Genomic DNA, 72,089 nt, shown 5'->3' on the forward strand with positions numbered 1-72,089 from the left:
TCTTTTTGTAGAATCTGCAAGTGGGCATTTTGTGCACTTTGCAACTTATGGTAGAAAAGGAAATATGTTCACATGTATTCTAGACAGAAGCAATCTGAGAAACTTCTTTGTGATGTGTGCATTCACCTCACAGACTGAAACCTATCTTATGATTGAGCAGTTGGGAAACTCTTTTTGTAGAATCTGCATGTGGACATTAGGAGAGTTTTGAGGCCAATGATGGAGGCCTTCTTTTGTCTGAGCAGTTTGGAAACTCTCTTTTTGTAGAATCTGCAAGTGGACATTTGGAGCGCTTTGAAGCCTATGGTGGAAAAGGAAATATCTTCACATAAAAACAAGACAAAAGAATTCTGAGAATCTCCTTTGTGATGTGTGCATTCATCTCAAAGTGTTGAAACTTTCTGTTGAATGAGCAGTTTGGAAACACTCTTTTTGTACAATCTGCAGTTGCACATTTGGAGTGCTTTCTGGCCTATGGTGGAAAAGGAAATATCTTCACATAAAAACCAGATAGAAGAATTCTGAGAAACTTCTTTGTGATGTGTGCATTCATCTCACAGAGTTGAACCTTTTGTTTGAGCAGTTTGGAAACTCTTTCTGTGTAGAATCGCAAGTGGACATTGGGACCGCTTTGGGGTCTATGGTGGAAAAGGAAATATCTCCACATTAAAACTATAGGAGAATTCTGAGACACTTCTGTGTGATGTGTGCATTCATCCCACAGAGTGGAACCTTTCTTTTCATTTAGCATTTTGGAATCACTCTTTTGGTAGAATCTGCAAGTGGATATTTGTAGTGGCCTATTGTAGAAAGGGAAATATCTTCACATAAAACCTAGACAGAAGCAATATGGGAAACTTCTTTGTAATTTGCGCATTCATCACACAGGCTGAAAACCTTCTTTTGAGTGGGCAGTTTTGAAACTCTCTTTTTGTAGAATCCGCAAGTGGACATTCAGAGTACTATGAGGCCTATGGTTGAAAAGGAAATATCTTCACATAAAAACTAGACAGAAGAATTCTGAGAAACTTCTTTGTGACGTGTGAATTCACCTCACAGAATTGAACCTTTCTTTTCATTGAGCAGTTTGGAAACAATATTTTGTAGAATCTGCAAATGGAGATTCGGAGAGTTTGCGGACTGTGTTAGAAAATGAAAAATGTTCACATGTATTCCAGACAATAGCAATCTGAGAAACTCCTTTGTGATGTGTACATTCATCGCAAGGTTTGAAACCTTTCTTTTGAGTGAGCAGTTTGGAAACTCTCTTTTTGCAGAATCTGCAAGTGGACCTCATGACGGCTTTGAGGCCTATGGTGGAAAAGGAAATATATTCAAATAAAAAATAGATAGAAGTATTCTGAGAAACATCTTTGTGATGTGTGCATTCATCTCACAGAGTTGAACCTTTCTTTTGATGGAGCAGTTTGGAAACACTCTTTTTGTAGAATCTGCAAGTGGACATTTGTAGTGCATTGCGGCCTAGGGTAGAAAAGGAAATAACATAAAATGTAGAAAGAAGTAGTATGAGAATCTTCTTTGTGATGTGTGCATTCATCTCCCAGGGTGAAATATTTCTTTTGATTGAACAGTTTGGAAACTCTCTTTTTGTAGAATCTGCAAGTGGATATTTGCAGTGCTTTGAGGCCTATGGTGGAAAAGGAAATATCTTCACATAAACACTAGACAAAAGAATTCTGAGAAACTTCTTTGTGATGTGTGCCTTCATCTCACAGAGTTGAACCTCTCTTTTGATTGAGCAGTTTGGAAACACTCTTTTTGTAGAATCTACCAGTGGGCATTTTGTGTACTTTTTGGCTTATGGTTGAAAAGGAAATATGTTCACATATATTCTAGACAGAAACAATCTGAGAAACTCCTTTGTGATGTGTGCATTCATCTCACAGATTGAAACGTTTCTTTTGATTGAGCAGCTGGGAAACTCTCTTTTTGTAGAATCTGCAAGAGGACCTTAGGAGAGTTTTGAGACCTATGGTGGAAAAGGAAATATCTTCAGATAAAAACTAGACGGAAGAATTCTGAGAAACTACTTTGTGATGTTTGTGTTCCTCTCACAGAGTTGAAAATTTCTTTTCTTTCAGCAGTTTAGAAACACTCTTTTTATAGAATCTGCAAGTGGACATTAGGAGCACTTTCCTGCCTATGGTGGAAAAGGAAATATCTATACATAAAATCTAGACAGAAGAAATCTGAGAAACTTCTTTATGATGTGTGCATTCATCTCATCAAATGAAACCTTCCTTTTGAGTGAGCAGTTTCAAAACTCACTTTTTGTAGAATCTGCAAGTAGACTTTTGAAGCTTCATGAGGCCAATGGTGGAAAAGGAAATATCGTCACATAAAAACTAGAGAGAAGAATTCTGAGAAACGCCTTTGGGATGTGTGCATTCATCTCACAGAGTGGAACCTTTCTTTTCATTTAGCAATTTGGAGACAATCTTTTCATAGAATCTGCAAGTGGATGTTTTGAGCGCTTTGCAGCCTATGGTAGAAAACGAAATAAGTTCACATGTATTCTAGAGAGAATCAATCTGAGAAACTTCTTTCTGATATGTGCATTCATCTCACAGATTGAAAGCTTTCTTTTGGTTGAGCAGTTTGGAAACACTCTTTTTGTTGAATGTGCCAGTGGACATTTGTAGCACTTTGTGCCCTATGGTAGAAAGGAAATATCTTCCCATAAAAACTAGACAGAAGCATTCTGAGAAACTTCTTTGTGATGTGTGAATTCATCTCACAGAGTTGAACCTTTCTTTTCATTGAGCAATTTGGTAACAACCTTCTTGAAGATTCTGCAACTGGAGATTTTGTGCGCTGTGTGGCCTATGGTAGAAATTGAAATATGTTCAGAAAGTTCTAGACGGTAGCAATCTGAGAAAATTATTTGTGAGGTGCTCATTCTTCTCACAGATTGAAACCTTTGTTTTGATTGAGCAGTTTGGTAACTCTCTTTTTGTAGAATCTGCTAGTGGACATCCTGAGTGCTTTGAGGCCTATGGTGGAAAAATAAATATCTTCACATTTAAACTAGACATAAGAATTCTGAGAAACTTCTTTTTGATGTGTGCATTCATCTCACAGAATTGAAACTTTCTTTTGATTGAGCAGTTGGGAAACACTCCTTTTGTAGAATCTGCAAGTGGACATTTGGAGCGCTTTTGTGGCCTATGGTTGAAAAGGAAATACGTTCGCATATATTCTAGACAGAAGCAATCTGAAAAATGCCTTTGTGATGTGTGCATTTATTTCACTGATTAAAACCTTTCTTTTGATTAACAGTTGGTAACTCCCTTTTTGTAGAATCTTCAAGTGGTTATTAGGAGTGCTTTGAGGCCTTTGGTTGAAAAGGAAATATCTTCACATAACAACTACATAGAAGAATTCTAGGACACTTCTGTGTGATGTGTGCATTCTTCTTACAGAGTTGAATCTTTCTTTTCATTGAGCAGTTTGGAAACAATTTTTTGTAGAATCTGCAAGTGGAGATTTTCAGCACTTTGTGGACTATGTTAGAAAACAAAATGTGTTCACATATATTCTAGGCAGTAGGAATATGAGAAATTCCTTTGTGATGTGTACATTCATCTCATGGACTGAAACCTTTATTTTGATTGGGCAGTTTGGAATCTCTCTTTTTGCAGAATCTGCAAGTGGACATCATGAGCACTTTGAGGCCTATGGTGGAAAAGGAAATATATTCACATTAAAAATAGACAGAGGTAATCTGAGAAACATCATTGTGATGTGTGCCTTCATCTCACAGAGTTGAACTTTCTTTTGATTGAGAAGTTTGGAAATACTCATTTTGTAGAATCTGCAAGTGGGCATTTTGTGCACTCTGAGGCTTGTGGTAGAAAAGGAAATATGTACACATATATTCTAGACAGAAGCAATCTGAGAAACTTCTTTGTGATGTGTGCATTCATCTCACAGACTGAAACCTTTCTTATGTTTGAGCAGTTGGGAAGCTCTTTTTGTAGAATCTGCATGTGGACATTAGGAGAGTTTTGAGGCCAATGATGGAGGACTCCTTTTGTCTGAGCAGTTTGGAAACTCTCTTTTTGTAGAATCTGCAAGTGGACATTTGGAGTGCTTTGAAGCCTATGGTGGAAAAGGAAATATCTTCACATAAAAACAAGACAAAAGAATTCTGAGAATCTTCTTTGTGATGTGTGCATTCATCTCAAAGAGTTGAAACTTTCTGTTGAATGAGCAGTTTGGAAACACTCTTTTTGTACAATCTGCAGTTGCACATTTGGAGTGCTTTCTGGCCTATGGTGGAAAAGGAAATATCTTCACATAAAAACCAGATAGAAGAATTCTGAGAAACTTCTTTGTGATGTGTGCATTCATCTCACAGAGTTGAACCTTTTGTTTGAGCAGTTTGGAAACTCTTTCTGCGTAGAATCTCAAGTGGACATTGGGACCACTTTGGGGTCTATGGTGGAAAAGGAAATATCTTCACATTAAAACTACATAGGAGAATTCTGAGACACTTCTCTGTGATATGTGCATTCATCCCACAGAGTGGAACCTTTCTTTTCACTTAGCAGTTTGGAATCACTCTTTTGGTAGAATCTGCAAGTGGATATTTGTAGTGGCCTATTGTAGAAAGGGAAATATCTTCACATAAAACCTAGACAGAAGCAATATGGGAAACTTCTTTGTAATTTGCGCATTCATCTCACAGGCTGAAAACTTTCTTTTGAGTGGGCAGTTTTGAAACTCTCTTTTTGTAGAATCCGCAACTGAACTTTCGGAGTACTATGAGGCCTATGGTTGAAAAGGAAATATCTTCACATAAAAACTAGACAGAAGAATTCTGAGAAATTTCTTTGTGACGTGTGAATTCACCTCACAGAATTGAACCTTTCTTTTCATTGAGCAGCTTGGAAACAATATTTTGTAGAATCTGCAAATGGAGATTCGGAGCGTTTGCGGACTGTGTTAGAAAATGAAAAATGTTCACATGTATTCCAGACAATAGCAATCTGAGAAACTCCTTTGTGATGTGTACATTCATCGCAAGGTTTGAAACCTTTCTTTTGAGTGAGCAGTTTATAAACTCTCTTTTTGCAGAATCTGCAAGTGGACCTCATGAGGGCTTTGAGGCCTATGGTGGAAAAGGAAATATATTCAAATAAAAAATAGATAGAAGTATTCTGAGAAACATCTTTGTGATGTGTGCATTCATCTCACAGAGTTGAACCTTTCTTTTGATGGAACAGTTTGGAAACACTCTTTTTGTAGAATCTGCAAGTGGACATTTGTAGTGCATTGCGGCCTAGGGTAGAAAAGGAAATAACATAAAATGTAGAAAGAAGCAGTCTGAGAAACTTCTTTGTGATGTGTGCATTCATCTCACAGGGTGAAATATTTCTTTTGATGGAACAGTTTGGAAACTCTCTTTTTGTTGAATCTGCAAGAGGACCTTAGGAGAGTTTTGAGACCTATGGTGGAAAAGGAAATATCTTCACATAAACACTAGATGGAAGAATTCTGAGAAACTACTTTGTGATGTTTGTGTTCCTCTCACAGAGTTGAAAATTTCTTTTCTTTCAGCAGTTTGGAAACACTCTTTTTGTAGAATCTACCAGTGGGCATTTTGTGTACTTTGTGGCTTATGGTGGAAAAGGAAATATCTACACATAAAATCTAGACAGAAGAAATCTGAGAAACTTCTTTATGATGTGTGCATTCATCTCATCAAATGAAACCTTTCTTTTCAGTGAGCAGTTTCAAAACTCACTTTTTGTAGAATCTGCAAGTAGACTTTTGGAGCTTCATGAGGCCAATGGTGGAAAAGGAAATATCGTCACATAAAAACTAGAGAGAAGAATTCTGAGAAACGCCTTTGGGATGTGTGCATTCATCTCACAGAGTGGAACCTTTCTTTTCATTTAGCAATTTGGAGACAATCTTTTCATAGAATCTGCAAGTGGATGCTTTGAGCGCTTTGAAGCCTATGGTAGAAAACGAAATAAGTTCACATGTATTCTAGAGAGAATCAATCTGAGAAACTTCTTTCTGATATGTGCATTCATCTCACAGATTGAAACCTTTCTTTTGGTTGAGCAGTTTGGAAACACTCTTTTTGTTGAATGTGCCAGTGGACATTTGTAGCACTTTGTGGCCTATGGTAGAAAGGAAATATCTTCCCATAAAAACTAGACAGAAGAATTCTGAGAAATTTCTTTGTGATGTGTGAATTCATCTCACAGAGTTGAACCTTTCTTTTCATTGAGCAATTTGGAAACAACCTTCTTGAAGTTCCTGCAACTGGAGATTTTGTGCGCTGTGTGGCCTATGGTAGAAATTGAAATATGTTCAGAAAGTTCTAGACGGTAGCCATCTGAGAAAATTATTTGTGAGGTGTTCATTCTTCTCACAGATTGAAACCTTTGTTTTGATTGAGCAGTTTGGAAACTCTCTTTTTGTAGAATCTGCTAGTGGACATCCTGAGCGCTTTGAGGCCTATGGTGGAAAAGGAAATATCTTCACATTTAAACTAGACATAAGAATTCTGAGAAATTTCTTTGTGATGTGTGCATTCATCCCACAGAGTTGAAACTTTCTTTTGATTTAGCAGTTTGGAAACACTCCTTTTGTAGAATCTGCAAGTGGACATTTGGAGCGCTTTTGTGGCCTATGGTTGAAAAGGAAATATGTTCACATATATTCTAGACAGAAGCAATCTGAGAAATGTCTTTGTGATGTGTGCATTTATCTCACTGATTAAAACCTTTCTTTTGATTAACAGTTGGAAACTCCCTTTTTGTAGAATCTTCAAGTGGATATTAGGAGTGCTTTGAGGCCTTTGGTTGAAAAGGAAATATCTTCACATAACAACTACATAGAAGAATTCTAGGACACTTCTGTGTGATGTGTGCATTCTTCTTACAGAGTTGAATCTTTCTTTTCATTGAGCAGTTTGGAAACAATTTTTTGTAGAATCTGCAAGTGGAGATTTTCAGCACTTTGTGGACTATGTTAGAAAACAAAATGTGTTCACATATATTCTAGGCAGTAGGAATCTGAGAAACTTCTTTGTGATGTGTACATTCATCTCATGGACTGAAACCTTTATTTTGATTGGGCAGTTTGGAATCTCTCTTTTTGCAGAATCTGCAAGTGGACATCATGAGCACTTTGAGGCCTATGGTGGAAAAGGAAATATATTCACATTAAAAATAGACAGAGGTAATCTGAGAAACATCATTGTGATGTGTGCCTTCATCTCACAGAGTTGAACTTTCTTTTGATTGAGAAGTTTGGAAATACTCATTTTGTAGAATCTGCAATTGGGCATTTTGTGCACTCTGAGGCTTGTGGTAGAAAAGGAAATATGTAGACATATATTCTAGACAGAAGCAATCTGAGAAACTTCTTTGTGATGTGTGCATTCATCTCACAGATTGAAACCTTTCATTGGATTGAACAGTTTGTAAACTCTCTTTTTGTAGAATCTGCAAGTGGACATCTTGAGCACTTTGAGGACTATGGTGGAAAAGGGAATATCTTCCCATAAATCTAGACTGAAGAATTTTGAAAAACTTCTTAGTAATGTGTGCATTCATCTCACAAAGTTGAACCTTTCTTTTGATTGAGCAGTTTAGAAACACACTTTTTGTAAAATCTGCAAGTGGACATTTGGAGCGCTTTTCATCCTATGGTGGAAAAGGAAATATCTACACATAAAATCTAGACAGAAGAAATCTGAGAGACTTCTTTATGTTGTGTGCATTCATCTCATCCAATGAAACCTTTCTTTTGAGTGAGCAGTTTCAAAACTCACTTTTTGTAGAATCTGCAAGTAGACTTTTGGAGCTTCATGAGGCCAATGGTGGAAAAGGAAATATCGTCACATAAAAACTAGAGAGAAGAATTCTGAGAAACTCCTTTGTTATGTGTGCATTCATCTCACAGAGTGGAACATTTCTTTTCATTTAGCAATTTGGAGACAATCTTTTCATAGAATCTGCAAGTGGATGTTTTGAAGGCTTTGCAGCCTATTGTAGAAAACGAAATAAGTTCACATGTATTCTAGAGAGAATCAATCTGAGAAACTTCTTTCTGATATGTGCATTCATCTCACAGATTGAAACCTTTCTTTTGGTTGAGCAGTTTGGAAACTCTGTTTTTGAAGAATCTGTAAGGGGACATTAGGAGCGTTTTGAGGCCTATGGTGGAAAAGAAATATCTTCACACAAAAACTAGACAGAAGAATTCTAAAAAAATTCTCTGTGATGTGTGCATTCATCTCACAGAGTTTAAACTTTCTTTTGATTCAGCAGTTTGGAAACAATCTTTTTGTAGAATATGCAAGAGCAGTTTGGAAACTCTCTTTTTGTAGAATCTGCAATTGGACGTTTGGAGCGTCTTTGTGGCCTATTGTGGAAGAGAAATTATCTTCACATAGATACTAGACAGAAGAATTATGAGAAATTTCTTTTTGATATTTGTATTCATCTAGCAGAGTTGAAACTTTCTTTTTTTGAGCAGTTTGGAAACAATCTTTTTGTAGAATCTGCAAGTGGACATTAGGAGTGCTTTGCGGCCTATGGTAGGAAAGGAAATATCTTCACATAAAATTTAGAAAGATGAAATCTGCTAAACTTCCTTTCAATGTGTGCATTCATCTCACAGAGTGAAGCATTTCTTTTGATTGATCTTTATGGAAACTGTCATTTTGTAGTATCTGCAACTGGACATTTCGTGCACTTTGAGGCCTGTGGTGGAAAAAGTAATATCTTCACATAAAAACTAGAGAGAAGAATTCTTAGAAACTTCTTGGTGAAGTGTGCATTCATCTCACAGATTGGAACCTTTCGTTTGATTCAGCAGTTTGGAAACACTGTTTTTGTTGAATGTGCAAGTGGACATTTGGAGTGCTTTGCGGCCTATGGTAGAAAAGGAAATATCTTCACTTAAAATGTAGACAGAAGCAATCTGAGAAACTTCTTTGTGATGGGTGCATTCATCTCAGAGAGTGAAATATTACTTTTGATTTAGTTTTTTGCAAACTCTCTTTTTGTACAATCTGCAACTGGACATTTTGAGTGCTTTGTGGCCTATGGTAGAAAAGGTAATATCTTCACATAAAATGTAGACAGAAGGATTGAGAAACTTCTTTGTGATGGGTGCCTTCATCTCACAGAGTTGAACCTTTCTTTTGATTGAGCAGTTTGGAAATACTCTTTTTGTAGAATCTGCAAGTGGGCATTTTGTGCACTTTGCAACTTATGGTAGAAAAGGAAATATGTTCACATGTATTCTAGACAGAAGCAATCTGAGAAACTTCTTTGTGATGTGTGCATTCATCTCACAGACTGAAACCTATCTTATGATTGAGCATTTGGGAAACTCTTTTTGTAGAATCTGCATGTGGACATTAGGAGAGTTTTGAGGCCAATGATGGAGGCCTTCTTTTGTCTGAGCAGTTTGGAAACTCTCTTTTTGTAGAATCTGCAAGTGGACATTTGGAGCGCTTTGAAGCCTATGGTGGAAAAGGAAATATCTTCACATAAAAACAAGACAAAAGAATTCTGAGAATCTCCTTTGTGATGTGTGCATTCATCTCAAAGTGTTGAAACTTTCTGTTGAATGAGCAGTTTGGAAACACTCTTTTTGTACAATCTGCAGTTGCACATTTGGAGTGCTTTCTGGCCTATGGTGGAAAAGGAAATATCTTCACATAAAAACCAGATAGAAGAATTCTGAGAAACTTCTTTGTGATGTGTGCATTCATCTCACAGAGTTGAACCTTTTGTTTGAGCAGTTTGGAAACTCTTTCTGTGTAGAATCGCAAGTGGACATTGGGACCGCTTTGGGGTCTATGGTGGAAAAGGAAATATCTCCACATTAAAACTATAGGAGAATTCTGAGACACTTCTGTGTGATGTGTGCATTCATCCCACAGAGTGGAACCTTTCTTTTCATTTAGCATTTTGGAATCACTCTTTTGGTAGAATCTGCAAGTGGATATTTGTAGTGGCCTATTGTAGAAAGGGAAATATCTTCACATAAAACCTAGACAGAAGCAATATGGGAAACTTCTTTGTAATTTGCGCATTCATCACACAGGCTGAAAACCTTCTTTTGAGTGGGCAGTTTTGAAACTCTCTTTTTGTAGAATCCGCAAGTGGACATTCAGAGTACTATGAGGCCTATGGTTGAAAAGGAAATATCTTCACATAAAAACTAGACAGAAGAATTCTGAGAAACTTCTTTGTGACGTGTGAATTCACCTCACAGAATTGAACCTTTCTTTTCATTGAGCAGTTTGGAAACAATATTTTGTAGAATCTGCAAATGGAGATTCGGAGAGTTTGCGGACTGTGTTAGAAAATGAAAAATGTTCACATGTATTCCAGACAATAGCAATCTGAGAAACTCCTTTGTGATGTGTACATTCATCGCAAAGTTTGAAAACTTTCTTTTGAGTGAGCAGTTTGGAAACTCTCTTTTTGCAGAATCTGCAAGTGGACCTCATGACGGCTTTGAGGCCTATGGTGGAAAAGGAAATATATTCAAATAAAAAATAGATAGAAGTATTCTGAGAAACATCTTTGTGATGTGTGCATTCATCTCACAGAGTTGAACCTTTCTTTTGATGGAGCAGTTTGGAAACACTCTTTTTGTAGAATCTGCAAGTGGACATTTGTAGTGCATTGCGGCCTAGGGTAGAAAAGGAAATAACATAAAATGTAGAAAGAAGTAGTATGAGAATCTTCTTTGTGATGTGTGCATTCATCTCCCAGGGTGAAATATTTCTTTTGATTGAACAGTTTGGAAACTCTCTTTTTGTAGAATCTGCAAGTGGATATTTGCAGTGCTTTGAGGCCTATGGTGGAAAAGGAAATATCTTCACATAAACACTAGACAAAAGAATTCTGAGAAACTTCTTTGTGATGTGTGCCTTCATCTCACAGAGTTGAACCTCTCTTTTGATTGAGCAGTTTGGAAACACTCTTTTTGTAGAATCTACCAGTGGGCATTTTGTGTACTTTTTGGCTTATGGTTGAAAAGGAAATATGTTCACATATATTCTAGACAGAAACAATCTGAGAAACTCCTTTGTGATGTGTGCATTCATCTCACAGATTGAAACGTTTCTTTTGATTGAGCAGCTGGGAAACTCTCTTTTTGTAGAATCTGCAAGAGGACCTTAGGAGAGTTTTGAGACCTATGGTGGAAAAGGAAATATCTTCAGATAAAAACTAGACGGAAGAATTCTGAGAAACTACTTTGTGATGTTTGTGTTCCTCTCACAGAGTTGAAAATTTCTTTTCTTTCAGCAGTTTAGAAACACTCTTTTTATAGAATCTGCAAGTGGACATTAGGAGCACTTTCCTGCCTATGGTGGAAAAGGAAATATCTATACATAAAATCTAGACAGAAGAAATCTGAGAAACTTCTTTATGATGTGTGCATTCATCTCATCAAATGAAACCTTTCTTTTGAGTGAGCAGTTTCAAAACTCACTTTTTGTAGAATCTGCAAGTAGACTTTTGAAGCTTCATGAGGCCAATGGTGGAAAAGGAAATATCGTCACATAAAAACTAGAGAGAAGAATTCTGAGAAACGCCTTTGGGATGTGTGCATTCATCTCACAGAGTGGAACCTTTCTTTTCATTTAGCAATTTGGAGACAATCTTTTCATAGAATCTGCAAGTGGATGCTTTGAGCGCTTTGCAGCCTATGGTAGAAAACGAAATAAGTTCACATGTATTCTAGAGAGAATCAATCTGAGAAACTTCTTTCTGATATGTGCATTCATCTCACAGATTGAAAGCTTTCTTTTTGTTGAGCAGTTTGGAAACACTCTTTTTGTTGAATGTGCCAGTGGACATTTGTAGCACTTTGTGGCCTATGGTAGAAAGGAAATATCTTCCCGTAAAAACTAGACAGAAGCATTCTGAGAAACTTCTTTGTGATGTGTGAATTCATCTCACAGAGTTGAACCTTTCTTTTCATTGAGCAATTTGGTAACAACCTTCTTGAAGATTCTGCAACTGGAGATTTTGTGCGCTGTGTGGCCTATGGTAGAAATTGAAATATGTTCAGAAAGTTCTAGACGGTAGCAATCTGAGAAAATTATTTGTGAGGTGCTCATTCTTCTCACAGATTGAAACCTTTGTTTTGATTGAGCAGTTTGGTAACTCTCTTTTTGTAGAATCTGCTAGTGGACATCCTGAGTGCTTTGAGGCCTATGGTGGAAAAATAAATATCTTCACATTTAAACTAGACATAAGAATTCTGAGAAACTTCTTTGTGATGTGTGCATTCATCTCACAGAATTGAAACTTTCTTTGATTGAGCAGTTGGGAAACACTCCTTTTGTAGAATCTGCAAGTGGACATTTGGAGCGCTTTTGTGGCCTATGGTTGAAAAGGAAATACGTTCACATATATTCTAGACAGAAGCAATCTGAAAAATGCCTTTGTGATGTGTGCATTTATTTCACTGATTAAAACCTTTCTTTTGATTAACAGTTGGTAACTCCCTTTTTGTAGAATCTTCAAGTGGTTATTAGGAGTGCTTTGAGGCCTTTGGTTGAAAAGGAAATATCTTCACATAACAACTACATAGAAGAATTCTAGGACACTTCTGTGTGATGTGTGCATTCTTCTTACAGAGTTGAATCTTTCTTTTCATTGAGCAGTTTGGAAACAATTTTTTGTAGAATCTGCAAGTGGAGATTTTCAGCACTTTGTGGACTATGTTAGAAAACAAAATGTGTTCACATATATTCTAGGCAGTAGGAATCTGAGAAATTTCTTTGTGATGTGTACATTCATCTCATGGACTGAAACCTTTATTTTGATTGGGCAGTTTGGAATCTCTCTTTTTGCAGAATCTGCAAGTGGACATCATGAGCACTTTGAGGCCTATGGTGGAAAAGGAAATATATTCACATTAAAAATAGACAGAGGGAATCTGAGAAACATCATTGTGATGTGTGCCTTCGTCTCACAGAGTTGAACTTTCTTTTGATTGAGAAGTTTGGAAATACTCATTTTGTAGAATCTGCAAGTGGGCATTTTGTGCACTCTGAGGCTTGTGGTAGAAAAGGAAATATGTAGACATATATTCTAGACAGAAGCAATCTGAGAAACTTCTTTGTGATGTGTGCATTCATCTCACAGATTGAAACCTTTCATTGGATTGAACAGTTTGTAAACTCTCTTTTTGTAGAATCTGCAAGTGGACATCATGAGCCCTTTGAGGACTATGGTGGAAAAGGGAATATCTTCCCATAAATCTAGACTGAAGAATTTTGAGAAACTTCTTAGTGATGTGTGCATTCATCTCACAAAGTTGAAACTTTCTTTTGATTGAGCAGTTTAGAAACACACTTTTTGTAAAATCTGCAAGTGGACATTTGGAGCGCTTTTCATCCTATGGTGGAAAAGGAAATATCTACACATAAAATCTAGACAGAAGAAATCTGAGAAACTTCTTTATGATGTGTGCATTCATCTCATCCAATGAAACCTTTCTTTTGAGTGAGCAGTTTCAAAACTCACTTTTTGTAGAATCTGCAAGTAGACTTTTGGAGCTTCATGAGGCCAATGGTGGAAAAGGAAATATCGGCACATAAAAACTAGAGAGAAGAATTCTGAGAAACTCCTTTGTTATGTGTGCATTCATCTCACAGAGTGGAATTTTTCTTTTCATTTAGCAATTTGGAGACAATCTTTTCATAGAATCTGCAAGTGGATGTTTTGAAGGCTTTGCAGCCTATGGTAGAAAACGAAATAAGTTCACATGTATTCTAGAGAGAATCAATCTGAGAAACTTCTTTCTGATATGTGCATTCATCTCACAGATTGAAACCTTTCTTTTGGTTGAGCAGTTTGGAAACTCTGTTTTTGAAGAATCTGTAAGTGGACATTAGGAGCGTTTTGAGGCCTATGGTGGAAAAGAAATATCTTCACACAAAAACTAGACAGAAGAATTCTAAAAATATTCTCTGTGATGTGTGCATTCATCTCACAGAGTTTAAACTTTCTTTTGATTCAGCAGTTTGGAAACAATCTTTTTGTAGAATATGCAAGAGCAGTTTGGAAACTCTCTTTTTGTAGAATCTGCAATTGGACGTTTGGAGCGTCTTTGTGGCCTATTGTGGAAGAGAAAATATCTTCACATAGATACTAGACAGAAGAATTATGAGAAATTTCTTTTTGATGTTTGTATTCATCTAGCAGAGTTGAAACTTTCTTTTTTTGAGCAGTTTGGAAACAATCTTTTTGTAGAATCTGCAAGTGGACATTAGGAGTGCTTTGCGGCCTATGGTAGGAAAGGAAATATCTTCACATAAAATTTAGAAAGATGAAACCTGCTAAACTTCTTTTCAATGTGTGCATTCATCTCACAGAGTGAAGCATTTCTTTTGATTGATCTTTATGGAAACTGTCATTTTGTAGTATCTGCAACTGGACATTTCGTGCACTTTGAGGCCTGTGGTGGAAAAAGTAATATCTTCACATAAAAACTAGAGAGAAGAATTCTTAGAAACTTCTTGGTGAAGTGTGCATTCATCTCACAGATTGGAACCTTTCGTTTGATTCAGCAGTTTGGAAACACTGTTTTTGTTGAATGTGCAAGTGGACATTTGGAGTGCTTTGCGGCCTATGGTAGAAAAGGAAATATCTTCACATAAAATGTAGACAGAAGCAATCTGAGAAACTTCTTTGTGATGGGTGCATTCATCTCAGAGAGTGAAATATTACTTTTGATTTAGTTTTTTGCAAACTCTCTTTTTGTACAATCTGCAACTGGACATTTTGAGTGCTTTGTGGCCTATGGTAGAAAAGGTAATATCTTCACATAAAATGTAGACAGAAGAATTGAGAAACTCCTTTGTGATGGGTGCCTTCATCTCACAGAGTTGAACCTTCCTTTTGATTGAGCAGTTTGGAAATACTCTTTTTGTAGAATATGCAAGTGGGCATTTTGTGCACTTTGCAACTTATGGTAGAAAAGGAAATATGTTCACATGTATTCTAGACAGAAGCAATCTGAGAAACTTCTTTGTGATGTGTGCATTCATCTCACAGACTGAAACCTTTCTTATGTTTGAGCAGTTGGGAAGCACTTTTTGTAGAATCTGCATGTGGACATTAGGAGAGTTTTGAGGCCAATGATGGAGGCCTCCTTTTGTCTGAGCAGTTTGGAAACTCTCTTTTTGTAGAATCTGCAAGTGGACATTTGGAGCGCTTTGAAGCCTATGGTGGAAAAGGAAATATCTTCACATAAAAACAAGACAAAAGAATTCTGAGAATCTTCTTTGTGATGTGTGCATTCATCTCAAAGAGTTGAAACTTTCTGTTGAATGAGCAGTTTGGAAACACTCTTTTTGTACAATCTGCAGTTGCACATTTGGAGTGCTTTCTGGCCTATGGTGGAAAAGGAAATATCTTCACATAAAAACCAGATAGAAGAATTCTGAGAAACTTCTTTGTGATGTGTGCATTCATCTCACAGAGTTGAACCTTTTGTTTGAGCAGTTTGGAAACTCTTTCTGCGTAGAATCTCAAGTGGACATTGGGACCACTTTGGGGTCTATGGTGGAAAAGGAAATATCTTCACATTAAAACTACATAGGAGAATTCTGAGACACTTCTGTGTGATATGTGCATTCATCCCACAGAGTGGAACCTTTCTTTTCACTTAGCAGTTTGGAATCACTCTTTTGGTAGAATCTGCAAGTGGATATTTGTAGTGGCCTATTGTAGAAAGGGAAATATCTTCACATAAAACCTAGACAGAAGCAATATGGGAAACTTCTTTGTAATTTGCGCATTCATCTCACAGGCTGAAAACTTTCTTTTGAGTGGGCAGTTTTGAAACTCTCTTTTTGTAGAATCCGCAACTGAACTTTCGGAGTACTATGAGGCCTATGGTTGAAAAGGAAATATCTTCACATAAAAACTAGACAGAAGAATTCTGAGAAATTTCTTTGAGACGTGTGAATTCACCTCACAGAATTGAACCTTTCTTTTCATTGAGCAGCTTGTAAACAATATTTTGTAGAATCTGCAAATGGAGATTCGGAGCGTTTGCGGACTGTGTTAGAAAATGAAAAATGTTCACATGTATTCCAGACAATAGCAATCTGAGAAACTCCTTTGTGATGTGTACATTCATCGCAAGGTTTGAAACCTTTCTTTTGAGTGAGCAGTTTATAAACTCTCTTTTTGCAGAATCTGCAAGTGGACCTCATGAGGGCTTTGAGGCCTATGTTGGAAAAGGAAATATATTCAAATAAAAAATAGATAGAAGTATTCTGAGAAACTTCTTTGTGATGTGTGCATTCATCTCACAGAGTTGAACCTTTCTTTTGATGGAGCAGTTTGGAAACACTCTTTTTGTAGAACCTGCATGTGGACATTTGTAGTGCATTGCGGCCTAGGGTAGAAAAGGAAATAACATAAAATGTAGAAAGAAGCAGTCTGAGAAACTTCTTTGTGATGTGTGCATTCATCTCACAGGGTGAAATATTTCTTTTGATGGAACAGTTTGGAAACTCTCTTTTTGTAGAATCTGCAAGAGGACCTTAGGAGTGTTTTGAGACCTATGGTGGAAAAGGAAATATCTTCAGATAAAAACTAGATGGAAGAATTCTGAGAAACTACTTTGTGATGTTTGTGTTCCTCTCACAGAGTTGAAAATTTCTTTTCTTTCAGCAGTTTGGAAACACTCTTTTTGTAGAATCTACCAGTGGGCATTTTGTGTACTTTGTGGCTTATGGTGGAAAAGGAAATATCTACACATAAAATCTAGACAGAAGAAATCTGAGAAACTTCTTTGTGACGTGTGAATTCACCTCACAGAATTGAACCTTTCTTTTCATTGAGCAGTTTGGAAACAATATTTTGTAGAATCTGCAAATGGAGATTCGGAGAGTTTGCGGACTGTGTTAGAAAATGAAAAATGTTCACATGTATTCCAGACAATAGCAATCTGAGAAACTCCTTTGTGATGTGTACATTCATCGCAAGGTTTGAAACCTTTCTTTTGAGTGAGCAGTTTGGAAACTCTCTTTTTGCAGAATCTGCAAGTGGACCTCATGACGGCTTTGAGGCCTATGGTGGAAAAGGAAATATATTCAAATAAAAAATAGATAGAAGTATTCTGAGAAACATCTTTGTGATGTGTGCATTCATCTCACAGAGTTGAACCTTTCTTTTGATGGAGCAGTTTGGAAACACTCTTTTTGTAGAATCTGCAAGTGGACATTTGTAGTGCATTGCGGCCTAGGGTAGTAAAGGAAATAACATAAAATGTAGAAAGAAGTAGTATGAGAATCTTCTTTGTGATGTGTGCATTCATCTCCCAGGGTGAAATATTTCTTTTGATTGAACAGTTTGGAAACTCTCTTTTTGTAGAATCTGCAAGTGGATATTTGCAGTGCTTTGAGGCCTATGGTGGAAAAGGAAATATCTTCACATAAACACTAGACAAAAGAATTCTGAGAAACTTCTTTGTGATGTGTGCCTTCATCTCACAGAGTTGAACCTCTCTTTTGATTGAGCAGTTTGGAAACACTCTTTTTGTAGAATCTACCAGTGGGCATTTTGTGTACTTTTTGGCTTATGGTTGAAAAGGAAATATGTTCACATATATTCTAGACAGAAACAATCTGAGAAACTCCTTTGTGATGTGTGCATTCATCTCACAGATTGAAACGTTTCTTTTGATTGAGCAGCTGGGAAACTCTCTTTTTGTAGAATCTGCAAGAGGACCTTAGGAGAGTTTTGAGACCTATGGTGGAAAAGGAAATATCTTCAGATAAAAACTAGACGGAAGAATTCTGAGAAACTACTTTGTGATGTTTGTGTTCCTCTCACAGAGTTGAAAATTTCTTTTCTTTCAGCAGTTTAGAAACACTCTTTTTATAGAATCTGCAAGTGGACATTAGGAGCACTTTCCTGCCTATGGTGGAAAAGGAAATATCTATACATAAAATCTAGACAGAAGAAATCTGAGAAACTTCTTTATGATGTGTGCATTCATCTCATCAAATGAAACCTTCCTTTTGAGTGAGCAGTTTCAAAACTCACTTTTTGTAGAATCTGCAAGTAGACTTTTGAAGCTTCATGAGGCCAATGGTGGAAAAGGAAATATCGTCACATAAAAACTAGAGAGAAGAATTCTGAGAAACGCCTTTGGGATGTGTGCATTCATCTCACAGAGTGGAACCTTTCTTTTCATTTAGCAATTTGGAGACAATCTTTTCATAGAATCTGCAAGTGGATGCTTTGAGCGCTTTGCAGCCTATGGTAGAAAACGAAATAAGTTCACATGTATTCTAGAGAGAATCAATCTGAGAAACTTCTTTCTGATATGTGCATTCATCTCACAGATTGAAAGCTTTCTTTTTGTTGAGCAGTTTGGAAACACTCTTTTTGTTGAATGTGCCAGTGGACATTTGTAGCACTTTGTGGCCTATGGTAGAAAGGAAATATCTTCCCATAAAAACTAGACAGAAGCATTCTGAGAAACTTCTTTGTGATGTGTGAATTCATCTCACAGAGTTGAACCTTTCTTTTCATTGAGCAATTTGGTAACAACCTTCTTGAAGATTCTGCAACTGGAGATTTTGTGCGCTGTGTGGCCTATGGTAGAAATTGAAATATGTTCAGAAAGTTCTAGACGGTAGCAATCTGAGAAAATTATTTGTGAGGTGCTCATTCTTCTCACAGATTGAAACCTTTGTTTTGATTGAGCAGTTTGGTAACTCTCTTTTTGTAGAATCTGCTAGTGGACATCCTGAGTGCTTTGAGGCCTATGGTGGAAAAATAAATATCTTCACATTTAAACTAGACATAAGAATTCTGAGAAACTTCTTTGTGATGTGTGCATTCATCTCACAGAGTTGAAACTTTCTTTGATTGAGCAGTTGGGAAACACTCCTTTTGTAGAATCTGCAAGTGGACATTTGGAGCGCTTTTGTGGCCTATGGTTGAAAAGGAAATACGTTCACATATATTCTAGACAGAAGCAATCTGAAAAATGCCTTTGTGATGTGTGCATTTATTTCACTGATTAAAACCTTTCTTTTGATTAACAGTTGGTAACTCCCTTTTTGTAGAATCTTCAAGTGGTTATTAGGAGTGCTTTGAGGCCTTTGGTTGAAAAGGAAATATCTTCACATAACAACTACATAGAAGAATTCTAGGACACTTCTGTGTGATGTGTGCATTCTTCTTACAGAGTTGAATCTTTCTTTTCATTGAGCAGTTTGGAAACAATTTTTTGTAGAATCTGCAAGTGGAGATTTTCAGCACTTTGTGGACTATGTTAGAAAACAAAATGTGTTCACATATATTCTAGGCAGTAGGAATCTGAGAAATTTCTTTGTGATGTGTACATTCATCTCATGGACTGAAACCTTTATTTTGATTGGGCAGTTTGGAATCTCTCTTTTTGCAGAATCTGCAAGTGGACATCATGAGCACTTTGAGGCCTATGGTGGAAAAGGAAATATATTCACATTAAAAATAGACAGAGGTAATCTGAGAAACATCATTGTGATGTGTGCCTTCGTCTCACAGAGTTGAACTTTCTTTTGATTGAGAAGTTTGGAAATACTCATTTTGTAGAATCTGCAAGCGGGCATTTTGTGCACTCTGAGGCTTGTGGTAGAAAAGGAAATATGTACACATATATTCTAGACAGAAGCAATCTGAGAAACTTCTTTGTAATGTGTGCATTCATCTCACAGATTGAAACCTTTCATTGGATTGAACAGTTTGTAAACTCTCTTTTTGTAGAATCTGCAAGTGGACATCATGAGCCCTTTGAGGACTATGGTGGAAAAGGGAATATCTTCCCATAAATCTAGACTGAAGAATTTTCAGAAACTTCTTAGTGATGTGTGCATTCATCTCACAAAGTTGAAACTTTCTTTTGATTGAGCAGTTTAGAAACACACTTTTTGTAAAATCTGCAAGTGGACATTTGGAGCGCTTTTCATCCTATGGTGGAAAAGGAAATATCTACACATAAAATCTAGACAGAAGAAATCTGAGAAACTTCTTTATGATGTGTGCATTCATCTCATCCAATGAAACCTTTCTTTTGAGTGAGCAGTTTCAAAACTCACTTTTTGTAGAATCTGCAACTAGACTTTTGGAGCTTCATGAGGCCAATGGTGGAAAAGGAAATATCGGCACATAAAAACTAGAGAGAAGAATTCTGAGAAACTCCTTTGTTATGTGTGCATTCATCTCACAGAGTGGAACTTTTCTTTTCATTTAGCAATTTGGAGACAATCTTTTCATAGAATCTGCAAGTGGATGTTTTGAAGGCTTTGCAGCCTATGGTAGAAAACGAAATAAGTTCACATGTATTCTAGAGAGAATCAATCTGAGAAACTTCTTTCTGATATGTGCATTCATCTCACAGATTGAAACCTTTCTTTTGGTTGAGCAGTTTGGAAACTCTCTTTTTGAAGAATCTGTAAGTGGACATTAGGAGCGTTTTGAGGCCTATGGTGGAAAAGAAATATCTTCACACAAAAACTAGACAGAAGAATTCTAAAAAAATTCTCTGTGATGTGTGCATTCATCTCACAGAGTTTAAACTTTCTTTTGATTCAGCAGTTTGGAAACAATCTTTTTGTAGAATATGCAAGAGCAGTTTGGAAACTCTCTTTTTGTAGAATCTGCAATTGGACGTTTGGAGCGTCTTTGTGGCCTATTGTGGAAGAGAAAATATCTTCACATAGATACTAGACAGAAGAATTATGAGAAATTTCTTTTTGATGTTTGTATTCATCTAGCAGAGTTGAAACTTTCTTTTTTTGAGCAGTTTGGAAACAATCTTTTTGTAGAATCTGCAAGTGGACATTAGGAGTGCTTTGCGGCCTATGGTAGGAAAGGAAATATCTTCACATAAATTTAGAAAGATGAAATCTGCTAAACTTCTTTTCAATGTGTGCATTCATCTCACAGAGTGAAGCATTTCTTTTGATTGATCTTTATGGAAACTGTCATTTTGTAGTATCTGCAACTGGACATTTCGTGCACTTTGAGGCCTGTGGTGGAAAAAGTAATATCTTCACATAAAAACTAGAGAGAAGAATTCTTAGAAACTTCTTGGTGAAGTGTGCATTCATCTCACAGATTGGAACCTTTCGTTTGATTCAGCAGTTTGGAAACACTGTTTTTGTTGAATGTGCAAGTGGACATTTGGAGTGCTTTGCGGGCTACGGTAGAAAAGGAAATATCTTCACATAAAATGTAGACAGAAGCAATCTGAGAAACTTCTTTGTGATGGGTGCATTCATCTCAGAGAGTGAAATATTACTTTTGATTTAGTTTTTTGCAAACTCTGTTTTTGTACAATCTGCAACTGGACATTTTGAGTGCTTTGTGGCCTATGGTAGAAAAGGTAATATCTTCACATAAAATGTAGACAGAAGAATTGAGAAACTCCTTTGTGATGGGTGCCTTCATCTCACAGAGTTGAACCTTTCTTTTGATTGAGCAGTTTGGAAATACTCTTTTTGTAGAATCTGCAAGTGGGCATTTTGTGCACTTTGCAACTTATGGTAGAAAAGGAAATATGTTCACATGTATTCTAGACAGAAGCAATCTGAGAAACTTCTTTGTGATGTGTGCATTCATCTCACAGACTGAAACCTATCTTATGTTTGAGCAGTTGGGAAGCTCTTTTTGTAGAATCTGCATGTGGACATTAGGAGAGTTTTGAGGCCAATGATGGAGGCCTTCTTTTGTCTGAGCAGTTTGGAAACTCTCTTTTTGTAGAATCTGCAAGTGGACATTTGGAGCGCTTTGAAGCCTATGGTGGAAAAGGAAATATCTTCACATAAAAACAAGACAAAAGAATTCTGAGAATCTTCTTTGTGATGTGTGCATTCATCTCAAAGTGTTGAAACTTTCTGTTGAATGAGCAGTTTGGAAACACTCTTTTTGTACAATCTGCAGTTGCACATTTGGAGTGCTTTCTGGCCTATGGTGGAAAAGGAAATATCTTCACATAAAAACCAGATAGAAGAATTCTGAGAAACTTCTTTGTGATGTGTGCATTCATCTCACAGAGTTGAACCTTTTGTTTGAGCAGTTTGGAAACTCTTTCTGTGTAGAATCGCAAGTGGACATTGGGACCGCTTTGGGGTCTATGGTGGAAAAGGAAATATCTTCACATTAAAACTACATAGGAGAATTCTGAGACACTTCTGTGTGATGTGTGCATTCATCCCACAGAGTGGAACCTTTCTTTTCATTTAGCAGCTTGGAATCACTCTTTTGGTAGAATCTGCAAGTGGATATTTGTAGTGGCCTAATGTAGAAAGGGAAATATCTTCACATAAAACCTAGACAGAAGCAATATGGGAAACTTCTTTGTAATTTGCGCATTCATCTCACAGGCTGAAAACTTTCTTTTGAGTGGGCAGTTTTGAAACTCTCTTTTTGTAGAATCCGCAAGTGAACTTTCGGAGTACTATGAGGCCTATGGTTGAAAAGGAAATATCTTCACATAAAAACTAGACAGAAGAATTCTGAGAAACTTCTTTGTGACGTGTGAATTCACCTCACAGAATTGAACCTTTCTTTTCATTGAGCAGTTTGGAAACAATATTTTGTAGAATCTGCAAATGGAGATTCGGAGCGTTTGCGGACTGTGTTAGAAAATGAAAAATGTTCACATGTATTCCAGACAATAGCAATCTGAGAAACTCCTTTGTGATGTGTACATTCATCGCAAGGTTTGAAACCTTTCTTTTGAGTGAGCAGTTTGGAAACTCTCTTTTTGCAGAATCTGCAAGTGGACCTCATGAGCGCTTTGAGGCCTATGGTGGAAAAGGAAATATATTCAAATAAAAAATAGATAGAAGTATTCTGAGAAACATCTTTGTGATGTGTGCATTCACCTCACAGAGTTGAACCTTTCTTTTGATGGAGCAGTTTGGAAACACTCTTTTTGTAGAATCTGCAAGTGGACATTTGTAGTGCATTGCGGCCTAGGGTAGAAAAGGAAATAACATAAAATGTAGAAAGAAGCAGTCTGAGAAACTTCTTTGTGATGTGTGCATTCATCTCACAGGGTGAAATATTTCTTTTGATTGAACAGTTTGGAAACTCTCTTTTTGTAGAATCTGCAAGTGGATATTTGCAGTGCTTTGAGGCCTATGGTGGCAAAGGAAATATCTTCCCATAAACACTAGACAAAAGAATTCTGAGAAACTTCTTTGTGATGTGTGCCTTCATCTCACAGAGTTGAACCTCTCTTTTGATTGAGCAGTTTGGAAACACTCTTTTTGTAGAATCTACCAGTGGGCATTTTGTGTACTTTGTGGCTTATGGTAGAAAAGGAAATATGTTCACATATATCCTAGACAGAAACAATCTGAGAAACACATTTGTGATGTGTGCATTCATCTCACAGATTGAAACGTTTCTTTTGATTGAGCAGCTGGGAAACTCTCTTTTTGTAGAATCTGCAAGAGGACCTTAGGAGAGTTTTGAGACCTATGGTGGAAAAGGGAATATCTTCAGATAAAAACTAGACGGAAGAATTCTGAGAAACTACTTTGTGATGTTTGTGTTCCTCTCACAGAGTTGAAAATTTCTTTTCTTTCAGCAGTTTAGAAACACTCTTTTTATAGAATCTGCAAGTGGACATTTGGAGCACTTTCCTGCCTATGGTGGAAAACGAAATATCTACAAATAAAATCTAGACAGAAGAAATCTGAGAAACTTCTTTATGATGTGTGCATTCATCTCATCAAATGAAACCTTTCTTTTGAGTGAGCAGTTTAAAAACTCAGTTTTTGTAGAATCTGCAAGTAGACATTTGGAGCTTCATGAGGCCAATGGTGGAAAAGGAAATATCGTCACATAAAAACTAGAGAGAAGAATTCTGAGAAACGCCTTTGGGATGTGTGCATTCATCTCACAGAGTGGAACCTTTCTTTTCATTTAGCAATTTGGAGACAATCTTTTCATAGAATCTGCAAGTGGATGCTTTGAGCACTTTGCAGCCTATGGTAGAAAACGAAATAAGTTCACACGTATTCTAGAGAGAATCAATCTGAGAAACTACTTTCTGATATGTGCATTCATCTCACAGATTGAAACCTTTCTTTTGGTTGAGCAGTTTGGAAACCCTCTTTTTGTTGAATGTGCCAGTGGACATTTGTAGCACTTTGTGGCCTATGGTAGAAAGGAAATATCTTCCCATAAAAACTAGACAGAAGAATTCTGAGAAACTCCTTTGTGATGTGTGAATTCATCTCACAGAGTTGAACCTTTCTTTTCCTTGAGCAATTTGGAAACAACCTTCTTGAAGATTCTGCAAGTGGAGATTTTGTGCGTTGTGTGGCCTATGGTAGAAATTGAAATATGTTCAGAAAGTTCTAGACGGTAGCAATCTGAGAAAATTTTTTGTGAGGTGCTCATTCTTCTCACAGATTGAAACCTTTGTTTTGATTGAGCAGTTTGGAAACTCTCTTTTTGTAGAATCTGCTAGTGGACATCCTGAGCGCTTTGAGGCCTATGGTGGAAAAGGAAATATCTTCACATTTAAACTAGACATAAGAATTCTGAGAAACTTCTTTGTGATGTGTGCATTCATCTCACAGAGTTGAAACTTTCTTTTGATTGAGCAGTTTGGAAACACTCCTTTTGTAGAATCTGCAAGTGGACATTTGGAGCGCTTTTGTGGCCTATGGTTGAAAAGGAAATATGTTCACATATATTCTAGACAGAAGCAATCTGAGAAATGTCTTTGTGATGTGTGCATTTATCTCACTGATTAAAACCTTTCTTTTGATTAACAGTTGGAAACTCCCTTTTTGTAGAATCTTCAAGTGGATATTAGGAGTGCTTTGAGGCCTTTGGTTGAAAAGGAAATACCTTCACATAACAACTACATAGAAGAATTCTAGGACACTTCTGTGTGATGTGTGCATTCTTCTTACAGAGTTGAATCTTTCTTTTCATTGAGCAGTTTGGAAAAAATTTTTTGTAGAATCTGCAAGTGGAGATTTTCAGCACTTTGTGGACTATGTTAGAAAACAAAATGTGTTCACATATATTCTAGGCAGTAGGAATCTGAGAAACTTCTTTGTGATGTGTACATTCATCTCATGGACTGAAACCTTTATTTTGATTGGGCAGTTTGGAATCTCTCTTTTTGCAGAATCTGCAAGTGGACATCATGAGCACTTTGAGGCCTATGGTGGAAAAGGAAATATATTCACATTAAAAATAGACAGAGGTAATCTGAGAAACATCATTGTGATGTGTGCCTTCATCTCACAGAGTTGAACTTTCTTTTGATTGAGAAGTTTGGAAATACTCATTGTGTAGAATCTGCAAGTTGGCATTTTGTGCACTCTGAGGCTTGTGGTAGAAAAGGAAATATGTACACATATATTCTAGACAGAAGCAATCTGAGAAACTTCTTTGTGATGTGTGCATTCATCTCACAGATTGAAACCTTTCATTGGATTGAACAGTTTGTAAACTCTCTTTTTGTAGAATCTGCAAGTGGACATCATGAGCCCCTTGAGGACTATGGTGGAAAAGGGAATATCTTCCCATAAATCTAGACTGAAGAATTTTGAGAAACTTCTTAGTGATGTGTGCATTCATCTCACAAAGTTCAACCTTTCTTTTGATTGAGCAGTTTAGAAACACACTTTTTGTAAAATCTGCAAGTGGACGTTTGGAGCGCTTTTCATCCTATGGTGGAAAAGGAAATATCTACACATAAAATCTAGACAGAAGAAATCTGAGAAACTACTTTATGATGTGTGCATTCATCTCATCCAATGAAACCTTTCTTTTGAGTGAGCAGTTTCAAAACTCACTTTTTGTAGAATCTGCAAGTAGACTTTTGGAGCTTCATGAGGCCAATGGTGGAAAAGGAAATATCGTCACATAAAAACTAGAGAGAAGAATTCTGAGAAACTCCTTTGTTATGTGTGCATTCATCTCACAGAGTGGAACTTTTCTTTTCATTTAGCAATTTGGAGACAATCTTTTCATAGAATCTGCAAGTGGATGTTTTGAGCGCTTTGCAGCCTATGGTAGAAAATGAAATAAGTTCACATGTATTCTAGAGAGAATCAATCTGAGAAACTTCTTTCTGATATGTGCATTCATCTCACAGATTGAAACCTTTCTTTTGGTTGAGCAGTTTGGAAACTCTCTTTTTGAACAATCTGTAAGTGGACATTAGGAGCGTTTTGAGCCCTGTGGTGGAAAAGAAATATCTTCACACAAAAACTAGACAGAAGAATTCTAAAAAAATTCTCTGCGATGTGTGCATTCATCTCACAGAGTTTAAACTTTCTTTTGATTCAGCAGTTTGGAAACAATCTTTTTGTAGAATATGCAAGAGCAGTTTGGAAACTCTCTTTTTGTAGAATCTGCAATTGGACGTTTGGAGCGTCTTTGTGGCCTATTGTGGAAGAGAAAATATCTTCACATAGATACTAGACAGAAGAAGTATGAGAAATTTCTTTTTGATGTTTGTATTCATCTAACAGAGTTGAAACTTTCTTTTTTTGAGCAGTTTGGAAACAATCTTTTTGTAGAATCTGCAAGTGGACATTAGGAGTGCTTTGCGGCCTATGGTAGGAAAGGAAATATCTTCACATAAAATTTAGAAAGATGAAATCTGCTAAACTTCCTTTCAATGTGTGCATTCATCTCACAGAGTGAAGCATTTCTTTTGATTGATCTTTATGGAAACTGTCATTTTGTAGTATCTGCAACTGGACATTTCGTGCACTTTGAGGCCTGTGGTGGAAAAAGTAATATCTTCACATAAAAACTAGAGAGAAGAATTCTTAGAAACTTCTTGGTGAAGTGTGCATTCATCTCACAGATTGGAACCTTTCGTTTGATTCAGCAGTTTGGAAACACTGTTTTTGTTGAATGTGCAAGTGGACATTTGGAGTGCTTTGCGGCCTATGGTAGAAAAGGAAATAAATTCACATAAAATGTAGACAGAAGCAATCTGAGAAACTTCTTTGTGATGGGTGCCTTCATCTCAGAGAGTGAAATATTACTTTTGATTTAGTTTTTTGCAAACTCTGTTTTTGTACAATCTGCAACTGGACATTTTGAGTGCTTTGTGGCCTATGGTAGAAAAGGTAATATCTTCACATAAAATGTAGACAGAAGAATTGAGAAACTCCTTTGTGATGTTTGCCTTCATCTCACAGAGTTGAACCTTTCTTTTGATTGAGCAGTTTGGAAATACTCTTTTTTGTAGAATCTGCAAGTGGGCATTTTGTGCACTTTGCAACTTATGGTAGAAAAGGAAATATGTTCACATGTATTCTAGACAGAAGCAATCTGAGAAACTTCTTTGTGATGTGTGCATTCATCTCACAGACTGAAACCTATCTTATGATTGAGCAGTTGGGAAACTCTTTTTGTAGAATCTGCATGTGGACATTAGGAGAGTTTTGAGGCCAATGATGGAGGCCTTCTTTTGTCTGAGCAGTTTGGAAACTCTCTTATTGTAGAATCTGCAAGTGGACATTTGGAGCGCTTTGAAGCCTATGGTGGAAAAGGAAATATCTTCACATAAAAACAAGACAAAAGAATTCTGAGAATCTCCTTTGTGATGTGTGCATTCATCTCAAACAGTTGAAACTTTCTGTTGAATGAGCAGTTTGGAAACACTCTTTTTGTACAATCTGCAGTTGCACATTTGGAGTGCTTTCTGGCCTATGGTGGAAAAGGAAATATCTTCACATAAAAACCCGATAGAAGAATTCTGAGAAACTTCTTTGTGTTGTGTGCATTCATCTCACCGTGTTGAACCTTTTGTTTGAGCAGTTTGGAAACTCTTTCTGTGTAGAATCGCAAGTGGACATTGGGACCGCTTTGGGGTCTATGGTGGAAAAGGAAATATCTTCACATAAAAACTAGACAGAAGAATTCTGAGAAACTTCTTTGTGACGTGTGAATTCACCTCACAGAATTGAACCTTTCTTTTCATTGAGCAGTTTGGAATCAATATTTTGTAGAATCTGCAAATGGAGATTCGGAGCGTTTGCGGACTGTGTTAGAAAATGAAAAATGTTCACATGTATTCCAGACAATAGCAATCTGAGAAACTCCTTTGTGATGTGTACATTCATCGCAAGGTTTGAAACCTTTCTTTTGAGTGAGCAGTTTGGAAATTCTCTTTTTGCAGAATCTGCAAGTGGACCTCATGTGTGCTTTGAGGCCTATGGTGGAAAAGGAAATATATTCAAATAAAAAATAGATAGAAGTATTCTGAGAAACATCTTTGTGATGTGTGCATTCACCTCACAGAGTTGAACCTTTCTTTTGATGGAGCAGTTTGGAAACACTCTTTTTGTAGAATCTGCAAGTGGACATTTGTAGTGCATTGCGGCCTAGGGTAGAAAAGGAAATAACATAAAATGTAGAAAGAAGCAGTCTGAGAAACTTCTTTGTGATGTGTGCATTCATCTCACAGGGTGAAATATTTCTTTTGATTGAACAGTTTGGAAACTCTCTTTTTGTAGAATCTGCAAGTGGATATTTGCAGTGCTTTGAGGCCTATGGTGGAAAAGGAAATATCTTCACATAAACACTAGACAAAAGAATTCTGAGAAACTTCTTTGTGATGTGTGCCTTCATCTCACAGAGTTGAACCTCTCTTTTGATTGAGCAGTTTGGAAACACTCTTTTTGTAGAATCTACCAGTGGGCATTTTGTGTACTTTGTGGCTTATGGTAGAAAAGGAAATATGTTCACATATATTCTAGACAGAAACAATCTGAGAAACTCCTTTGTGATGTGTGCATTCATCTCACAGATTGAAACGTTTCTTTTGATTGAGCAACTGGGAAACTCTCTTTTTGTAGAATCTGCAAGAGGACCTTAGGAGAGTTTTGAGACCTATGGAGGAAAAGGAAATATCTTCAGATAAAAACTAGACGGAAGAATTCTGAGAAACTACTTTGTGATGTTTGTGTTCCTCTCACAGAGTTGAAAATTTCTTTTCTTTCAGCAGTTTAGAAACACTCTTTTTATAGAATCTGCAAGTGGACATTTGGAGCACTTTCCTGCCTATGGTGGAAAAGGAAATATCTACACATAAAATCTACACAGAAGAAATCTGAGAAACTTCTTTATGATGTGTGCATTCATCTCATCAAATGAAACCTTTCTTTTGAGTGAGCAGTTTAAAACTCACTTTTTGTAGAATCTGCAAGTAGACTTTTAGAGCTTCATGAGGCCAATGGTGGAAAAGGAAATATCGTCACATAAAAACTAGAGAGAAGAATTCTGAGAAACGCCTTTGGGATGTGTGCATTCATCTCACAGAGTGGAACCTTTCTTTTCATTTAGCAATTTGGAGACAATCTTTTCATAGAATCTGCAAGTGGATGCTTTGAGCGCTTTGAAGCCTATGGTAGAAAACGAAATAAGTTCACATGTATTCTAGAGAGAATCAATCTGAGAAACTTCTTTCTGATATGTGAATTCATCTCACAGATTGAAACCTTTCTTTTGGTTGAGCAGTTTGGAAACACTCTTTTTGTTGAATGTGCCAGTGGACATTTGTAGCACTTTGTGGCCTATGGTAGAAAGGAAATATCTTCCCATAAAAACTAGACCGAAGAATTCTGAGAAACTTCTTTGTGATGTGTGAATTCATCTCACAGAGTTGAACCTTTCTTTCCATTGAGCAATTTGGAAACAACCTTCTTGAAGATTCTGCAACTGGAGATTTTGTGCGCTGTGTGGCCTATGGTAGAAATTGAAATATGTTCAGAAAGTTCTAGACGGTAGCAATCTGAGAAAATTATTTGTGAGGTGCTCATTCTTCTCACAGATTGAAACCTTTGTTTTGATTGAGCAGTTTGGAAACTCTCTTTTTGTAGAATCTGCTAGTGGACATCTTGAGCGCTTTGAGGCCTATGGTGGAAAAGGAAATATCTTCACATTTAAACTAGACATAAGAATTCTGAGAAACTTCTTTGTGATGTGTGCATTCATCTCACAGAGTTGAAACTTTCTTTTGATTGAGCAGTTTGGAAACACTCGTTTTGTAGAATCTGCAAGTGGGCATTTGGAGCGCTTTTGTGGCCTATGGTTGAAAAGGAAATATGTTCACATATATTCTAGACAGAAGCAATCTGAGAAATGTCTTTGTGATGTGTGCATTTACCTCACTGATTAAAACCTTTCTTTTGATGAACAGTTAGAAACTCCCTTTTTGTAGAATCTTCAAGTGGATATTAGGAGTGCTTTGAGGCCTTTGGTTGAAAAGGAAATACCTTCACATAACAACTACATAGAAGAATTCTAGGACACTTCTGTGTGATGTGTGCATTCTTCTTACAGAGTTGAATCTTTCTTTTCATTGAGCAGTTTGGAAAAAATTTTTTGTAGAATCTGCAACTGGAGATTTTCAGCACTTTGTGGACTATGTTAGAAAACAAAATGTGTTCACATATATTCTAGGCAGTAGGAATCTGAGAAACTTCTTTGTGATGTGTACATTCATCTCATGGACTGAGACCTTTATTTTGATTGGGCAGTTTGGAATCTCTCTTTTTGCAGAATCTACAAGTGGACATCATGAGCACTTTGAGGCCTATGGTGGAAAAGGAAATATATTCACATTAAAAATAGACAGAGGTAATCTGAGAAACGTCATTGTGATGTGTGCCTTCATCTCACAGAGTTGAACTTTCTTTTGATTGAGAAGTTTGGAAATACTCATTTTGTAGAATCTGCAAGTGGGCATTTTGTGCACTCTGAGGCTTGTGGTAGAAAAGGAAATATGTACACATATATTCTAGACAGAAGCAATCTGAGAAACTTCTTTGTGATATGTGCATTCATCTCACAGATTGAAAACTTTCATTGGATTGAACAGTTTGTAAACTCTCTTTTTGTAGAATCTGCAAGTGGACATCATGAGCCCTTTGAGGACTATGGTGGAAAAGGGAATATCTTCCCATAAATCTAGACTGAAGAATTTTGAGAAACTTCTTAGTGATGTGTGCATTCATCTCACAAAGTTGAACCTTTCTTTTGATTGAGCAGTTTAGAAACACACTTTTTGTAAAATCTGCAAGTGGACATTTGGAGCGCTTTTCATCCTATGGTGGAAAAGGAAATATCTACACATAAAATCTAGACAGAAGAAATCTGAGAAAGTACTTTATGATGTGTGCATTCATCTCATCCAATGAAACCTTTCTTTTGAGTGAGCAGTTTCAAAACTCACTTTTTGTAGAATCTGCAACTAGACTTTTGGAGCTTCATGAGGCCAATGGTGGAAAAGGAAATATCGTCACATAAAGACTAGAGAGAAGAATTCTGAGAAACTCCTTTGTTATGTGTGCATTCATCTCACAGAGTGGAACTTTTCTTTTCATTTAGCAATTTGGAGACAATCTTTTCATAGAATCTGCAAGTGGATGTTTTGAAGGCTTTGCAGCCTATGGTAGAAAACGAAATAAGTTCACATGTATTCTAGAGAGAATCAATCTGAGAAACTTCTTTCTGATATGTGCATTCATCTCACAGATTGAAACCTTTCTTTTGGTTGAGCAGTTTGGAAACTCTCTTTTTGAACAATCTGTAAGTGGACATTAGGAGCGTTTTGAGCCCTGTGTTGGAAAAGAAATATCTTCACACAAAAACTAGACAGAAGAATTCTAAAAAAATTCTCTGCGATGTGTGCATTCATCTCACAGAGTTTAAACTTTCTTTTGATTCAGCAGTTTGGAAACAATCTTTTTGTAGAATATGCAAGAGCAGTTTGGAAACTCTCTTTTTGTAGAATCTGCAATTGGACGTTTGGAGCGTCTTTGTGGCCTATTGTGGAAGAGAAAATATCTTCACATAGATACTAGACAGAAGAATTATGAGAAATTTCTTTTTGATGTTTGTATTCATCTAACAGAGTTGAAACTTTCTTTTTTTGAGCAGTTTGGAAACAATCTTTTTGTAGAATCTGCAAGTGGACATTAGGAGTGCTTTGCGGCCTATGGTAGGAAAGGAAATATCTTCACATAAAATTTAGGAAGATGAAATCTGCTAAACTTCTTTTCAATGTGTGCATTCATCTCACAGAGTGAAGCATTTCTTTTGATTGATCTTTATGGAAACTGTCATTTTGTAGTATCTGCAACTGGACATTTCGTGCACTTTGAGGCCTGTGGTGGAAAAAGTAATATCTTCACATAAAAACTAGAGAGAAGAATTCTTAGAAACTTCTTGGTGAAGTGTGCATTCATCTCACAGATTGGAACCTTTCGTTTGATTCAGCAGTTTGGAAACACTGTTTTTGTTGAATGTGCAAGTGGACATTTGGAGTGCTTTGCGGCCTATGGTAGAAAAGGAAATATCTTCACATAAAATGTAGACAGAAGCAATCTGAGAAACTTCTTTGTGATGGGTGCATTCATCTCAGAGAGTGAAATATTACTTTTGATTTAGTTTTTTGCAAACTCTCTTTTTGTACAATCTGCAACTGGACATTTTGAGTGCTTTGTGGCCTATGGTAGAAAAGGTAATATCTTCACATAAAATGTAGACAGAAGAATTGAGAAACTCCTTTGTGATGGGTGCCTTCATCTCACAGAGTTGAACCTTTCTTTTGATTGAGCAGTTTGGAAATACTCTTTTTGTAGAATCTGCAAGTGGGCATTTTGTGCACTTTGCAACTTATGGTAGAAAAGGAAATATGTTCACATGTATTCTAGACAGAAGCAATCTGAGAAACTTCTTTGTGATGTGTGCATTCATCTCACAGACTGAAACCTATCTTATGATTGAGCAGTTGGGAAACTCTTTTTGTAGAATCTGCATGTGGACATTAGGAGAGTTTTGAGGCCAATGATGGAGGCCTTCTTTTGTCTGAGCAGTTTGGAAACTCTCTTTTTGTAGAATCTGCAAGTGGACATTTGGAGTGCTTTGAAGCCTATGGTGGAAAAGGAAATATCTTCACATAAAAACAAGACAAAAGAATTCTGAGAATCTCCTTTGTGATGTGTGCATTCATCTCAAACAGTTGAAACTTTCTGTTGAATGAGCAGTTTGGAAACACTCTTTTTGTACAATCTGCAGTTGCACATTTGGAGTGCTTTCTGGCCTATGGTGGAAAAGGAAATATCTTCACATAAAAACCCGATAGAAGAATTCTGAGAAACTTCTTTGTGATGTGTGCATTCATCTCACCGAGTTGAACCCTTTGTTTGAGCAGTTTGGAAACTCTTTCTGTGTAGAATCGCAAGTGGACATTGGGACCGCTTTGGGGTCTATGGTGGAAAAGGAAATATCTTCACATTAAAACTACATAGGAGAATTCTGAGACACTTCTGTGTGATGTGTGCATTCATCCCACAGAGTGGAACCTTTCTTTTCATTTAGCAGTTTGGAATCACTCTTTTGGTAGAATCTGCAAGTGGATATTTGTAGTGGCCTATTGTAGAAAGGGAAATATCTTCACATAAAACCAAGACCGAAGCAATATGGGAAACTTCTTTGTAATTTGCGCATTCATCTCACAGGCTGAAAACTTTCTTTTGAGTGGGCAGTTTTGAAACTCTCTTTTTGTAGAATCCGCAAGTGAACTTTCGGAGTACTATGAGGCCTATGGTTGAAAAGGAAATATGTTCACATAAAAACTAGACAGAAGAATTCTGAGAAACTTCTTTGTGACGTGTGAATTCACCTCACAGAATTGAACCTTTCTTTTCATTGAGCAGTTTGGAAACAATATTTTGTAGAATCTGCAAATGGAGATTCTGAGCGTTTGCGGACTGTGTTAGAAAATGAAAAATGTTCACATGTATTCCAGACAATAGCAATCTGAGAAACTCCTTTGTGATATGTACATTCATCGCAAGGTTTGAAACCTTTCTTTTGAGTGAGCAGTTTGGAAACTCTCTTTTTGCAGAATCTGCAAGTGGACCTCATGAGCGCTTTGAGGCCTATGGTGGAAAAGGAAATATATTCAAATAAAAAATAGATAGAAGTATTCTGAGAAACATCTTTGTGATGTGTGCATTCACCTCACAGAGTTGAACCTTTCTTTTGATGGAGCAGTTTGGAAACACTCTTTTTGTAGAATCTGCAAGTGGACATTTGTAGTGCATTGCGGCCTAGGGTAGAAAAGGAAATAACATAAAGTGTAGAAAGAAGCAGTCTGAGAAACTTCTTTGTGATGTGTTCATTCATCTCACAGGGTGAAATATTTCTTTTGATTGAACAGTTTGGAAACTCTCTTTGTGTAGAATCTGCAAGTGGATATTTGCAGTGCTTTGAGGCCTATGGTGGAAAAGGAAATATCTTCACATAAACACTAGACAAAAGAATTCTGAGAAACTTCTTTGTGATGTGTGCCTTCATCTCACAGAGTTGAACCTCTCTTTTGATTGAGCAGTTTGGAAACACTCTTTTTGTAGAATCTACCAGTGGGCATTTTGTGTACTTTGTGGCTTATGGTAGAAAAGGAAATATGTTCACATATATTCTAGACAGAAACAATCTGAGAAACTCCTTTGTGATGTGTGCAGTCATCTCACAGATTGAAACGTTTCTTTTGATTGAGCAGCTGGGAAACTCTCTTTTTGTAGAATCTGCAAGAGGACCTTAGGAGAGTTTTGAGACCTATGGTGGAAAAGGAAATATCTTCAGATAAAAACTAGACGGAAGAATTCTGAGAAACTATTTTGTGATGTTTGTGTTCCTCTCACAGAGTTGAAAATTTCTTTTCTTTCAGCAGTTTAGAAACACTCTTTTTATAGAATCTGCAAGTGGACATTTGGAGCACTTTCCTGCCTATGGTGGAAAAGGAAATATCTACACATAAAATCTAGACAGAAGAAATCTGAGAAACATCTTTATGATGTGTGCATTCATCTCATCAAATGAAACCTTTCTTTTGAGTGAGCAGTTTCAAAACTCACTTTTTGTAGAATCTGCAAGTAGACTTTTGGAGCTTCATGAGGCCAATGGTGGAAAAGGAAATATCGTCACATAAAAACTAGAGAGAAGAATTCTGAGAAACGCCTTTGGGATGTGTGCATTCATCTCACAGAGTGGAACCTTTCTTTTCATTTAGCAATTTGGAGACAATCTTTTCATAGAATCTGCAAGTGGATGTTTTGAGCGCTTTGCAGCCTATGGTAGAAAACGAAATAAGTTCACATGTATTCTAGAGAGAATCAATCTGAGAAACTTCTTTCTGATATGTGCATTCATCTCACAGATTGAAAGCTTTCTTTTGGTTTAGCAGTTTGGAAACTCTCTTTTTGAAGAATCTGTAAGTGGACATTAGGAGCGTTTTGAGGCCTATGGTGGAAAAGAAATATCTTCACACAAAAACTAGACAGAAGAATTCTAAAAAAATTCTCTGTGATGTGTGCATTCATCTCACAGAGTTTAAACTTTCTTTTGATTCAGCAGTTTGGAAACAATCTTTTTGTAGAATATGCAAGAGCAGTTTGGAAACTCTCTTTTTGTAGAATCTGCAATTGGACGTTTGGAGCGTCTTTGTGGCCTATTGTGGAAGAGAAAATATCTTCACATAGATACTAGACAGAAGAATTATGAGAAATTTCTTTTTGATGTTTGTATTCATCTAACAGAGTTGAAACTTTCTTTTTTTGAGCAGTTTGGAAACAATCTTTTTGTAGAATCTGCAAGTGGACATTAGGAGTGCTTTGCGGCCTATGGTAGGAAAGGAAATGTCTTCACATAAAATTTAGGAAGATGAAATCTGCTAAACTTCTTTTCAATGTGTGCATTCATCTCACAGAGTGAAGCATTTGTTTTGATTGATCTTTATGGAAACTGTTATTTTGTAGTATCTGCAACTGGACATTTCGTGCACTTTGAGGCCTGTGGTGGAAAAAGTAATATCTTCACATAAAAACTAGAGAGAAGAATTCTTAGAAACTTCTTGGTGAAGTGTGCATTCATCTCACAGATTGGAACCTTTCGTTTGATTCAGCAGTTTGGAAACACTGTTTTTGTTGAATGTGCAAGTGGACATTTGGAGTGCTTTGCGGCCTATGGTAGAAAAGGAAATATCTTCACATAAAATGTAGACAGAAGCAATCTGAGAAACTTCTTTGTGATGGGTGCATTCATCTCAGAGAGTGAAATATTACTTTTGATTTAGTTTTTTGCAAACTCTCTTTTTGTACAATCTGCAACTGGACATTTTGAGTGCTTTGTGGCCTATGGTAGAAAAGGTAATATCTTCACATAAAATGTAGACAGAAGAATTGAGAAACTTCTTTGTGATGGGTGCCTTCATCTCACAGAGTTGAACCTTTCTTTTGATTGAGCAGTTTGGAAATACTCTTTTTGTAGAATCTGCAAGTGGGCATTTTGTGCACTTTGCAACTTATGGTAGAAAAGGAAATATGTTCACATGTATTCTAGACAGAAGCAATCTGAGAAACTTCTTTGTGATGTGTGCATTCATCTCACAGACTGAAACCTATCTTATGATTGAGCAGTTGGGAAACTCTTTTTGTAGAATCTGCATGTGGACATTAGGAGAGTTTTGAGGCCAATGATGGAGGCCTTCTTTTGTCTGAGCAGTTTGGAAACTATCTTTTTGTAGAATCTGCAAGTGGACATTTGGAGCGCTTTGAAGCCTATGGTGGAAAAGGAAATATCTTCACATAAAAACAAGACAAAAGTATTCTGAGAATCTCCTTTGTGATGTGTGCATTCATCTCAAACAGTTGAAACTTTCTGTTGAATGAGCAGTTTGGAAACACTCTTTTTGTACAATCTGCAGTTGCACATTTGGAGTGCTTTCTGGCCTATGGTGGAAAAGGAAATATCTTCACATAAAAACCCGATAGAAGAATTCTGAGAAACTTCTTTGTGATGTGTGCATTCATCTCACCGAGTTGAACCTTTTGTTTGAGCAGCTTGGAAACTCTTTCTGTGTAGAATCGCAAGTGGACATTGGGACCGCTTTGGGGTCTATGGTGGAAAAGGAAATATCTTCACATTAAAACTACATAGGAGAATTCTGAGACACTTCTGTGTGATGTGTGCATTCATCCTACAGAGTGGAACCTTTCTTTTCATTTAGCAGTTTGGAATCACTCTTTTGGTAGAATCTGCAAGTGGATATTTGTAGTGGCCTATTGTAGAAAGGGAAATATCTTCACATAAAAGCAAGACAGAAGCAATATGGGAAACTTCTTTGTAATTTGCGCATTCATCTCACAGGCTGAAAACTTTCTTTTGAGTGGGCAGTTTTGAAACTCTCTTTTTGTAGAATCCGCAAGTGAACTTTCGGAGTACTATGAGGCCTATGGTTGAAAAGGAAATATCTTCACATAAAAACTAGACAGAAGTATTCTGAGAAACTTCTTTGTGACGTGTGAATTCACCTCACAGAATTGAACCTTTCTTTTCATTGAGCAGTTTGGAAACAATATTTTGTAGAATCTGCAAATGGAGATTCGGAGCGTTTGCGGACTGTGTTAGAAAATGAAAAATGTTCACATGTATTCCAGACAATAGCAATCTGAGAAACTACTTTGTGATGTGTACATTCATCGCAAGGTTTGAAACCTTTCTTTTGAGTGAGCAGTTTGGAAACTCTCTTTTTGCAGAATCTGCAAGTGGACCTCATGAGCGCTTTGAGGCCTATGGTGGAAAAGGAAATATATTCAAATAAAAAATAGATAGAATTATTCTGAGAAACAACTTTGTGATGTGTGCATTCACCTCACAGAGTTGAACCTTTGTTTTGATGGAGCAGTTTGGAAACACTCTTTTTGTAGAATCTGCAAGTGGATATTTGTAGTGCATTGCGGCCTAGGGTAGAAAAGGAAATAACATAAAATGTAGAAAGAAGCAGTCTGAGAAACTTCTTTGTGATGTGTGCATTCATCTCACAGGGTGAAATATTTCTTTTGATTGAACAGTTTGGAAACTCTCTTTTTGTAGAATCTGCAAGTGGATATTTGCAGTGCTTTGAGGCCTATGGTGGAAAAGGAAATATCTTCACATAAACACTAGACAAAAGAATTCTGAGAAACTTCTTTGTGATGTGTGCCTTCATCTCACAGAGTTGAACCTCTCTTTTGATTGAGCAGTTTGGAAACACTCTTTTTGTAGAATCTACCAGTGGGCATTTTGTGTACTTTGTGGCTTATGGTAGAAAAGGAAATATGTTCACATATATTCTAGACAGAAACAATCTGAGAAACTCCTTTGTGATGTGTGCATTCATCTCACAGATTGAAACGTTTCTTTTGATTGAGCAGCTGGGAAACTCTCTTTTTGTAGAATCTGCAAGAGGACCTTAGGAGAGTTTTGAGACCTATGGTGGAAAAGGAAATATCTTCAGATAAAAACTAGACGGAAGAATTCTGAGAAACTACTTTGTGATGTTTGTGTTCCTCTCACAGAGTTGAAAATTTCTTTTCTTTCAGCAGTTTAGAAACACTCTTTTTATAGAATCTGCAAGTGGACATTTGGAGCACTTTCCTGCCTATGGTGGAAAAGGAAATATCTACACATAAAATCTAGACAGAAGAAATCTGAGAAACATCTTTATGATGTGTGCATTCATCTCATCCAATGAAACCTTTCTTTTGAGTGAGCAGTTTCAAAACTCACTTTTTGTAGAATCTGCAAGTAGACTTTTGGAGCTTCATGAGGCCAATGGTGGAAAAGGAAATATCGTCACATAAAAACTAGAGAGAAGAATTCTGCGAAACGCCTTTGGGATGTGTGCATTCATCTCACAGAGTGGAACTTTTCTTTTCATTTAGCAATTTGGAGACAATCCTTTCATAGAATCTGCAAGTGGATGTTTTGAGCGCTTTGCAGCCTGTGGTAGAAAACGAAATAAGTTCACATGTATTCTAGAGAGAATCAATCGGAGAAACTTCTTTCTGATATGTGCATTCATCTCACAGATTGAAAGCTTTCTTTTGGTTGAGCAGTTTGGAAACACTCTTTTTGTTGAATGTGCCAGTGGACATTTGTAGCACTTTGTGGCCTATGGTAGAAAGGAAATATCTTCCCATAAAAACTAGACAGAAGAATTCTGAGAAACTTCTTTGTGATGTGTGAATTCATCTCACAGAGTTGAACTTTTCTTTTCATTGAGCAATTTGGAAACAACCTTCTTGAAGATTCTGCAACTGGAGATTTTGTGCGCTGTGTGGCCTATGGTAGAAATTGAAATATGTTCAGAAAGTTCTAGACGGTAGCAATCTGAGAAAATTATTTGTGAGGTGCTCATTCTTCTCACAGATTGAAACCTTTGTTTTGATTGAGCAGTTTGGAAACCCTCTTTTTGTAGAATCTGCTAGTGGACATCCTGAGCGCTTTGAGGCCTATGGTGGAAAAGGAAATATCTTCACATTTAAACTAGACATAAGAATTCTGAGAAACTTCTTTGTGATGTGTGCATTCATCTCACAGAGTTGAAACTTTCTTTTGATTGAGCAGTTTGGAAACACTCGTTTTGTAGAATCTGCAAGTGGGCATTTGGAGCGCTTTTGTGGCCTATGGTTGAAAAGGAAATATGTTCACATATATTCTAGACAGAAGCAATCTGAGAAATGTCTTTGTGATGTGTGCATTTATCTCACTGATTAAAACCTTTCTTTTGATTAACAGTTGGAAACTCCCTTTTTGTAGAATCTTCAATTGGATATTAGGAGTGCTTTGAGGCCTTTGGTTGAAAAGGAAATACCTTCACATAACAACTACATAGAAGAATTCTAGGACACTTCTGTGTGATGTGTGCATTCTTCTTACAGAGTTGAATCTTTCTTTTCATTGAGCAGTTTGGAAAAAATTTTTTGTAGAATCTGCAACTGGAGATTTTCAGCACTTTGTGGACTATGTTAGAAAACAAAATGTGTTCACATATATTCTAGGCAGTAGGAATCTGAGAAACTTCTTTGTGATGTGTACATTCATCTCATGGACTGAGACCTTTATTTTGATTGGGCAGTTTGGAATCTCTCTTTTTGCAGAATCTACAAGTGGACATCATGAGCACTTTGAGGCCTATGGTGGAAAAGGAAATATATTCACATTAAAAATAGACAGAGGTAATCTGAGAAACGTCATTGTGATGTGTGCCTTCATCTCACAGAGATGAACTTTCTTTTGATTGAGAAGTTTGGAAATACTCATTTTGTAGAATCTGCAAGTGGGCATTTTGTGCACTCTGAGGCTTGTGGTAGAAAAGGAAATATGTACACATATATTCTAGACAGAAGCAATCTGAGAAACTTCTTTGTGATGTGTGCATTCATCTCACAGATTGAAACCTTTCATTGGATTGAACAGTTTGTAAACTCTCTTTTTGTAGAATCTGCAAGTGGACATCATGAGACCTTTGAGGACTATGGTGGAAAAGGGAATATCTTCCCATAAATCTAGACTGAAGAATTTTGAGACACTTCTTAGTGATGTGTGCATTCATCTCACAAAGTTGAACCTTTCTTTTGATTGAGCAGTTTAGAAACACACTTTTTGTAAAATCTGCAAGTGGACATTTGGAGCGCTTTTCATCCTATGGTGGAAAAGGAAATATCTACACATAAAATCTAGACAGAAGAAATCTGAGAAACTTCTTTATGATGTGTGCATTCACCTCATCCAATGAAACCTTTCTTTTGAGTGAGCAGTTTCAAAACTCACTTTTTGTAGAATCTGCAACTAGAATTTTGGAGCTTCATGAGGCCAATGGTGGAAAAGGAAATATCGTCACATAAAAACTAGAGAGAAGAATTCTGAGAAACTCCTTTGTTATGTGTGCATTCATCTCACAGAGTGGAACATTTCTTTTCATTTAGCAATTTGGAGACAATCTTTTCATAGAATCTGCAAGTGGATGTTTTGAGCGCTTTGCAGCCTATGGTAGAAAACGAAATAAGTTCACATGTATTCTAGAGAGAACCAATCTGAGAAACTTCTTTCTGATATGTGCATTCATCTCACTGATTGAAAGCGTTCTTTTGGTTGAGCAGTTTGGAAACTCTCTTTTTGAAGAATCTGTAAGTGGACATTAGGAGCGTTTTGAGGCCTATGGTGGAAAAGAAATATCTTCACACAAAAACTAGACAGAAGAATTCTAAAAAAATTCTCTGCGATGTGTGCATTCGTCTCACAGAGATTAAAATTTCTTTTGATGCAGCAGTTTGGAAACAATCTTTTTGTAGAATATGCAAGAGCAGTTTGGAAACTCTCTTTTTGTAGAATCTGCAATTGGACGTTTGGAGCGTCTTTGTGGCCTATTGTGGAAGAGAAAATATCTTCACATAGATACTAGACAGAAGAATTATGAGAAATTTCTTTTTGATGTTTGTATTCATCTAACAGATTTGAAACTTTCTTTTTTTGAGTGAGCAGTTTCAAAACTCACTTTGTGTAGAATCTGCAAGTAGACTTTTGGAGCTTCATGAGGCCAATGGTGGAAAAGGAAATATCGTCACATAAAAACTAGAGAGAAGAATTCTGAGAAACGCCTTTGGGATGTGTGCATTCATCTCACAGATTGGAACTTTTCTTTTCATTTAGCAATTTGGAGACAATCTTTTCATAGAATCTGCAAGTGGATGTTTTGAGCGCTTTGCAGCCTGTGGTAGAAAACGAAATAAGTTCACATGTATTCTAGAGAGAATCAATCGGAGAAACTTCTTTCTGATATGTGCATTCATCTCACAGATTGAAAGCTTTCTTTTGGTTGAGCAGTTTGGAAACACTCTTTTTGTTGAATGTGCCAGTGGACATTTGTAGCACTTTGTGGCCTATGGTAGAAAGGAAATATCTTCCCATAAAAACTAGACAGAAGAATTCTGAGAAACTTCTTTGTGATGTGTGAATTCATCTCACAGAGTTGAACTTTTCTTTTCATTGAGCAATTTGGAAACAACCTTCTTGAAGATTCTGCAACTGGAGATTTTGTGCGCTGTGTGGCCTATGGTAGAAATTGAAATATGTTCAGAAAGTTCTAGACGGTAGCAATCTGAGAAAATTATTTGTGAGGTGCTCATTCTTCTCACAGATTGAAACCTTTGTTTTGATTGAGCAGTTTGGAAACGCTCTTTTTGTAGAATCTGCTAGTGGACATCCTGAGCGCTTTGAGGCCTATGGTGGAAAAGGAAATATCTTCACATTTAAACTAGACATAAGAATTCTGAGAAACTTCTTTGTGATGTGTGCATTCATCTCACAGAGTTGAAACTTTCTTTTGATTGAGCAGTTTGGAAACACTCGTTTTGTAGAATCTGCAAGTGGGCATTTGGAGCGCTTTTGTGGCCTATGGTTGAAAAGGAAATATGTTCACATATATTCTAGACAGAAGCAATCTGAGAAATGTCTTTGTGATGTGTGCATTTATCTCACTGATTAAAACCTTTCTTTTGATTAACAGTTGGAAACTCCCTTTTTGTAGAATCTTCAAGTGGATATTAGGAGTGCTTTGAGGCCTTTGGTTGAAAAGGAAATACCTTCACATAACAACTACATAGAAGAATTCTAGGACACTTCTGTGTGATGTGTGCATTCTTCTTACAGAGTTGAATCTTTCTTTTCATTGAGCAGTTTGGAAAAAATTTTTTGTAGAATCTGCAACTGGAGATTTTCAGCACTTTGTGGACTATGTTAGAAAACAAAATGTGTTCACATATATTCTAGGCAGTAGGAATCTGAGAAACTTCTTTGTGATGTGTACATTCATCTCATGGACTGAGACCTTTATTTTGATTGGGCAGTTTGGAATCTCTCTTTTTGCAGAATCTACAAGTGGACATCATGAGCACTTTGAGGCCTATGTTGGAAAAGGAAATATATTCACATTAAAAATAGACAGAGGTAATCTGAGAAACGTCATTGTGATGTGTGCCTTCATCTCACAGAGATGAACTTTCTTTTGATTGAGAAGTTTGGAAATACTCATTTTGTAGAATCTGCAAGTGGGCATTTTGTGCACTCTGAGGCTTGTGGTAGAAAAGGAAATATGTACACATATATTCTAGACAGAAGCAATCTGAGAAACTTCTTTGTGATGTGTGCATTCATCTCACAGATTGAAACCTTTCATTGGATTGAACAGTTTGTATACTCTCTTTTTGTAGAATCTGCAAGTGGACATCATGAGCCCTTTGAGGACTATGGTGGAAAAGGGAATATCTTCCCATAAATCTAGACTGAAGAATTTTGAGACACTTCTTAGTGATGTGTGCATTCATCTCACAAAGTTGAACCTTTCTTTTGATTGAGCAGTTTAGAAACACACTTTTTGTAAAATCTGCAAGTGGACATTTGGAGCGCTTTTCATCCTATGGTGGAAAAGGAAATATCTACACATAAAATCTAGACAGAAGAAATCTGAGAAACTACTTTATGATGTGTGCATTCACCTCATCCAATGAAACCTTTCTTTTGAGTGAGCAGTTTCAAAACTCACTTTTTGTAGAATCTGCAAGTAGACTTTTGGAGCTTCATGAGGCCAATGGTGGAAAAGGAAATATCGTCACATAAAGACTAGAGAGAAGAATTCTGAGAAACTCCTTTGTTATGTGTGCATTCATCTCACAGAGTGGAACTTTTCTTTTCATTTAGCAATTTGGAGACAATCTTTTCATAGAATCTGCAAGTGGATGTTTTGAAGGCTTTGCAGCCTATGGTAGAAAACGAAATAAGTTCACATGTATTCTAGAGAGAATCAATCTGAGAAACTTCTTTCTGATATGTGCATTCATCTCACAGATTGAAACCTTTCTTTTGGTTGAGCAGTTTGGAAACTCTCTTTTTGAACAATCTGTAAGTGGACATTAGGAGCGTTTTGAGCCCTGTGTTGGAAAAGAAATATCTTCACACAAAAACTAGACAGAAGAATTCTAAAAAAATTCTCTGCGATGTGTGCATTCATCTCACAGAGTTTAAACTTTCTTTTGATTCAGCAGTTTGGAAACAATCTTTTTGTAGAATATGCAAGAGCAGTTTGGAAACTCTCTTTTTGTAGAATCTGCAATTGGACGTTTGGAGCGTCTTTGTGGCCTATTGTGGAAGAGAAAATATCTTCACATAGATACTAGACAGAAGAATTATGAGAAATTTCTTTTTGATGTTTGTATTCATCTAACAGAGTTGAAACTTTCTTTTTTTGAGCAGTTTGGAAACAATCTTTTTGTAGAATCTGCAAGTGGACATTAGGAGTGCTTTGCGGCCTATGGTAGGAAAGGAAATATCTTCACATAAAATTTAGGAAGATGAAATCTGCTAAACTTCTTTTCAATGTGTGCATTCATCTCACAGAGTGAAGCATTTCTTTTGATTGATCTTTATGGAAACTGTCATTTTGTAGTATCTGCAACTGGACATTTCGTGCACTTTGAGGCCTGTGGTGGAAAAAGTAATATCTTCACATAAAAACTAGAGAGAAGAATTCTTAGAAACTTCTTGGTGAAGTGTGCATTCATCTCACAGATTGGAACCTTTCGTTTGATTCAGCAGTTTGGAAACACTGTTTTTGTTGAATGTGCAAGTGGACATTTGGAGTGCTTTGCGGGCTATGGTAGAAAAGGAAATATCTTCACATAAAATGTAGACAGAAGCAATCTGAGAAACTTCTTTGTGATGGGTGCATTCATCTCAGAGAGTGAAATATTACTTTTGATTTAGTTTTTTGCAAACTCTCTTTTTGTACAATCTGCAACTGGACATTTTGAGTGCTTTGTGGCCTATGGTAGAAAAGGTAATATCTTCACATAAAATGTAGACAGAAGAATTGAGAAACTCCTTTGTGATGGGTGCCTTCATCTCACAGAGTTGAACCTTTCTTTTGATTGAGCAGTTTGGAAATACTCTTTTTGTAGAATCTGCAAGTGGGCATTTTGTGCACTTTGCAACTTATGGTAGAAAAGGAAATATGTTCACATGTATTCTAGACAGAAGCAATCTGAGAAACTTCTTTGTGATGTGTGCATTCATCTCACAGACTGAAACCTATCTTATGATTGAGCAGTTGGGAAACTCTTTTTGTAGAATCTGCATGTGGACATTAGGAGAGTTTTGAGGCCAATGATGGAGGCCTTCTTTTGTCTGAGCAGTTTGGAAACTCTCTTTTTGTAGAATCTGCAAGTGGACATTTGGAGCGCTTTGAAGCCTATGGTGGAAAAGGAAATATCTTCACATAAAAACAAGACAAAAGAATTCTGAGAATCTCCTTTGTGATGTGTGCATTCATCTCAAACAGTTGAAACTTTCTGTTGAATGAGCAGTTTGGAAACACTCTTTTTGTACAATCTGCAGTTGCACATTTGGAGTGCTTTCTGGCCTATGGTGGAAAAGGAAATATCTTCACATAAAAACCCGATAGAAGAATTCTGAGAAACTTCTTTGTGATGTGTGCATTCATCTCACCGAGTTGAACCTTTTGTTTGAGCAGTTTGGAAACTCTTTCTGTGTAGAATCGCAAGTGGACATTGGGACCGCTTTGGGGTCTATGGTGGAAAAGGAAATATCTTCACATTAAAACTACATAGGAGAATTCTGAGACACTTCTGTGTGATGTGTGCATTCATCCCACAGAGTGGAACCTTTCTTTTCATTTAGCAGTTTGGAATCACTCTTTTGGTAGAATCTGCAAGTGGATATTTGTAGTGGCCTATTGTAGAAAGGGAAATATCTTCACATAAAACCAAGACCGAAGCAATATGGGAAACTTCTTTGTAATTTGCGCATTCATCTCACAGGCTGAAAACTTTCTTTTGAGTGGGCAGTTTTGAAACTCTCTTTTTGTAGAATCCGCAAGTGAACTTTCGGAGTACTATGAGGCCTATGGTTGAAAAGGAAATATGTTCACATAAAAACTAGACAGAAGAATTCTGAGAAACTTCTTTGTGACGTGTGAATTCACCTCACAGAATTGAGCCTTTCTTTTCATTGAGCAGTTTGGAAACAATATTTTGTAGAATCTGCAAATGGAGATTCTGAGCGTTTGCGGACTGTGTTAGAAAATGAAAAATGTTCACATGTATTCCAGACAATAGCAATCTGAGAAACTCCTTTGTGATATGTACATTCATCGCAAGGTTTGAAACCTTTCTTTTGAGTGAGCAGTTTGGAAACTCTCTTTTTGCAGAATCTGCAAGTGGACCTCATGAGCGCTTTGAGGCCTATGGTGGAAAAGGAAATATATTCAAATAAAAAATAGATAGAAGTATTCTGAGAAACATCTTTGTGATGTGTGCATTCACCTCACAGAGTTGAACCTTTCTTTTGATGGAGCAGTTTGGAAACACTCTTTTTGTAGAATCTGCAAGTGGACATTTGTAGTGCATTGCGGCCTAGGGTAGAAAAGGAAATAACATAAAGGGTAGAAAGAAGCAGTCTGAGAAACTTCTTTGTGATGTGTTCATTCATCTCACAGGGTGAAATATTTCTTTTGATTGAACAGTTTGGAAACTCTCTTTGTGTAGAATCTGCAAGTGGATATTTGCAGTGCTTTGAGGCCTATGGTGGAAAAGGAAATATCTTCACATAAACACTAGACAAAAGAATTCTGAGAAACTTCTTTGTGATGTGTGCCTTCATCTCACAGAGTTGAACCTCTCTTTTGATTGAGCAGTTTGGAAACACTCTTTTTGTAGAATCTACCAGTGGGCATTTTGTGTACTTTGTGGCTTATGGTAGAAAAGGAAATATGTTCACATATATTCTAGACAGAAACAATCTGAGAAACTCCTTTGTGATGTGTGCAGTCATCTCACAGATTGAAACGTTTCTTTTGATTGAGCAGCTGGGAAACTCTCTTTTTGTAGAATCTGCAAGAGGACCTTAGGAGAGTTTTGAGACCTATGGTGGAAAAGGAAATATCTTCAGATAAAAACTAGACGGAAGAATTCTGAGAAACTATTTTGTGATGTTTGTGTTCCTCTCACAGAGTTGAAAATTTCTTTTCTTTCAGCAGTTTAGAAACACTCTTTTTATAGAATCTGCAAGTGGACATTTGGAGAACTTTCCTGCCTATGGTGGAAAAGGAAATATCTACACATAAAATCTAGACAGAAGAAATCTGAGAAACTTCTTTATGATGTGTGCATTCAACTCATCAAATGAAACCTTTCTTTTGAGTGAGCAGTTTCAAAACTCACTTTTTGTAGAATCTGCAAGTAGACTTTTGGAGCTTCATGAGGCCAATGGTGGAAAAGGAAATATCGTCACATAAAAACTAGAGAGAAGAATTCTGAGAAACGCCTTTGGGATGTGTGCATTCATCTCACAGAGTGGAACCTTTCTTTTCATTTAGCAATTTGGAGACAATCTTTTCATAGAATCTGCAAGTGGATGTTTTTAGCGCTTTGCAGCCTATGGTTGAAAACGAAATAAGTTCACATGTATTCTAGAGAGAATCAATCTGAGAAACTTCTTTCTGATATGTGCATTCATCTCACAGATTGAAAGCTTTCTTTTGGTTTAGCAGTTTGGAAACTCTCTTTTTGAAGAATCTGTAAGTGGACATTAGGAGCGTTTTGAGGCCTATGGTGGAAAAGAAATATCTTCACACAAAAACTAGACAGAAGAATTCTAAAAAAATTCTCTGTGATGTGTGCATTCATCTCACAGAGTTTAAACTTTCTTTTGATTCAGCAGTTTGGAAACAATCTTTTTGTAGAATATGCAAGAGCAGTTTGGAAACTCTCTTTTTGTAGAATCTGCAATTGGACGTTTGGAGCGTCTTTGTGGCCTATTGTGGAAGAGAAAATATCTTCACATAGATACTAGACAGAAGAATTATGAGAAATTTCTTTTTGATGTTTGTATTCATCTAACAGAGTTGAAACTTTCTTTTTTTGAGCAGTTTGGAAACAATCTTTTTGTAGAATCTGCAAGTGGACATTAGGAGTGCTTTGCGGCCTATGGTAGGAAAGGAAATGTCTTCACATAAAATTTAGGAAGATGAAATCTGCTAAACTTCTTTTCAATGTGTGCATTCATCTCACAGAGTGAAGCATATGTTTTGATTGATCTTTATGGAAACTGTTATTTTGTAGTATCTGCAACTGGACATTTCGTGCACTTTGAGGCCTGTGGTGGAAAAAGTAATATCTTCACATAAAAACTAGAGAGAAGAATTCTTAGAAACTTCTTGGTGAAGTGTGCATTCATCTCACAGATTGGAACCTTTCGTTTGATTCAGCAGTTTGGAAACACTGTTTTTGTTGAATGTGCAAGTGGACATTTGGAGTGCTTTGCGGCCTATGGTAGAAAAGGAAATATCTTCACATAAAATGTAGACAGAAGCAATCTGAGAAACTTCTTTGTGATGGGTGCATTCATCTCAGAGAGTGAAATATTACTTTTGATTTAGTTTTTTGCAAACTCTCTTTTTGTACAATCTGCAACTGGACATTTTGAGTGCTTTGTGGCCTATGGTAGAAAAGGTAATATCTTCACATAAAATGTAGACAGAAGAATTGAGAAACTTCTTTGTGATGGGTGCCTTCATCTCACAGAGTTGAACCTTTCTTTTGATTGAGCAGTTTGGAAATACTCTTTTTGTAGAATCTGCAAGTGGGCATTTTGTGCACTTTGCAACTTATGGTAGAAAAGGAAATATGTTCACATGTATTCTAGACAGAAGCAATCTGAGAAACTTCTTTGTGATGTGTGCATTCATCTCACAGACTGAAACCTATCTTATGATTGAGCAGTTGGGAAACTCTTTTTGTAGAATCTGCATGTGGACATTAGGAGAGTTTTGAGGCCAATGATGGAGGCCTTCTTTTGTCTGAGCAGTTTGGAAACTATCTTTTTGTAGAATCTGCAAGTGGACATTTGGAGCGCTTTGAAGCCTATGGTGGAAAAGGAAATATCTTCACATAAAAACAAGACAAAAGAATTCTGAGAATCTCCTTTGTGATGTGTGCATTCATCTCAAACAGTTGAAACTTTCTGTTGAATGAGCAGTTTGGAAACACTCTTTTTGTACAATCTGCAGTTGCACATTTGGAGTGCTTTCTGGCCTATGGTGGAAAAGGAAATATCTTCACATAAAAACCCGATAGAAGAATTCTGAGAAACTTCTTTGTGATGTGTGCATTCATCTCACCGAGTTGAACCTTTTGTTTGAGCAGCTTGGAAACTCTTTCTGTGTAGAATCGCAAGTGGACATTGGGACCGCTTTGGGGTCTATGGTGGAAAAGGAAATATCTTCACATTAAAACTACATAGGAGAATTCTGAGACACTTCTGTGTGATGTGTGCATTCATCCTACAGAGTGGAACCTTTCTTTTCATTTAGCAGTTTGGAATCACTCTTTTGGTAGAATCTGCAAGTGGATATTTGTAGTGGCCTATTGTAGAAAGGGAAATATCTTCACATAAAAGCAAGACAGAAGCAATATGGGAAACTTCTTTGTAATTTGCGCATTCATCTCACAGGCTGAAAACTTTCTTTTGAGTGGGCAGTTTTGAAACTCTCTTTTTGTAGAATCCGCAAGTGAACTTTCGGAGTACTATGAGGCCTATGGTTGAAAAGGAAATATCTTCACATAAAAACTAGACAGAAGAATTCTGAGAAACTTCTTTGTGACGTGTGAATTCACCTCACAGAATTGAACCTTTCTTTTCATTGAGCAGTTTGGAAACAATATTTTGTAGAATCTGCAAATGGAGATTCGGAGCGTTTGCGGACTGTGTTAGAAAATGAAAAATGTTCACATGTATTCCAGACAATAGCAATCTGAGAAACTACTTTGTGATGTGTACATTCATCGCAAGGTTTGAAACCTTTCTTTTGAGTGAGCAGTTTGGAAACTCTCTTTTTGCAGAATCTGCAAGTGGACCTCATGAGCGCTTTGAGGCCTATGGTGGAAAAGGAAATATATTCAAATAAAAAATAGATAGAATTATTCTGAGAAACAACTTTGTGATGTGTGCATTCACCTCACAGAGTTGAACCTTTGTTTTGATGGAGCAGTTTGGAAACACTCTTTTTGTAGAATCTGCAAGTGGATATTTGTAGTGCATTGCGGCCTAGGGTAGAAAAGGAAATAACATAAAATGTAGAAAGAAGCAGTCTGAGAAACTTCTTTGTGATGTGTGCATTCATCTCACAGGGTGAAATATTTCTTTTGATTGAACAGTTTGAAAGCTCTCTTTTTGTAGAATCTGCAAGTGGATATTTGCAGTGCTTTGAGGCCTATGGTGGAAAAGGAAATATCTTCACATAAACACTAGACAAAAGAATTCTGAGAAACTTCTTTGTGATGTGTGCCTTCATCTCACAGAGTTGAACCTCTCTTTTGATTGAGCAGTTTGGAAACACTCTTTTTGTAGAATCTACCAGTGGGCATTTTGTGTACTTTGTGGCTTATGGTAGAAAAGGAAATATGTTCACATATATTCTAGACAGAAACAATCTGAGAAACTCCTTTGTGATGTGTGCATTCATCTCACAGATTGAAACGTTTCTTTTGATTGAGCAGCTGGGAAACTCTCTTTTTGTAGAATCTGCAAGAGGACCTTAGGAGAGTTTTGAGACCTATGGTGGAAAAGGAAATATCTTCAGATAAAAACTAGACGGAAGAATTCTGAGAAACTACTTTGTGATGTTTGTGTTCCTCTCACAGAGTTGAAAATTTCTTTTCTTTCAGCAGTTTAGAAACACTCTTTTTATAGAATCTGCAAGTGGACATTTGGAGCACTTTCCTGCCTATGGTGGAAAAGGAAATATCTACACATAAAATCTAGACAGAAGAAATCTGAGAAACTTCTTTATGATGTGTGCATTCATCTCATCAAATGAAACCTTTCTTTTGAGTGAGCAGTTTCAAAACTCACTTTTTGTAGAATCTGCAAGTAGACTTTTGGAGCTTCATGAGGCCAATGGTGGAAAAGGAAATATCGTCACATAAAAACTAGAGAGAAGAATTCTGCGAAACGCCTTTGGGATGTGTGCATTCATCTCACAGTGTGGAACTTTTCTTTTCATTTAGCAATTTGGAGACAATCTTTTCATAGAATCTGCAAGTGGATGTTTTGAGCGCTTTGCAGCCTGTGGTAGAAAACGAAATAAGTTCACATGTATTCTAGAGAGAATCAATCGGAGAAACTTCTTTCTGATATGTGCATTCATCTCACAGATTGAAAGCTTTCTTTTGGTTGAGCAGTTTGGAAACACTCTTTTTGTTGAATGTGCCAGTGGACATTTGTAGCACTTTGTGGCCTATGGTAGAAAGGAAATATCTTCCCATAAAAACTAGACAGAAGAATTCTGAGAAACTTCTTTGTGATGTGTGAATTCATCTCACAGAGTTGAACTTTTCTTTTCATTGAGCAATTTGGAAACAACCTTCTTGAAGATTCTGCAACTGGAGATTTTGTGCGCTGTGTGGCCTATGGTAGAAATTGAAATATGTTCAGAAAGTTCTAGACGGTAGCAATCTGAGAAAATTATTTGTGAGGTGCTCATTCTTCTCACAGATTGAAACCTTTGTTTTGATTGAGCAGTTTGGAAACCCTCTTTTTGTAGAATCTGCTAGTGGACATCCTGAGCGCTTTGAGGCCTATGGTGGAAAAGGAAATATCTTCACATTTAAACTAGACATAAGAATTCTGAGAAACTTCTTTGTGATGTGTGCATTCATCTCACAGAGTTGAAACTTTCTTTTGATTGAGCAGTTTGGAAACACTCGTTTTGTAGAATCTGCAAGTGGGCATTTGGAGCGCTTTTGTGGCCTATGGTTGAAAAGGAAATATGTTCACATATATTCTAGACAGAAGCAATCTGAGAAATGTCTTTGTGATGTGTGCATTTATCTCACTGATTAAAACCTTTCTTTTGATTAACAGTTGGAAACTCCCTTTTTGTAGAATCTTCAATTGGATATTAGGAGTGCTTTGAGGCCTTTGGTTGAAAAGGAAATACCTTCAAATAACAACTACATAGAAGAATTCTAGGACACTTCTGTGTGATGTGTGCATTCTTCTTACAGAGTTGAATCTTTCTTTTCATTGAGCAGTTTGGAAAAAATTTTTTGTAGAATCTGCAACTGGAGATTTTCAGCACTTTGTGGACTATGTTAGAAAACAAAATGTGTTCACATATATTCTAGGCAGTAGGAATCTGAGAAACTTCTTTGTGATGTGTACATTCATCTCATGGACTGAGACCTTTATTTTGATTGGGCAGTTTGGAATCTCTCTTTTTGCAGAATCTACAAGTGGACATCATGAGCACTTTGAGGCCTATGGTGGAAAAGGAAATATATTCACATTAAAAATAGACAGAGGTAATCTGAGAAACGTCATTGTGATGTGTGCCTTCATCTCACAGAGATGAACTTTCTTTTGATTGAGAAGTTTGGAAATACTCATTTTGTAGAATCTGCAAGTGGGCATTTTGTGCACTCTGAGGCTTGTGGTAGAAAAGGAAATATGTACACATATATTCTAGACAGAAGCAATCTGAGAAACTTCTTTGTGATGTGTGCATTCATCTCACAGATTGAAACCTTTCATTGGATTGAACAGTTTGTAAACTCTCTTTTTGTAGAATCTGCAAGTGGACATCATGAGACCTTTGAGGACTATGGTGGAAAAGGGAATATCTTCCCATAAATCTAGACTGAAGAATTTTGAGACACTTCTTAGTGATGTGTGCATTCATCTCACAAAGTTGAACCTTTCTTTTGATTGAGCAGTTTAGAAACACACTTTTTGTAAAATCTGCAAGTGGACATTTGGAGCGCTTTTCATCCTATGGTGGAAAAGGAAATATCTACACATAAAATCTAGACAGAAGAAATCTGAGAAACTACTTTATGATGTGTGCATTCACCTCATCCAATGAAACTTTTCTTTTGAGTGAGCAGTTTCAAAACTCACTTTTTGTAGAATCTGCAACTAGAATTTTGGAGCTTCATGAGGCCAATGGTGGAAAAGGAAATATCGTCACATAAAAACTAGAGAGAAGAATTCTGAGAAACTCCTTTGTTATGTGTGCATTCATCTCACAGAGTGGAACATTTCTTTTCATTTAGCAATTTGGAGACAATCTTTTCATAGAATCTGCAAGTGGATGTTTTGAGCGCTTTGCAGCCTATGGTAGAAAACGAAATAAGTTCACATGTATTCTAGAGAGAATCAATCTGAGAAACTTCTTTCTGATATGTGCATTCATCTCACTGATTGAAAGCGTTCTTTTGGTTGAGCAGTTTGGAAACTCTCTTTTTGAAGAATCTGTAAGTGGACATTAGGAGCGTTTTGAGGCCTATGGTGGAAAAGAAATATCTTCACACAAAAACTAGACAGAAGAATTGTAAAAAAATTCTCTGCGATGTGTGCATTCGTCTCACAGAGTTTAAAATTTCTTTTGATGCAGCAGTTTGGAAACAATCTTTTTGTAGAATATGCAAGAGCAGTTTGGAAACTCTCTTTTTGTAGAATCTGCAATTGGACGTTTGGAGCGTCTTTGTGGCCTATTGTGGAAGAGAAAATATCTTCACATAGATACTAGACAGAAGAATTATGAGAAATTTCTTTTTGATGTTTGTATTCATCTAACAGAGTTGAAACTTTCTTTTTTTGAGTGAGCAGTTTCAAAACTCACTTTTTGTAGAATCTGCAAGTAGACTTTTGGAGCTTCATGAGGCCAATGGTGGAAAAGGAAATATCGTCACATAAAAACTAGAGAGAAGAATTCTGAGAAACGCCTTTGGGATGTGTGCATTCATCTCACAGATTGGAACTTTTCTTTTCATTTAGCAATTTGGAGACAATCTTTTCATAGAATCTGCAAGTGGATGTTTTGAGCGCTTTGCAGCCTGTGGTAGAAAACGAAATAAGTTCACATGTATTCTAGAGAGAATCAATCGGAGAAACTTCCTTCTGATATGTGCATTCATCTCACAGATTGAAAGCTTTCTTTTGGTTGAGCAGTTTGGAAACACTCTTTTTGTTGAATGTGCCAGTGGACATTTGTAGCACTTTGTGGCCTATGGTAGAAAGGAAATATCTTCCCATAAAAACTAGACAGAAGAATTCTGAGAAACTTCTTTGTGATGTGTGAATTCATCTCACAGAGTTGAACTTTTCTTTTCATTGAGCAATTTGGAAACAACCTTCTTGAAGATTCTGCAACTGGAGATTTTGTGCGCTGTGTGGCCTATGGTAGAAATTGAAATATGTTCAGAAAGTTCTAGACGGTAGCAATCTGAGAAAATTATTTGTGAGGTGCTCATTCTTCTCACAGATTGAAACCTTTGTTTTGATTGAGCAGTTTGGAAACCCTCTTTTTGTAGAATCTGCTAGTGGACATCCTGAGCGCTTTGAGGCCTATGGTGGAAAAGGAAATATCTTCACATTTAAACTAGACATAAGAATTCTGAGAAACTTCTTTGTGATGTGTGCATTCATCTCACAGAGTTGAAACTTTCTTTTGATTGAGCAGTTTGGAAACACTCGTTTTGTAGAATCTGCAAGTGGGCATTTGGAGCGCTTTTGTGGCCTATGGTTGAAAAGGAAATATGTTCACATATATTCTAGACAGAAGCAATCTGAGAAATGTCTTTGTGATGTGTGCATTTATCTCACTGATTAAAACCTTTCTTTTGATTAACAGTTGGAAACTCCCTTTTTGTAGAATCTTCAAGTGGATATTAGGAGTGCTTTGAGGCCTTTGGTTGAAAAGGAAATACCTTCACATAACAACTACATAGAAGAATTCTAGGACACTTCTGTGTGATGTGTGCATTCTTCTTACAGAGTTGAATCTTTCTTTTCATTGAGCAGTTTGGAAAAAATTTTTTGTAGAATCTGCAACTGGAGATTTTCAGCACTTTGTGGACTATGTTAGAAAACAAAATGTGTTCACATATATTCTAGGCAGTAGGAATCTGAGAAACTTCTTTGTGATGTGTACATTCATCTCATGGACTGAGACCTTTATTTTGATTGGGCAGTTTGGAATCTCTCTTTTTGCAGAATCTACAAGTGGACATCATGAGCACTTTGAGGCCTATGGTGGAAAAGGAAATATATTCACATTAAAAATAGACAGAGGTAATCTGAGAAACGTCATTGTGATGTGTGCCTTCATCTCACAGAGATGAACTTTCTTTTGATTGAGAAGTTTGGAAATACTCATTTTGTAGAATCTGCAAGTGGGCATTTTGTGCACTCTGAGGCTTGTGGTAGAAAAGGAAATATGTACACATATATTCTAGACAGAAGCAATCTGAGAAACTTCTTTGTGATGTGTGCATTCATCTCACAGATTGAAACCTTTCATTGGATTGAACAGTTTGTATACTCTCTTTTTGTAGAATCTGCAAGTGGACATCATGAGACCTTTGAGGACTATGGTGGAAAAGGGAATATCTTCCCATAAATCTAGACTGAAGAATTTTGAGACACTTCTTAGTGATGTGTGCATTCATCTCACAAAGTTGAACCTTTCTTTTGATTGAGCAGTTTAGAAACACACTTTTTGTAAAATCTGCAAGTGGACATTTGGAGCGCTTTTCATCCTATGGTGGAAAAGGAAATATCTACACATAAAATCTAGACAGAAGAAATCTGAGAAACTACTTTATGATGTGTGCATTCACCTCATCCAATGAAACCTTTCTTTTGAGTGAGCAGTTTCAAAACTCACTTTTTGTAGAATCTGCAACTAGACTTTTGGAGCTTCATGAGGCCAATGGTGGAAAAGGAAATATCGTCACATAAAAACTAGAGAGAAGAATTCTGAGAAACTCCTTTGTTATGTGTGCATTCATCTCACAGAGTGGAACATTTCTTTTCATTTAGCAATTTGGAGACAATCTTTTCATAGAATCTGCAAGTGGATGTTTTGAGCGCTTTGCAGCCTATGGTAGAAAACGAAATAAGTTCGCATGTATTCTAGAGAGAATCAATCTGAGAAACTTCTTTCTGATATGTGCATTCATCTCACTGATTGAAAGCTTTCTTTTGGTTGAGCAGTTTGGAAACTCTCTTTTTGAAGAATCTGTAAGTGGACATTAGGAGCGTTTTGAGGCCTATGTTGGAAAAGAAATATCTTCACACAAAAACTAGACAGAAGAATTCTAATAAAATTCTCTGCGATGTGTGCATTCGTCTCACAGAGTTTAAACTTTCTTTTGATTCAGCAGTTTGGAAACAATCTTTTTGTAGGATATGCAAGAGCAGTTTGGAAACTCTCTTTTTGTAGAATCTGCAATTGGACGTTTGGAGCGTCTTTGTGGCCTATTGTGGAAGAGAAAATATCTTCACATAGATACTAGACAGAAGAATTATGAGAAATTTCTTTTTGATGTTTGTATTCATCTAACAGAGTTGAAACTTTCTTTTTTTGAGCAGTTTGGAAACAATCTTTTTGTAGAATCTGCAAGTGGACATTAGGAGTGCTTTGCGGCCTATGGTAGGAAAGGAAATATCTTCACATAAAATTTAGAAAGATGAAATCTGCTAAACTTCCTTTCAATGTGTGCATTCATCTCACAGAGTGAAGCATTTCTTTTGATTGATCTTTATGGAAACTGTCATTTTGTAGTATCTGCAACTGGACATTTCGTGCACTTTGAGGCCTGTGGTGGAAAAAGTAATATCTTCACATAAAAACTAGAGAGAAGAATTCTTAGAAACTTCTTGGTGAAGTGTGCATTCATCTCACAGATTGGAACCTTTCGTTTGATTCAGCAGTTTGGAAACACTGTTTTTGTTGAATGTGCAAGTGGACATTTGGAGTGCTTTGCGGCCTATGGTAGAAAAGGAAATATCTTCACATAAAATGTAGACAGAAGCAATCTGAGAAACCTCTTTGTGATGGGTGCATTCATCTCAGAGAGTGAAATATTAGTTTTGATTTAGTTTTTTGCAAACTCTCTTTTTGTACAATCTGCAACTGGACATTTTGAGTGCTTTGTGGCCTATGGTAGAAAAGGTAATATCTTCACATAAAATGTAGACAGAAGAATTGAGAAACTTCTTTGTGATGGGTGCCTTCATCTCACAGAGTTGAACCTTTCTTTTGATTGAGCAGTTTGGAAATACTCTTTTTGTAGAATCTGCAAGTGGGCATTTTGTGCACTTTGCAACTTATGGTAGAAAAGGAAATATGTTCACATGTATTCTAGACAGAAGCAATCTGAGAAACTTCTTTGTGATGTGTGCATTCATCTCACAGACTGAAACCTATCTTATGATTGAGCAGTTGGGAAACTCTTTTTGTAGAATCTGCATGTGGACATTAGGAGAGTTTTGAGGCCAATGATGGAGGCCTTCTTTTGTCTGAGCAGTTTGGAAACTCTCTTTTTGTAGAATCTGCAAGTGGACATTTGGAGCGCTTTGAAGCCTATGGTGGAAAAGGAAATATCTTCACATAAAAACAAGACAAAAGAATTCTGAGAATCTCCTTTGTGATGTGTGCATTCATCTCAAACAGTTGAAACTTTCTGTTGAATGAGCAGTTTGGAAACACTCTTTTTGTACAATCTGCAGTTGCACATTTGGAGTGCTTTCTGGCCTATGGTGGAAAAGGAAATATCTTCACATAAAAACCCGATAGAAGAATTCTGAGAAACTTCTTTGTGATGTGTGCATTCATCTCACCGAGTTGAACCTTTTGTTTGAGCAGTTTGGAAACTCTTTCTGTGTAGAATCGCAAGTGGACATTGGGACCGCTTTGGGGTCTATGGTGGAAAAGGAAATATCTTCACATTAAAACTACATAGGAGAATTCTGAGACACTTCTGTGTGATGTGTGCATTCATCCCACAGAGTGGAACCTTTCTTTTCATTTAGCAGTTTGGAATCACTCTTTTGGTAGAATCTGCAAGTGGATATTTGTAGTGGCCTATTGTAGAAAGGGAAATATCTTCACATAAAACCAAGACAGAAGCAATATGGGAAACTTCTTTGTAATTTGCGCATTCATCTCACAGACTGAAAACTTTCTTTTGAGTGGGCAGTTTTGAAACTCTCTTTTTGTAGAATCCGCAAGTGAACTTTCGGAGTACTATGAGGCCTATGGTTGAAAAGGAAATATCTTCACATAAAAACTAGACAGAAGAATTCTGAGAAACTTCTTTGTGACGTGTGAATTCACCTCACAGAATTGAACCTTTCTTTTCATTGAGCAGTTTGGAAACAATATTTTGTAGAATCTGCAAATGGAGATTCGGAGCGTTTGCGGACTGTGTTAGAAAATGAAAAATGTTCACATGTATTCCAGACAATAGCAATCTGAGAAACTCCTTTGTGATGTGTACATTCATCGCAAGGTTTGAAACCTTTCTTTTGAGTGAGCAGTTTGGAAACTCTCTTTTTGCAGAATCTGCAAGTGGACCTCATGAGTGCTTTGAGGCCTATGGTGGAAAAGGAAATATATTCAAATAAAAAATAGATAGAAGTATTCTGAGAAACATCTTTGTGATGTGTGCATTCACCTCACAGAGTTGAACCTTTCTTTTGATGGAGCAGTTTGGAAACACTCTTTTTGTAGAATCTGCAAGTGGACATTTGTAGTGCATTGCGGCCTAGGGTAGAAAAGGAAATAACATAAAATGTAGAAAGAAGCAGTCTGAGAAACTTCTTTGTGATGTGTGCATTCATCTCACAGGGTGAAATATTTCTTTTGATTGAACAGTTTGGAAACTCTCTTTTTGTAGAATCTGCAAGTGGATATTTGCAGTGCTTTGAGGCCTATGGTGGAAAAGGAAATATCTTCACATAAACACTAGACAAAAGAATTCTGAGAAACTTCTTTGTGATGTGTGCCTTCATCTCACAGAGTTGAACCTCTCTTTTGATTGAGCAGTTTGGAAACACTCTTTTTGTAGAATCTACCAGTGGGCATTTTGTGTACATTGTGTCTTATGGTAGAAAAGGAAAGATGTTCACATATATTCTAGACAGAAACAATCTGAGAAACTCCTTTGTGATGTGTGCATTCATCTCACAGATTGAAACGTTTCTTTTGATTGAGCAGCTGGGAAACTCTCTTTTTGTAGAATCTGCAAGAGGACCTTAGGAGAGTTTTGAGACCTATGGTGGAAAAGGAAATATCTTCAGATAAAAACTAGACGGAAGAATTCTGAGAAACTACTTTGTGATGTTTGTGTTCCTCTCACAGAGTTGAAAATTTCTTTTCTTTCAGCAGTTTAGAAACACTCTTTTTATAGAATCTGCAAGTGGACATTTGGAGCACTTTCCTGCCTATGGTGGAAAAGGAAATATCTACACATAAAATCTAGACAGAAGAAATCTGAGAAACTTCTTTATGATGTGTGCATTCATCTCATCAAATGAAACCTTTCTTTTGAGTGAGCAGTTTCAAAACTCACTTTTTGTAGAATCTGCAAGTAGACTTTTGGAACTTCATGAGGCCAATGGTGGAAAAGGAAATATCGTCACATAAAAACTAGAGAGAAGAATTCTGAGAAACGCCTTTGGGATGTGTGCATTCATCTCACAGAGTGGAACCTTTCTTTTCATTTAGCAATTTGGAGACAATCTTTTCATAGAATCTGCAAGTGGATGTTTTGAGCGCTTTGCAGCCTATGGTAGAAAACGAAATAAGTTCACATGTATTCTAGAGAGAATCAATCTGAGAAACTTCTTTCTGATATGTGCATTCATCTCACAGATTGAAACCTTTCTTTTGGTTGAGCAGTTTGGAAACACTCTTTTTGTTGAATGTGCCAGTGGACATTTGTAGCACTTTGTGGCCTATGGTAGAAAGGAAATATCTTCCCATAAAAACTAGAAAGAAGAATTCTGAGAAACTTCTTTGTGATGCGTGAATTCATCTCACAGAGTTGAACCTTTCTTTTCATTGAGCATTTTGGAAACAACCTTCTTGAAGATTCTGCAACTGGAGATTTTGTGCGCTGTGTGGACTATGGTAGAAATTGAAATATGTTCAGAAAGTTCTAGACGGTAGCAATCTGAGAAAATTATTTGTGAGGTGCTCATTCTTCTCACAGATTGAAACCTTTGTTTTGATTGAGCAGTTTGGAAACTCTCTTTTTGTAGAATCTGCTAGTGGACATCCTGAGCGCTTTGAGGCCTATGGTGGAAAAGGAAATATCTTCACATTTAAACTAGACATAAGAATTCTGAGAAACTTCTTTGTGATGTGTGCATTCATCTCACAGAGTTGAAACTTTCTTTTGATTGAGCAGTTTGGAAACACTCCTTTTGTAGAATCTGCAAGTGGACATTTGGAGCGCTTTTGTGGCCTATGGTTGAAAAGGAAATATGTTCACATATATTCTAGACAGAAGCAATCTGAGAAATGTCTTTGTGATGTGTGCATTTATCTCACTGATTAAAACCTTTCTTTTGATTAACAGTTGGAAACTCCCTTTTTGTAGAATCTTCAAGTGGATATTAGGAGTGTTTTGAGGCCTTTGGTTGAAAAGGAAATATCTTCACATAACAACTACATAGAAGAATTCTAGGACACTTCTGTGTGATGTGTGCGTTCTTCTTACAGAGTTGAATCTTTCTTTTCATTGAGCAGTTTGGAAACAGTTTTTTGTAGAATCTGCAAGTGGAGATTTTCAGCACTTTGTGAACTATGTTAGAAAACAAAATGTGTTCACATATATTCTAGGCAGTAGGAATCTGAGAAACTTCTTTGTGATGTGTACATTCATCTCATGGACTGAAACCTTTATTTTGATTGGGCAGTTTGGAATCTCTCTTTTTGCAGAATCTGCAAGTGGACATCATGAGCACTTTGAGGCCTATGGTGGAAAAGGAAATATATTCACATTAAAAATAGACAGAGGTAATCTGAGAAACGTCATTGTGATGTGTGCCTTCATCTCACAGAGTTGAACTTTCTTTTGATTGAGAAGTTTGGAAATACTCATTTTGTAGAATCTGCAAGTGGGCATTTTGTGCACTCTGAGGCTTGTGGTAGAAAAGGAAATATGTACACATATATTCTAGACAGAGGCAATCTGAGAAACTTCTTTGTGATGTGTGCATTCATCTCACAGATTGAAACCTTTCATTGGATTGAACAGTTTGTAAACTCTCTTTTTGTAGAATCTGCAAGTGGACATCATGAGCCCTTTGAGGACTATGGTGGAAAAGGGAATATCTTCCCATAAATCTAGACTGAAGGATTTTGAGAAACTTCTTAGTGATGTGTGCATTCATCTCACAAAGTTGAACCTTTCTTTTGATTGAGAAGTTTAGAAACACACTTTTTGTAAAATCTGCAAGTGGACATTTGGAGCGCTTTTCATCCTATGGTGGAAAAGGAAATATCTACACATAAAATCTAGACAGAAGAAATCTGAGAATCTTCTTTATGATGTGTGCATTCATCTCATCAAATGAAATCTTTCTTTTGAGTGAGCAGTTTCAAAACTCACTTTTTGTAGAATCTGCAACTAGACTTTTGGAGCTTCATGAGGCCAATGGTGGAAAAGGAAATATCGTCACATAAAGACTAGAGAGAAGAATTCTGAGAAACTCCTTTGTTATGTGTGCATTCATCTCACAGAGTGGAACTTTTCTTTTCATTTAGCAATTTGGAGACAATCTTTTCATAGAATCTGCAAGTGGATGTTTTGAAGGCTTTGCAGCCTATGGTAGAAAACGAAATAAGTTCACATGTATTCTAGAGAGAATCAATCTGAGAAACTTCTTTCTGATATGTGCATTCATCTCACAGATTGAAACCTTTCTTTTGGTTGAGCAGTTTGGAAACTCTCTTTTTGAACAATCTGTAAGTGGACATTAGGAGCGTTTTGAGCCCTGTGGTGGAAAAGAAATATCTTCACACAAAAACTAGACAGAAGAATTCTAAAAAAATTCTCTGCGATGTGTGCATTCATCTCACAGAGTTTAAACTTTCTTTTGATTCAGCAGTTTGGAAACAATCTTTTCGTAGAATATGCAAGAGCAGTTTGGAAACTCTCTTTTTGTAGAATCTGCAATTGGACGTTTGGAGCGTCTTTGTGGCCTATTGTGGAAGAGAAAATATCTTCACATAGATACTAGACAGAAGAATTATGAGAAATTTCTTTTTGATGTTTGTATTCATCTAACAGAGTTGAAACTTTCTTTTTTTGAGCAGTTTGGAAACAATCTTTTTGTAGAATCTGCAAGTGGACATTAGGAGTGCTTTGCGGCCTATGGTAGGAAAGGAAATATCTTCACATAAAATTTAGAAAGATGAAATCTGCTAAACTTCCTTTCAATGTGTGCATTCATCTCACAGAGTGAAGCATTTCTTTTGATTGATCTTTATGGAAACTGTCATTTTGTAGTATCTGCAACTGGACATTTCGTGCACTTTGAGGCCTGTGGTGGAAAAAGTAATATCTTCACATAAAAACTAGAGAGAAGAATTCTTAGAAACTTCTTGGTGAAGTGTGCATTCATCTCACAGATTGGAACCTTTCGTTTGATTCAGCAGTTTGGAAACACTGTTTTTGTTGAATGTGCAAGTGGACATTTGGAGTGCTTTGCGGCCTATGGTAGAAAAGGAAATATCTTCACATAAAATGTAGACAGAAGCAATCTGAGAAACTTCTTTGTGATGGGTGCATTCATCTCAGAGAGTGAAATATTACTTTTGATTTAGTTTTTTGCAAACTCTCTTCTTGTACAATCTGCAACTGGACATTTTGAGTGCTTTGTGGCCTATGGTAGAAAAGGTAATATCTTCACATAAAATGTAGACAGAAGAATTGAGAAACTTCTTTGTGATGGGTGCCTTCATCTCACAGAGTTGAACCTTTCTTTTGATTGAGCAGTTTGGAAATACTCTTTTTGTAGAATCTGCAAGTGGGCATTTTGTGCACTTTGCAACTTATGGTAGAAAAGGAAATATGTTCACATGTATTCTAGACAGAAGCAATCTGAGAAACTTCTTTGTGATGTGTGCATTCATCTCACAGACTGAAACCTATCTTATGATTGAGCAGTTGGGAAACTCTTTTTGTAGAATCTGCGTGTGGACATTAGGAGAGTTTTGAGGCCAATGATGGAGGCCTTCTTTTGTCTGAGCAGTTTGGAAACTCTCTTTTTGTAGAATCTGCAAGTGGACATTTGGAGCGCTTTGAAGCCTATGGTGGAAAAGGAAATATCTTCACATAAAAACAAGACAAAAGAATTCTGAGAATCTCCTTTGTGATGTGTGCATTCATCTCAAACAGTTGAAACTTTCTGTTGAATGAGCAGTTTGGAAACACTCTTTTTGTACAATCTGCAGTTGCACATTTGGAGTGCTTTCTGGCCTATGGTGGAAAAGGAAATATCTTCACATAAAAACCCGATAGAAGAATTCTGAGAAACTTCTTTGTGATGTGTGCATTCATCTCACCGAGTTGAACCTTTTGTTTGAGCAGTTTGGAAACTCTTTCTGTGTAGAATCGCAAGTGGACATTGGGACCGCTTTGGGGTCTATGGTGGAAAAGGAAATATCTTCACATTAAAACTACATAGGAGAATTCTGAGACACTTCTGTGTGATGTGTGCATTCATCCCACAGAGTGGAACCTTTCTTTTCATTTAGCAGTTTGGAATCACTCTTTTGGTAGAATCTGCAAGTGGATATTTGTAGTGGCCTATTGTAGAAAGGGAAATATCTTCACATAAAACCAAGACAGAAGCAATATGGGAAACTTCTTTGTAATTTGCGCATTCATCTCACAGGCTGAAAACTTTCTTTTGAGTGGGCAGTTTTGAAACTCTCTTTTTGTAGAATCCGCAAGTGAACTTTCGGAGTACTATGAGGCCTATGGTTGAAAAGGAAATATCTTCACATAAAAACTAGACAGAAGAATTCTGAGAAACTTCTTTGTGACGTGTGAATTCACCTCACAGAATTGAACCTTTCTTTTCATTGAGCAGTTTGGAAACAATATTTTGTAGAATCTGCAAATGGAGATTCGGAGCGTTTGCGGACTGTGTTAGAAAATGAAAAATGTTCACATGTATTCCAGACAATAGCAATCTGAGAAACTCCTTTGTGATGTGTACATTCATCGCAAGGTTTGAAACCTTTCTTTTGAGTGAGCAGTTTGGAAACTCTCTTTTTGCAGAATCTGCAAGTGGACCTCATGAGCGCTTTGAGGCCTATGGTGGAAAAGGAAATATATTCAAATAAAAAATAGATAGAAGTATTCTGAGAAACATCTTTGTGATGTGTGCATTCACCTCACAGAGTTGAACCTTTCTTTTGATGGAGCAGTTTGGAAACACTCTTTTTGTAGGATCTGCAAGTGGACATTTGTAGTGCATTGCGGCCTAGGGTAGAAAAGGAAATAACATAAAATGTAGAAAGAAGCAGTCTGAGAAACTTCTTTGTGATGTGTGCATTCATCTCACAGGGTGAAATATTTCTTTTGATTGAACAGTTTGGAAACTCTCTTTTTGTAGAATCTGCAAGTGGATATTTGCAGTGCTTTGAGGCCTATGGTGGAAAAGGAAATATCTTCACATAAACACTAGACAAAAGAATTCTGAGAAACTTCTTTGTGATGTGTGCCTTCATCTCACAGAGTTGAACCTCTCTTTTGATTGAGCAGTTTGGAAACGCTCTTTTTGTAGAATCTACCAGTGGGCATTTTGTGTACATTGTGGCTTATGGTAGAAAAGGAAAGATGTTCACATATATTCTAGACAGAAACAATCTGAGAAACTCCTTTGAGATGTGTGCATTCATCTCACAGAGTGGAACCTTTCTTTTCATTTAGCAATTTGGAGACAATCTTTTCATAGAATCTGCAAGTGGATGTTTTGAGCGCTTTGCAGCCTATGGTAGAAAACGAAATAAGTTCACATGTATTCTAGCGAGAATCAATCTGAGAAACTTCTTTCTGATATGTGCATTCATCTCACAGATTGAAACCTTTCTTTTGGTTGAGCAGTTTGGAAACACTCTTTTTGTTGAATGTGCCAGTGGACATTTGTAGCACTTTGTGGCCTATGGTAGAAAGGAAATATCTTCCCATAAAAACTAGACAGAAGAATTCTGAGAAACTTCTTTGTGATGCGTGAATTCATCTCACAGAGTTGAACCTTTCTTTTCATTGAGCAATTTGGAAACAACCTTCTTGAAGATTCTGCAACTGGAGATTTTGTGCGCTGTGTGGCCTATGGTAGAAATTGAAATATGTTCAGAAAGTTCTAGAGGGTAGCAATCTGAGAAAATTATTTGTGAGGTGCTCATTCTTCTCACAGATTGAAACCTTTGTTTTGATTGAGCAGTTTGGAAACTCTCTTTTTGTAGAATCTGCTAGTGGACATCCTGAGCGTTTTGAGGCCTATGGTGGAAAAGGAAATATCTTCACATTTAAACTAGACATAAGAATTCTGAGAAACTTCTTTGTGATGTGTGCATTCATCTCACAGAGTTGAAACTTTCTTTTGATTGAGCAGTTTGGAAACACTCCTTTTGTAGAATCTGCAAGTGGACATTTGGAGCGCTTTTGTGGCCTATGGTTGAAAAGGAAATATGTTCACATATATTCTAGACAGAAGCAATCTGAGAAATGTCTTTGTGATGTGTGCATTTATCTCACTGATTAAAACCTTTCTTTTGATTAACAGTTGGAAACTCCCTTTTTGTAGAATCTTCAAGTGGATATTAGGAGTGCTTTGAGGCCTTTGGTTGAAAAGGAAATATCTTCACATAACAACTACATAGAAGAATTCTAGGACACTTCTGTGTGATGTGTGCATTCTTCTTACAGAGTTGAATCTTTCTTTTCATTGAGCAGTTTGGAAACAGTTTTTTGTAGAATCTGCAAGTGGAGATTTTCAGCACTTTGTGAACTATGTTAGAAAACAAAATGTGTTCACATATATTCTAGGCAGTAGGAATCTGAGAAACTTCTTTGTGATGTGTACATTCATCTCATGGACTGAAACCTTTATTTTGATTGGGCAGTTTGAAATCTCTCTTTTTGCAGAATCTGCAAGTGGACATCATGAGCACTTTGGGGCCTATGGTTGGAAAAGGAAATATATTCACATTAAAAATAGACAGAGGTAATCTGAGAAACGTCATTGTGATGTGTGCCTTCATCTCACAGAGTTGAACTTTCTTTTGATTGAGAAGTTTGGAAATACTCATTTTGTAGAATCTGCAAGTGGGCATTTTTTCACTCTGAGGCTTGTGGTAGAAAAGGAAATATGTACACATATATTCTAGACAGAGGCAATCTGGGAAACTTCTTTGTGATGTGTGCATTCACCTCACAGATTGAAACTTTTCATTGGATTGAACAGTTTGTAAACTCTCTTTTTGTAGAATCTGCAAGTGGACATCATGAGCCCTTTGAGGACTATGGTGGAAAAGGGAATATCTTCCCATAAATCTAGACTGAAGGATTTTGTGAAACTTCTTAGTGATGTGTGCATTCATCTCACAAAGTTGAACCTTTCTTTTGATTGAGCAGTTTAGAAACACACTTTTTGTAAAATCTGCAAGTGGACATTTGGAGCGCTTTTCATCCTATGGTGGAAAAGGAAATATCTACACATAAAATCTAGACAGAAGAAATCTGAGAATCTTCTTTATGATGTGTGCATTCATCTCATCAAATGAAATCTTTCTTTTGAGTGAGCAGTTTCAAAACTCACTTTTTGTAGAATCTGCAACTAGACTTTTGGAGCTTCATGAGGCCAATGGTGGAAAAGGAAATATCGTCACATAAAGACTAGAGAGAAGAATTCTGAGAAACTCCTTTGTTATGTGTGCATTCATCTCACAGAGTGGAACTTTTCTTTTCATTTAGCAATTTGGAGACAATCTTTTCATAGAATCTGCAAGTGGATGTTTTGAAGGCTTTGCAGCCTATGGTAGAAAACGAAATAAGTTCACATGTATTCTAGAGAGAATCAATCTGAGAAACTTCTTTCTGATATGTGCATTCATCTCACAGATTGAAACCTTTCTTTTGGTTGAGCAGTTTGGAAACTCTCTTTTTGAACAATCTGTAAGTGGACATTAGGAGCGTTTTGAGCCCTGTGGTGGAAAAGAAATATCTTCACACAAAAACTAGACAGAAGAATTCTAAAAAAATTCTCTGCGATGTGTGCATTCATCTCACAGAGTTTAAACTTTCTTTTGATTCAGCAGTTTGGAAACAATCTTTTTGTAGAATATGCAAGAGCAGTTTGGAAACTCTCTTTTTGTAGAATCTGCAATTGGACGTTTGGAGCGTCTTTGTGGCCTATTGTGGAAGAGAAAATATCTTCACATAGATACTAGACAGAAGAATTATGAGAAATTTCTTTTTGATGTTTGTATTCATCTAACAGAGTTGAAACTTTCTTTTTTTGAGCAGTTTGGAAACAATCTTTTTGTAGAATCTGCAAGTGGACATTAGGAGTGCTTTGCGGCCTATGGTAGGAAAGGAAATATCTTCACATAAAATTTAGAAAGATGAAATCTGCTAAACTTCCTTTCAATGTGTGCATTCATCTCACAGAGTGAAGCATTTCTTTTGATTGATCTTTATGGAAACTGTCATTTTGTAGTATCTGCAACTGGACATTTCGTGCACTTTGAGGCCTGTGGTGGAAAAAGTAATATCTTCACATAAAAACTAGAGAGAAGAATTCTTAGAAACTTCTTGGTGAAGTGTGCATTCATCTCACAGATTGGAACCTTTCGTTTGATTCAGCAGTTTGGAAACACTGTTTTTGTTGAATGTGCAAGTGGACATTTGGAGTGCTTTGCGGCCTATGGTAGAAAAGGAAATATCTTCACATAAAATGTAGACAGAAGCAATCTGAGAAACTTCTTTGTGATGGGTGCATTCATCTCAGAGAGTGAAATATTACTTTTGATTTAGTTTTTTGCAAACTCTCTTTTTGTACAATCTGCAACTGGACATTCTGAGTGCTTTGTGGCCTATGGCAGAAAAGGTAATATCTTCACATAAAATGTAGACAGAAGAATTGAGAAACTTCTTTGTGATGGGTGCCTTCATCTCACAGAGTTGAACCTTTCTTTTGATTGAGCAGTTTGGAAATACTCTTTTTGTAGAATCTGCAAGTGGGCATTTTGTGCACTTTGCAACTTATGGTAGAAAAGGAAATATGTTCACATGTATTCTAGACAGAAGCAATCTGAGAAACTTCTTTGTGATGTGTGCATTCATCTCACAGACTGAAACCTATCTTATGATTGAGCAGTTGGGAAACTCTTTTTGTAGAATCTGCATGTGGACATTAGGAGAGTTTTGAGGCCAATGATGGAGGCCTTCTTTTGTCTGAGCAGTTTGGAAACTCTCTTTTTGTAGAATCTGCAAGTGGACATTTGGAGCGCTTTGAAGCCTATGGTGGAAAAGGAAATATCTTCACATAAAAACAAGACAAAAGAATTCTGAGAATCTCCTTTGTGATGTGTGCATTCATCTCAAACAGTTGAAACTTTCTGTTGAATGAGCAGTTTGGAAACACTCTTTTTGTACAATCTGCAGTTGCACATTTGGAGTGCTTTCTGGCCTATGGTGGAAAAGGAAATATCTTCACATAAAAACCCGATAGAAGAATTCTGAGAAACTTCTTTGTGATGTGTGCATTCATCTCACCGAGTTGAACCTTTTGTTTGAGCAGTTTGGAAACTCTTTCTGTGTAGAATCGCAAGTGGACATTGGGACCGCTTTGGGGTCTATGGTGGAAAAGGAAATATCTTCACATTAAAACTACATAGGAGAATTCTGAGACACTTCTGTGTGATGTGTGCATTCATCCCACAGAGTGGAACCTTTCTTTTCATTTAGCAGTTTGGAATCACTCTTTTGGTAGAATCTGCAAGTGGATATTTGTAGTGGCCTATTGTAGAAAGGGAAATATCTTCACATAAAAGCAAGACAGAAGCAATATGGGAAACTTCTTTGTAATTTGCGCATTCATCTCACAGGCTGAAAACTTTCTTTTGAGTGGGCAGTTTTGAAACTCTCTTTTTGTAGAATCCGCAAGTGAACTTTCGGAGTACTATGAGGCCTATGGTTGAAAAGGAAATATCTTCACATAAAAACTAGACAGAAGAATTCTGAGAAACTTCTTTGTGACGTGTGAATTCACCTCACAGAATTGAACCTTTCTTTTCATTGAGCAGTTTGGAAACAATATTTTGTAGAATCCGCAAATGGAGATTCGGAGCGTTTGCGGACTGTGTTAGAAAATGAAAAATGTTCACATGTATTCCAGACAATAGCAATCTGAGAAACTCCTTTGTGATGTGTACATTCATCGCAAGGTTTGAAACCTTTCTTTTGAGTGAGTAGTTTGGAAACTCTCTTTTTGCAGAATCTGCAAGTGGACCTCCTGAGCGCTTTGAGGCCTATGGTGGAAAAGGAAATATATTCAAATAAAAAATAGATAGAAGTATTCTGAGAAACATCTTTGTGATGTGTGCATTCACCTCACAGAGTTGAACCTTTCTTTTGATGGAGCAGTTTGGAAACACTCTTTTTGTAGAATCTGCAAGTGGACATTTGTAGTGCATTGCGGCCTAGGGTAGAAAAGGAAATAACATAAAATGTAGAAAGAAGCAGTCTGAGAAACTTCTTTGTGATGTGTGCATTCATCTCACAGGGTGAAATATTTCTTTTGATTGAACAGTTTGGAAACTCTCTTTTTGTAGAATCTGCAAGTAGATATTTGCAGTGCTTTGAGGCCTATGGTGGAAAAGGAAATATCTTCACATAAACACTAGACAAAAGAATTCTGAGAAACTTCTTTGTGATGTGTGCCTTCATCTCACAGAGTTGAACCTCTCTTTTGATTGAGCAGTTTGGAAACACTCTTTTTGTAGAATCTACCAGTGGGCATTTTGTGTACATTGTGGCTTATGGTAGAAAAGGAAAGATGTTCACATATATTCTAGACAGAAACAATCTGAGAAACTCCTTTGTGATGTGTGCATTCATCTCACAGATTGAAACGTTTCTTTTGATTGAGCAGCTGGGAAACTCTCTTTTTGTAGAATCTGCAAGAGGACCTTAGGAGAGTTTTGAGACCTATGGTGGAAAAGGAAATATCTTCAGATAAAAACTAGACGGAAGAATTCTGAGAAACTACTTTGTGATGTTTGTGTTCCTCTCACAGAGTTGAAAATTTCTTTTCTTTCAGCAGTTTAGAAACACTCTTTTTATAGAATCTGCAAGTGGACATTTGGAGCACTTTCCTGCCTATGGTGGAAAAGGAAATATCTACACATAAAATCTAGACAGAAGAAATCTGAGAAACTTCTTTATGATGTGTGCATTCATCTCATCAAATGAAATCTTTCTTTTGAGTGAGCAGTTTCAAAACTCACTTTTTGTAGAATCTGCAAGTAGACTTTTGGAGCTTCATGAGGCCAATGGTGGAAAAGGAAATATCGTCACATAAAAACTAGAGAGAAGAATTCTGAGAAACGCCTTTGTGATGTGTGCATTCATCTCACAGAGTGGAACCTTTCTTTTCATTTAGCAATTTGGAGACAATCTTTTCATAGAATCTGCAAGTGGATGTTTTGAGCGCTTTGCAGCCTGTGGTAGAAAACGAAATAAGTTCACATGTATTCTAGAGAGAATCAATCTGAGAAACTTCTTTCTGATATGTGCATTCATCTCACAGATTGAAACCTTTCTTTTGGTTGAGCAGTTTGGAAACACTCTTTTTGTTGAATGTGCCAGTGGACATTTGTAGCACTTTGTGGCCTATGGTAGAAAGGAAATATCTTCCCATAAAAACTAGACAGAAGAATTCTGAGAAACTTCTTTGTGATGCGTGAATTCATCTCACAGAGTTGAACCTTTCTTTTCATTGAGCAATTTGGAAACAACCTTCTTGAAGATTCTGCAACTGGAGATTTTGTGCGCTGTGTGGCCTATGGTAGAAATTGAAATATGTTCAGAAAGTTCTAGACGGTAGCAATCTGAGAAAATTATTTGTGAGGTGCTCATTCTTCTCACAGATTGAAACCTTTGTTTTGATTGAGCAGTTTGGAAACTCTCTTTTTGTAGAATCTGCTAGTGGAGATCCTGAGCGCTTTGAGGCCTATGGTGGAAAAGGAAATATCTTCACATTTAAACTAGACATAAGAATTCTGAGAAACTTCTTTGTGATGTGTGCATTCATCTCACAGAGTTGAAACTTTCTTTTGATTGAGCAGTTTGGAAACACTCCTTTTGTAGAATCTGCAAGTGGGCATTTGGAGCGCTTTTGTGGCCTATGGTTGAAAAGGAAATATGTTCACATATATTCTAGACAGAAGCCATCTGAGAAATGTCTTTGTGATGTGTGCATTTATCTCACTGATTAAAACCTTTCTTTTGATTAACAGTTGGAAACTCCCTTTTTGTAGAATCTTCAAGTGGATATTAGGAGTGCTTTGAGGCCTTTGGTTGAAAAGGAAATATCTTCACATAACAACTACATAGAAGAATTCTAGGACACTTCTGTGTGATGTGTGCATTCTTCTTACAGAGTTGAATCTTTCTTTTCATTGAGCAGTTTGGAAACAGTTTTTTGTAGAATCTGCAAGTGGAGATTTTCAGCACTTTGTGAACTATGTTAGAAAACAAAATGTGTTCACATATATTCTAGGCAGTAGGAATCTGAGAAACTTCTTTGTGATGTGTACATTCATCTCATGGACTGAAACCTTTATTTTGATTGGGCAGTTTGGAATCTCTCTTTTTGCAGAATCTGCAAGTGGACATCATGAGCACTTTGAGGCCTATGGTGGAAAAGGAAATATATTCACATTAAAACTAGACAGAGGTAATCTGAGAAACGTCATTGTGATGTGTGCCTTCATCTCACAGAGTTGAACTTTCTTTTGATTGAGAAGTTTGGAAATACTCATTTTGTAGAATCTGCAAGTGGGCATTTTGTGCACTCTGAGGCTTGTGGTAGAAAAGGAAATATGTACACATATATTCTAGACAGAGGCAATCTGAGAAACTTCTTTGTGATGTGTGCATTCATCTCACAGATTGAAACTTTTCATTGGATTGAACAGTTTGTAAACTCTCTTTTTGTAGAATCTGCAAGTGGACATCATGAGCCCTTTGAGGACTATGGTGGAAAAGGGAATAT

Source organism: Symphalangus syndactylus, chromosome 1, assembly GCF_028878055.3.
Source record: "Symphalangus syndactylus isolate Jambi chromosome 1, NHGRI_mSymSyn1-v2.1_pri, whole genome shotgun sequence".
NCBI classification, from domain to species: Eukaryota; Metazoa; Chordata; class Mammalia; order Primates; family Hylobatidae; genus Symphalangus; species Symphalangus syndactylus.